Source organism: Doryrhamphus excisus, chromosome 14 (genome assembly GCF_030265055.1).
Source record: "Doryrhamphus excisus isolate RoL2022-K1 chromosome 14, RoL_Dexc_1.0, whole genome shotgun sequence".
Lineage (NCBI taxonomy): Eukaryota > Metazoa > Chordata > Actinopteri > Syngnathiformes > Syngnathidae > Doryrhamphus > Doryrhamphus excisus.
In genome coordinates, this window is record NC_080479.1 from 1,314,803 (window position 1) to 1,384,213 (window position 69,411).

Here is a 69,411-nt window from a genome sequence, read left to right on the forward strand (position 1 = left end):
ATCATCCTTTGCGCACAATGTATTTGAGAGCGAATAAAGTGCTTTTTTGAACAATGGTTGTGTGAACCAAGCAATAAAGCACATCACACTAAATGTGTTCCATAAGTGCCAAAACGCTCTTCTCTGAGCGAGTGGAGTGCTTTTTTGGACGTGGCACACATGTGCCATATATGGAGAAAATTTTTACCACAAAGCCTATACGTTGCTTGAAATATATTATCACAGCGAGAAAAACACATTTTCTCATTTTAGCTGTAAGTCCACAGCAGTGCTTCTCAGCCACACGAAACTGTTGCAGATAGAACGGGATGAGAAGCTGCGTCAGGCACACTTGGAATGAGCCTCCTGGCACCTTCCGCTGGTTCACAATGACGCGCCGTATCATCCTTTGCTCACAATTTAATTGAGAGCGAATAAAGTGCTGTTTTGAACAATGGTTGTGTGAGCCAAGCAATAAAGCACATCACACTAAATGTGTTCCATAAGTGCCAAAACGCTCTTCTCTGAGCGAGTGGAGTGCTTTTTTGGACGTGGCACACATGTGCCATATATGGAGAAAATTTTTACCACAAAGCCTATAGGTTTCTTGAAATTTATTATCACAGCGAGAGAAACACATTTTCTCATTTTAGCTGTAAGTCCACAGCAGTGGTTCTCAGCCACACGAAACTGTTGCAGATAGAACCGGATGAGAAGCTGCGTCAGGCACACTTGGAATGAGCCTCCTGGCACCTTCCGCTGGTTCACAATGACGCGCCGTATCATCCTTTGCTCACAATGTATTTGAGAGCGAATAAAGTGCTTTTTTGAACAATGGTTGTGTGAACCAAGCAATAAAGCACATCACACTAAATGTGTTCCATAAGTGCCAAAACGCTCTTCTCTGAGCGAGTGGAGTGCTTTTTTGGACGTGGCACACATGTGCCATATATGGAGAAAATTTTTACCACAAAGCCTATACTTTGCTTGAAATATATTATCACAGCGAGAAAAACACATTTTCTCATTTAGCTGTAAGTCCACAGCAGTGGTTCTCAGCCACACGAAACTGTTGCAGATAGAACCGGATGAGAAGCTGCGTCAGGCACACTTGGAATGAGCCTCCTGGCACCTTCCGCTGGTTCACAATGACGCGCCGTATCATCCTTTGCTCACAATGTATTTGAGAGCGAATAAAGTGCTTTTTTGAACAATGGTTGTGTGAACCAAGCAATAAAGCACATCACACTAAATGTGTTCCATAAGTGCCAAAACGCTCTTCTCTGAGCGAGTGGAGTGCTTTTTTGGACGTGGCACACATGTGCCATATATGGAGAAAAATTTTACCACAAAGCCTATACTTTGCTTGAAATATATTATCACAGCGAGAAAAACACATTTTCTCATTTTAGCTGTAAGTCCACAGCAGTGCTTCTCAGCCACACGAAACTGTTGCAGATAGAACGGGATGAGAAGCTGCGTCAGGCACACTTGGAATGAGCCTCCTGGCACCTTCCGCTGGTTCACAATGACGCGCCGTATCATCCTTTGCGCACAATGTATTTGAGAGCGAATAAAGTGCTTTTTTGAAAAATGGTTGTGTGAGCCAAGCAATAAAGCACATCACACTAAATGTGTTCCATAAGGACCAAAACGCTTTTCTCTGCGCAAGTGGAGTGCTTTTTTGGACGTGGCACACATGTGCCATATATGGAGAAGTTTTTTATCACAAAGCCTATAGGTTGCTTGAAATACATTATCACAGCGAGAGAAACACATTTTCTCATTTTAGCTGTAACTCCACAGCAGTGCTTCTCAGCCACACGAAACTGTTGCAGATAGAACGCGATGAGAAGCTGCGTCAGGCACACTTGGAATGAGCCTCCTGGCACCTTCCGCTGGTTTACAATGACGCGCCGTATCATCCTTTGCTCACAATGTATTTGAGAGCGAATAAAGTGCTTTTTTGAACAATGGTTGTGTGAACCAAGCAATAAAGCACATCACACTAAATGTGTTCCATAAGTGCCAAAACGCTCTTCTCTGAGCGAGTGGAGTGCTTTTTTGGACGTGGCACACATGTGCCATATATGGAGAAAATTTTTACCACAAAGCCTATACGTTGCTTGAAATATATTATCACAGCGAGAAAAACACATTTTCTCATTTTAGCTGTAAGTCCACAGCAGTGCTTCTCAGCCACACGAAACTGTTGCAGATAGAACGGGATGAGAAGCTGCGTCAGGCACACTTGGAATGAGCCTCCTGGCACCTTCCGCTGGTTCACAATGACGCGCCGTATCATCCTTTGCTCACAATTTAATTGAGAGCGAATAAAGTGCTGTTTTGAACAATGGTTGTGTGAGCCAAGCAATAAAGCACATCACACTAAATGTGTTCCATAAGTGCCAAAACGCTCTTCTCTGAGCGAGTGGAGTGCTTTTTTGGACGTGGCACACATGGTGCCATATATGGAGAAAATTTTCACCACAAAGCCTACACGTTGCTTGAAATACATTATCACAGCGAGAGAAACACATTTTCTCATTTTACCTGTAACTCCACAGCAGTGCTTCTCAGCCACACGAAACTGTTGCAGATAGAACCTGATGAGAAGCTGCGTCAGGCACACTTGGAATGAGCCTCCTGGCACCTTCCGCTGGTTCACAATGACTCGCCGTATCATCCTTTGCGCACAATGTATTTGAGAGCGAATAAAGTGCTTTTTTGAACAATGGTTGTGTGAGCCAAGCAATAAAGCACATCACACTAAATGTGTTCCATAAGGGCCAAAACGCTTTTCTCTGCGCAAGTGGAGTGCTTTTTTGGACGTGGCACACATGTGCCATATATGGAGAAGTTTTTTATCACAAAGCCTATAGGTTGCTTGAAATACATTATCACAGCGAGAGAAACACATTTTCTCATTTTAGCTGTAACTCCACAGCAGTGCTTCTCAGCCACACGAAACTGTTGCAGATAGAACGCGATGAGAAGCTGCGTCAGGCACACTTGGAATGAGCCTCCTGGCACCTTCCGCTGGTTTACAATGACGCGCCGTATCATCCTTTGCTCACAATGTATTTGAGAGCGAATAAAGTGCTTTTTTGAACAATGGTTGTGTGAACCAAGCAATAAAGCACATCACACTAAATGTGTTCCATAAGTGCCAAAACGCTCTTCTCTGAGCGAGTGGAGTGCTTTTTTGGACGTGGCACACATGTGCCATATATGGAGAAAATTTTTACCACAAAGCCTATACGTTGCTTGAAATATATTATCACAGCGAGAAAAACACATTTTCTCATTTTAGCTGTAAGTCCACAGCAGTGCTTCTCAGCCACACGAAACTGTTGCAGATAGAACGGGATGAGAAGCTGCGTCAGGCACACTTGGAATGAGCCTCCTGGCACCTTCCGCTGGTTCACAATGACGCGCCGTATCATCCTTTGCGCACAATGTATTTGAGAGCGAATAAAGTGCTGTTTTGAACAATGGTTGTGTGAGCCAAGCAATAAAGCACATCACACTAAATGTGTTCCATAAGTGCCAAAACGCTCTTCTCTGAGGGAGTGGAGTGCTTTTTTGGACGTGGCACACATGGTGCCATATATGGAGAAAATTTTCACCACAAAGCCTACACGTTGCTTGAAATACATTATCACAGCGAGAGAAACACATTTTCTCATTTTACCTGTAACTCCACAGCAGTGCTTCTCAGCCACACGAAACTGTTGCAGATAGAACCTGATGAGAAGCTGCGTCAGGCACACTTGGAATGAGCCTCCTGGCACCTTCCGCTGGTTCACAATGACTCGCCGTATCATCCTTTGCGCACAATGTATTTGAGAGCGAATAAAGTGCTTTTTTGAACAATGGTTGTGTGAGCCAAGCAATAAAGCACATCACACTAAATGTGTTCCATAAGGGCCAAAACGCTTTTCTCTGCGCAAGTGGAGTGCTTTTTTGGACGTGGCACACATGTGCCATATATGGAGAAGTTTTTTATCATAAAGCCTATAGGTTGCTTGAAATACATTATCACAGCGAGAGAAACACATTTTCTCATTTTAGCTGTAACTCCACAGCAGTGCTTCTCAGCCACACGAAACTGTTGCAGATAGAACGGGATGAGAAGCTGCGTCAGGCACACTTGGAATGAGCCTCCTGGCACCTTCCGCTGGTTTACAATGACGCGCCGTATCATCCTTTGCTCACAATGTATTTGAGAGCGAATAAAGTGCTTTTTTGAACAATGGTTGTGTGAACCAAGCAATAAAGCACATCACACTAAATGTGTTCCATAAGTGCCAAAACGCTCTTCTCTGAGCGAGTGGAGTGCTTTTTTGGACGTGGCACACATGTGCCATATATGGAGAAGTTTTTTATCACAAAGCCTATAGGTTGCTTGAAATACATTATCACAGCGAGAGAAACACATTTTCTCATTTTAGCTGTAACTCCACAGCAGTGCTTCTCAGCCACACGAAACTGTTGCAGATAGAACGGGATGAGAAGCTGCGTCAGGCACACTTGGAATGAGCCTCCTGGCACCTTCCGCTGGTTCACAATGACGCGCCGTATCATCCTTTGCTCACAATTTAATTGAGAGCGAATAAAGTGCTGTTTTGAACAATGGTTGTGTGAGCCAAGCAATAAAGCACATCACACTAAATGTGTTCCATAAGTGCCAAAACGCTCTTCTCTGAGCGAGTGGAGTGCTTTTTTGGACGTGGCACACATGTGCCATATATGGAGAAAATTTTTACCACAAAGCCTATAGGTTTCTTGAAATACATTATCACAGCGAGAGAAACACATTTTCTCATTTTAGCTGTAAGTCCACAGCAGTGGTTCTCAGCCACACGAAACTGTTGCAGATAGAACCGGATGAGAAGCTGCGTCAGGCACACTTGGAATGAGCCTCCTGGCACCTTCCGCTGGTTCACAATGACGCGCCGTATCATCCTTTGCTCACAATGTATTTGAGAGCGAATAAAGTGCTTTTTTGAACAATGGTTGTGTGAACCAAGCAATAAAGCACATCACACTAAATGTGTTCCATAAGTGCCAAAACGCTCTTCTTTGAGCGAGTGGAGTGCTTTTTTGGACGTGGCACACATGTGCCATATATGGAGAAAATTTTTACCACAAAGCCTATACTTTGCTTGAAATATATTATCACAGCGAGAAAAACACATTTTCTCATTTTAGCTGTAAGTCCACAGCAGTGGTTCTCAGCCACACGAAACTGTTGCAGATAGAACCGGATGAGAAGCTGCGTCAGGCACACTTGGAATGAGCCTCCTGGCACCTTCCGCTGGTTCACAATGACGCGCCGTATCATCCTTTGCTCACAATGTATTTGAGAGCGAATAAAGTGCTTTTTTGAACAATGGTTGTGTGAACCAAGCAATAAAGCACATCACACTAAATGTGTTCCATAAGTGCCAAAACGCTCTTCTCTGAGCGAGTGGAGTGCTTTTTTGGACGTGGCACACATGTGCCATATATGGAGAAAATTTTTACCACAAAGCCTATACTTTGCTTGAAATATATTATCACAGCGAGAAAAACACATTTTCTCATTTTAGCTGTAAGTCCACAGCAGTGGTTCTCAGCCACACGAAACTGTTGCAGATAGAACCGGATGAGAAGCTGCGTCAGGCACACTTGGAATGAGCCTCCTGGCACCTTCCGCTGGTTCACAATGACGCGCCGTATCATCCTTTGCTCACAATGTATTTGAGAGCGAATAAAGTGCTTTTTTGAACAATGGTTGTGTGAACCAAGCAATAAAGCACATCACACTAAATGTGTTCCATAAGTGCCAAAACGCTCTTCTCTGCGCAAGTGGAGTGCTTTTTTGGACGTGGCACACATGTGCCATATATGGAGAAGTTTTTTATCACAAAGCCTATAGGTTGCTTGAAATACATTATCACAGCGAGAGAAACACATTTTCTCATTTTAGCTGTAACTCCACAGCAGTGCTTCTCAGCCACACGAAACTGTTGCAGATAGAACCGGATGAGAAGCTGCGTCAGGCACACTTGGAATGAGCCTCCTGGCACCTTCCGCTGGTTCACAATGACGCGCCGTATCATCCTTTGCTCACAATTTAATTGAGAGCGAATAAAGTGCTGTTTTGAACAATGGTTGTGTGAGCCAAGCAATAAAGCACATCACACTAAATGTGTTCCATAAGTGCCAAAACGCTCTTCTCTGAGCGAGTGGAGTGCTTTTTTGGACGTGGCACACATGTGCCATATATGGAGAAAATTTTTACCACAAAGCCTATAGGTTTCTTGAAATACATTATCACAGCGAGAGAAACACATTTTCTCATTTTAGCTGTAAGTCCACAGCAGTGGTTCTCAGCCACACGAAACTGTTGCAGATAGAACCGGATGAGAAGCTGCGTCAGGCACACTTGGAATGAGCCTCCTGGCACCTTCCGCTGGTTCACAATGACGCGCCGTATCATCCTTTGCTCACAATGTATTTGAGAGCGAATAAAGTGCTTTTTTGAACAATGGTTGTGTGAACCAAGCAATAAAGCACATCACACTAAATGTGTTCCTTAAGTGCCAAAACGCTCTTCTCTGAGCGAGTGGAGTGCTTTTTTGGACGTGGCACACATGTGCCATATATGGAGAAAATTTTTACCACAAAGCCTATACTTTGCTTGAAATATATTATCACAGCGAGAAAAACACATTTTCTCATTTTAGCTGTAAGTCCACAGCAGTGGTTCTCAGCCACACGAAACTGTTGCAGATAGAACCGGATGAGAAGCTGCGTCAGGCACACTTGGAATGAGCCTCCTGGCACCTTCCGCTGGTTCACAATGACGCGCCGTATCATCCTTTGCTCACAATGTATTTGAGAGCGAATAAAGTGCTTTTTTGAACAATGGTTGTGTGAACCAAGCAATAAAGCACATCACACTAAATGTGTTCCATAAGTGCCAAAACGCTCTTCTCTGCGCAAGTGGAGTGCTTTTTTGGACGTGGCACACATGTGCCATATATGGAGAAGTTTTTTATCACAAAGCCTATAGGTTGCTTGAAATACATTATCACAGCGAGAGAAACACATTTTCTCATTTTAGCTGTAACTCCACAGCAGTGCTTCTCAGCCACACGAAACTGTTGCAGATAGAACCGGATGAGAAGCTGCGTCAGGCACACTTGGAATGAGCCTCCTGGCACCTTCCGCTGGTTCACAATGACGCGCCGTATCATCCTTTGCTCACAATTTAATTGAGAGCGAATAAAGTGCTGTTTTGAACAATGGTTGTGTGAGCCAAGCAATAAAGCACATCACACTAAATGTGTTCCATAAGTGCCAAAACGCTCTTCTCTGAGCGAGTGGAGTGCTTTTTTGGACGTGGCACACATGTGCCATATATGGAGAAAATTTTTACCACAAAGCCTATAGGTTTCTTGAAATACATTATCACAGCGAGAGAAACACATTTTCTCATTTTAGCTGTAAGTCCACAGCAGTGGTTCTCAGCCACACGAAACTGTTGCAGATAGAACCGGATGAGAAGCTGCGTCAGGCACACTTGGAATGAGCCTCCTGGCACCTTCCGCTGGTTCACAATGACGCGCCGTATCATCCTTTGCTCACAATGTATTTGAGAGCGAATAAAGTGCTTTTTTGAACAATGGTTGTGTGAACCAAGCAATAAAGCACATCACACTAAATGTGTTCCATAAGTGCCAAAACGCTCTTCTCTGAGCGAGTGGAGTGCTTTTTTGGACGTGGCACACATGTGCCATATATGGAGAAAATTTTTACCACAAAGCCTATACGTTGCTTGAAATATATTATCACAGCGAGAAAAACACATTTTCTCATTTTAGCTGTAAGTCCACAGCAGTGCTTCTCAGCCACACGAAACTGTTGCAGATAGAACGGGATGAGAAGCTGCGTCAGGCACACTTGGAATGAGCCTCCTGGCACCTTCCGCTGGTTCACAATGACGCGCCGTATCATCCTTTGCTCACAATTTAATTGAGAGCGAATAAAGTGCTGTTTTGAACAATGGTTGTGTGAGCCAAGCAATAAAGCACATCACACTAAATGTGTTCCATAAGTGCCAAAACGCTCTTCTCTGAGCGAGTGGAGTGCTTTTTTGGACGTGGCACACATGTGCCATATATGGAGAAAATTTTTACCACAAAGCCTATACTTTGCTTGAAATATATTATCACAGCGAGAAAAACACATTTTCTCATTTTAGCTGTAAGTCCACAGCAGTGGTTCTCAGCCACACGAAACTGTTGCAGATAGAACCGGATGAGAAGCTGCGTCAGGCACACTTGGAATGAGCCTCCTGGCACCTTCCGCTGGTTCACAATGACGCGCCGTATCATCCTTTGCTCACAATGTATTTGAGAGCGAATAAAGTGCTTTTTTGAACAATGGTTGTGTGAACCAAGCAATAAAGCACATCACACTAAATGTGTTCCATAAGTGCCAAAACGCTCTTCTCTGAGCGAGTGGAGTGCTTTTTTGGACGTGGCACACATGTGCCATATATGGAGAAAATTTTTACCACAAAGCCTATACTTTGCTTGAAATATATTATCACAGCGAGAAAAACACATTTTCTCATTTTAGCTGTAAGTCCACAGCAGTGCTTCTCAGCCACACGAAACTGTTGCAGATAGAACGGGATGAGAAGCTGCGTCAGGCACACTTGGAATGAGCCTCCTGGCACCTTCCGCTGGTTCACAATGACGCGCCGTATCATCCTTTGCGCACAATGTATTTGAGAGCGAATAAAGTGCTTTTTTGAACAATGGTTGTGTGAGCCAAGCAATAAAGCACATCACACTAAATGTGTTCCATAAGGGCCAAAACGCTTTTCTCTGCGCAAGTGGAGTGCTTTTTTGGACGTGGCACACATGTGCCATATATGGAGAAGTTTTTTATCACAAAGCCTATAGGTTGCTTGAAATACATTATCACAGCGAGAGAAACACATTTTCTCATTTTAGCTGTAACTCCACAGCAGTGCTTCTCAGCCACACGAAACTGTTGCAGATAGAACGCGATGAGAAGCTGCGTCAGGCACACTTGGAATGAGCCTCCTGGCACCTTCCGCTGGTTTACAATGACGCGCCGTATCATCCTTTGCTCACAATGTATTTGAGAGCGAATAAAGTGCTTTTTTGAACAATGGTTGTGTGAACCAAGCAATAAAGCACATCACACTAAATGTGTTCCATAAGTGCCAAAACGCTCTTCTCTGAGCGAGTGGAGTGCTTTTTTGGACGTGGCACACATGTGCCATATATGGAGAAAATTTTTACCACAAAGCCTATACGTTGCTTGAAATATATTATCACAGCGAGAAAAACACATTTTCTCATTTTAGCTGTAAGTCCACAGCAGTGCTTCTCAGCCACACGAAACTGTTGCAGATAGAACGGGATGAGAAGCTGCGTCAGGCACACTTGGAATGAGCCTCCTGGCACCTTCCGCTGGTTCACAATGACGCGCCGTATCATCCTTTGCTCACAATTTAATTGAGAGCGAATAAAGTGCTGTTTTGAACAATGGTTGTGTGAGCCAAGCAATAAAGCACATCACACTAAATGTGTTCCATAAGTGCCAAAACGCTCTTCTCTGAGCGAGTGGAGTGCTTTTTTGGACGTGGCACACATGTGCCATATATGGAGAAAATTTTTACCACAAAGCCTATAGGTTTCTTGAAATTTATTATCACAGCGAGAGAAACACATTTTCTCATTTTAGCTGTAAGTCCACAGCAGTGGTTCTCAGCCACACGAAACTGTTGCAGATAGAACCGGATGAGAAGCTGCGTCAGGCACACTTGGAATGAGCCTCCTGGCACCTTCCGCTGGTTCACAATGACGCGCCGTATCATCCTTTGCTCACAATGTATTTGAGAGCGAATAAAGTGCTTTTTTGAACAATGGTTGTGTGAACCAAGCAATAAAGCACATCACACTAAATGTGTTCCATAAGTGCCAAAACGCTCTTCTCTGAGCGAGTGGAGTGCTTTTTTGGACGTGGCACACATGTGCCATATATGGAGAAAATTTTTACCACAAAGCCTATACTTTGCTTGAAATATATTATCACAGCGAGAAAAACACATTTTCTCATTTTAGCTGTAAGTCCACAGCAGTGCTTCTCAGCCACACGAAACTGTTGCAGATAGAACGGGATGAGAAGCTGCGTCAGGCACACTTGGAATGAGCCTCCTGGCACCTTCCGCTGGTTCACAATGACGCGCCGTATCATCCTTTGCGCACAATGTATTTGAGAGCGAATAAAGTGCTTTTTTGAAAAATGGTTGTGTGAGCCAAGCAATAAAGCACATCACACTAAATGTGTTCCATAAGGACCAAAACGCTTTTCTCTGCGCAAGTGGAGTGCTTTTTTGGACGTGGCACACATGTGCCATATATGGAGAAGTTTTTTATCACAAAGCCTATAGGTTGCTTGAAATACATTATCACAGCGAGAGAAACACATTTTCTCATTTTAGCTGTAACTCCACAGCAGTGCTTCTCAGCCACACGAAACTGTTGCAGATAGAACGCGATGAGAAGCTGCGTCAGGCACACTTGGAATGAGCCTCCTGGCACCTTCCGCTGGTTTACAATGACGCGCCGTATCATCCTTTGCTCACAATGTATTTGAGAGCGAATAAAGTGCTTTTTTGAACAATGGTTGTGTGAACCAAGCAATAAAGCACATCACACTAAATGTGTTCCATAAGTGCCAAAACGCTCTTCTCTGAGCGAGTGGAGTGCTTTTTTGGACGTGGCACACATGTGCCATATATGGAGAAAATTTTTACCACAAAGCCTATACGTTGCTTGAAATATATTATCACAGCGAGAAAAACACATTTTCTCATTTTAGCTGTAAGTCCACAGCAGTGCTTCTCAGCCACACGAAACTGTTGCAGATAGAACGGGATGAGAAGCTGCGTCAGGCACACTTGGAATGAGCCTCCTGGCACCTTCCGCTGGTTCACAATGACGCGCCGTATCATCCTTTGCTCACAATTTAATTGAGAGCGAATAAAGTGCTGTTTTGAACAATGGTTGTGTGAGCCAAGCAATAAAGCACATCACACTAAATGTGTTCCATAAGTGCCAAAACGCTCTTCTCTGAGCGAGTGGAGTGCTTTTTTGGACGTGGCACACATGTGCCATATATGGAGAAAATTTTTACCACAAAGCCTATAGGTTTCTTGAAATACATTATCACAGCGAGAGAAACACATTTTCTCATTTTAGCTGTAAGTCCACAGCAGTGGTTCTCAGCCACACGAAACTGTTGCAGATAGAACCGGATGAGAAGCTGCGTCAGGCACACTTGGAATGAGCCTCCTGGCACCTTCCGCTGGTTCACAATGACGCGCCGTATCATCCTTTGCTCACAATGTATTTGAGAGCGAATAAAATGCTTTTTTGAACAATGGTTGTGTGAACCAAGCAATAAAGCACATCACACTAAATGTGTTCCATAAGTGCCAAAACGCTCTTCTCTGAGCGAGTGGAGTGCTTTTTTGGACGTGGCACACATGTGCCATATATGGAGAAAATTTTTACCACAAAGCCTATACTTTGCTTGAAATATATTATCACAGCGAGAAAAACACATTTTCTCATTTTAGCTGTAAGTCCACAGCAGTGCTTCTCAGCCACACGAAACTGTTGCAGATAGAACGGGATGAGAAGCTGCGTCAGGCACACTTGGAATGAGCCTCCTGGCACCTTCCGCTGGTTCACAATGACGCGCCGTATCATCCTTTGCTCACAATTTAATTGAGAGCGAATAAAGTGCTGTTTTGAACAATGGTTGTGTGAGCCAAGCAATAAAGCACATCACACTAAATGTGTTCCATAAGTGCCAAAACGCTCTTCTCTGAGCGAGTGGAGTGCTTTTTTGGACGTGGCACACATGTGCCATATATGGAGAAAATTTTTACCACAAAGCCTATAGGTTTCTTGAAATACATTATCACAGCGAGAGAAACACATTTTCTCATTTTAGCTGTAAGTCCACAGCAGTGGTTCTCAGCCACACGAAACTGTTGCAGATAGAACCGGATGAGAAGCTGCGTCAGGCACACTTGGAATGAGCCTCCTGGCACCTTCCGCTGGTTCACAATGACGCGCCGTATCATCCTTTGCTCACAATGTATTTGAGAGCGAATAAAGTGCTTTTTTGAACAATGGTTGTGTGAACCAAGCAATAAAGCACATCACACTAAATGTGTTCCATAAGTGCCAAAACGCTCTTCTCTGAGCGAGTGGAGTGCTTTTTTGGACGTGGCACACATGTGCCATATATGGAGAAAATTTTTGCCACAAAGCCTATACGTTGCTTGAAATATATTATCACAGCGAGAAAAACACATTTTCTCATTTTAGCTGTAAGTCCACAGCAGTGCTTCTCAGCCACACGAAACTGTTGCAGATAGAACGGGATGAGAAGCTGCGTCAGGCACACTTGGAATGAGCCTCCTGGCACCTTCCGCTGGTTCACAATGACGCGCCGTATAATCCTTTGCTCACAATTTAATTGAGAGCGAATAAAGTGCTGTTTTGAACAATGGTTGTGTGAGCCAAGCAATAAAGCACATCACACTAAATGTGTTCCATAAGTGCCAAAACGCTCTTCTCTGAGCGAGTGGAGTGCTTTTTTGGACGTGGCACACATGTGCCATATATGGAGAAAATTTTTACCACAAAGCCTATAGGTTTCTTGAAATACATTATCACAGCGAGAGAAACACATTTTCTCATTTTAGCTGTAAGTCCACAGCAGTGCTTCTCAGCCACACGAAACTGTTGCAGATAGAACCGGATGAGAAGCTGCGTCAGGCACACTTGGAATGAGCCTCCTGGCACCTTCCGCTGGTTCACAATGACGCGCCGTATCATCCTTTGCTCACAATGTATTTGAGAGCGAATAAAGTGCTTTTTTGAACAATGGTTGTGTGAACCAAGCAATAAAGCACATCACACTAAATGTGTTCCATAAGTGCCAAAACGCTCTTCTCTGAGCGAGTGGAGTGCTTTTTTGGACGTGGCACACATGTGCCATATATGGAGAAAATTTTTACCACAAAGCCTATACTTTGCTTGAAATATATTATCACAGCGAGAAAAACACATTTTCTCATTTTAGCTGTAAGTCCACAGCAGTGGTTCTCAGCCACACGAAACTGTTGCAGATAGAACCGGATGAGAAGCTGCGTCAGGCACACTTGGAATGAGCCTCCTGGCACCTTCCGCTGGTTCACAATGACGCGCCGTATCATCCTTTGCTCACAATGTATTTGAGAGCGAATAAAGTGCTTTTTTGAACAATGGTTGTGTGAACCAAGCAATAAAGCACATCACACTAAATGTGTTCCATAAGGGCCAAAACGCTTTTCTCTGCGCAAGTGGAGTGCTTTTTTGGACGTGGCACACATGTGCCATATATGGAGAATTTTTTTATCACAAAGCCTATAGGTTGCTTGAAATACATTATCACAGCGAGAGAAACACATTTTCTCATTTTAGCTGTAACTCCACAGCAGTGCTTCTCAGCCACACGAAACTGTTGCAGATAGAACGGGATGAGAAGCTGCGTCAGGGACACTTGGAATGAGCCTCCTGGCACCTTCCGCTGGTTTACAATGACGCGCCGTATCATCCTTTGCTCACAATGTATTTGAGAGCGAATAAAGTGCTTTTTTGAACAATGGTTGTGTGAACCAAGCAATAAAGCACATCACACTAAATGTGTTCCATAAGTGCCAAAACGCTCTTCTCTGAGCGAGTGGAGTGCTTTTTTGGACGTGGCACACATGTGCCATATATGGAAAAAATTTTTACCACAAAGCCTATACGTTGCTTGAAATACATTATCACAGCGAGAGAAACACATTTTCTCATTTTAGCTGTAACTCCACAGCAGTGCTTCTCAGCCACACGAAACTGTTGCAGATAGAACCGGATGAGAAGCTGCGTCAGGCACACTTGGAATGAGCCTCCTGGCACCTTCCGCTGGTTCACAATGACGCGCCGTATCATCCTTTGCTCACAATGTATTTGAGAGCGAATAAAGTGCTTTTTTGAACAATGGTTGTGTGAACCAAGCAATAAAGCACATCACACTAAATGTGTTCCATAAGTGCCAAAACGCTCTTCTCTGAGCGAGTGGAGTGCTTTTTTGGACGTGGCACACATGTGCCATATATGGAGAAAATTTTTACCACAAAGCCTATACGTTGCTTGAAATATATTATCACAGCGAGAAAAAAACATTTTCTCATTTTAGCTGTAAGTCCACAGCAGTGCTTCTCAGCCACACGAAACTGTTGCAGATAGAACGGGATGAGAAGCTGCGTCAGGCACACTTGGAATGAGCCTCCTGGCACCTTCCGCTGGTTCACAATGACGCGCCGTATCATCCTTAGCTCACAATTTAATTGAGAGCGAATAAAGTGCTGTTTTGAACAATGGTTATGTGAGCCAAGCAATAAAGCACATCACACTAAATATGTTCCATAAGTGCCAAAACGCTCTTCTCTGAGCGAGTGGAGTGCTTTTTTGGACGTGGCACACATGTGCCATATATGGAGAAAATTTTTACCACAAAGCCTATAGGTTTCTTGAAATACATTATCACAGCGAGAGAAACACATTTTCTCATTTTAGCTGTAAGTCCACAGCAGTGGTTCTCAGCCACACGAAACTGTTGCAGATAGAACCGGATGAGAAGCTGCGTCAGGCACACTTGGAATGAGCCTCCTGGCACCTTCCGCTGGTTCACAATGACGCGCCGTATCATCCTTTGCTCACAATGTATTTGAGAGCGAATAAAGTGCTTTTTTGAACAATGGTTGTGTGAACCAAGCAATAAAGCACATCACACTAAATGTGTTCCATAAGTGCCAAAACGCTCTTCTCTGAGCGAGTGGAGTGCTTTTTTGGACGTGGCACACATGTGCCATATATGGAGAAAATTTTTACCACAAAGCCTATACTTTGCTTGAAATATATTATCACAGCGAGAAAAACACATTTTCTCATTTTAGCTGTAAGTCCACAGCAGTGGTTCTCAGCCACACGAAACTGTTGCAGATAGAACCGGATGAGAAGCTGCGTCAGGCACACTTGGAATGAGCCTCCTGGCACCTTCCGCTGGTTCACAATGACGCGCCGTATCATCCTTTGCGCACAATGTATTTGAGAGCGAATAAAGTGCTTTTTTGAACAATGGTTGTGTGAGCCAAGCAATAAAGCACATCACACTAAATGTGTTCCATAAGGGCCAAAACGCTTTTCTCTGCGCAAGTGGAGTGCTTTTTTGGACGTGGCACACATGTGCCATATATGGAGAAGTTTTTTATCACAAAGCCTATAGGTTGCTTGAAATACATTATCACAGCGAGAGAAACACATTTTCTCATTTTAGCTGTAACTCCACAGCAGTGCTTCTCAGCCACACGAAACTGTTGCAGATAGAACGCGATGAGAAGCTGCGTCAGGCACACTTGGAATGAGCCTCCTGGCACCTTCCGCTGGTTTACAATGACGCGCCGTATCATCCTTTGCTCACAATGTATTTGAGAGCGAATAAAGTGCTTTTTTGAACAATGGTTGTGTGAACCAAGCAATAAAGCACATCACACTAAATGTGTTCCATAAGTGCCAAAACGCTCTTCTCTGAGCGAGTGGAGTGCTTTTTTGGACGTGGCACACATGTGCCATATATGGAGAAAATTTTTACCACAAAGCCTATACGTTGCTTGAAATATATTATCACAGCGAGAAAAACACATTTTCTCATTTTAGCTGTAAGTCCACAGCAGTGCTTCTCAGCCACACGAAACTGTTGCAGATAGAACGGGATGAGAAGCTGCGTCAGGCACACTTGGAATGAGCCTCCTGGCACCTTCCGCTGGTTCACAATGACGCGCCGTATCATCCTTTGCTCACAATTTAATTGAGAGCGAATAAAGTGCTGTTTTGAACAATGGTTGTGTGAGCCAAGCAATAAAGCACATCACACTAAATGTGTTCCATAAGTGCCAAAACGCTCTTCTCTGAGCGAGTGGAGTGCTTTTTTGGACGTGGCACACATGTGCCATATATGGAGAAAATTTTTACCACAAAGCCTATAGGTTTCTTGAAATACATTATCACAGCGAGAGAAACACATTTTCTCATTTTAGCTGTAAGTCCACAGCAGTGGTTCTCAGCCACACGAAACTGTTGCAGATAGAACCGGATGAGAAGCTGCGTCAGGCACACTTGGAATGAGCCTCCTGGCACCTTCCGCTGGTTCACAATGACGCGCCGTATCATCCTTTGCTCACAATGTATTTGAGAGCGAATAAAGTGCTTTTTTGAACAATGGTTGTGTGAACCAAGCAATAAAGCACATCACACTAAATGTGTTCCATAAGTGCCAAAACGCTCTTCTCTGAGCGAGTGGAGTGCTTTTTTGGACGTGGCACACATGTGCCATATATGGAGAAAATTTTTACCACAAAGCCTATACTTTGCTTGAAATATATTATCACAGCGAGAAAAACACATTTTCTCATTTTAGCTGTAAGTCCACAGCAGTGGTTCTCAGCCACACGAAACTGTTGCAGATAGAACCGGATGAGAAGCTGCGTCAGGCACACTTGGAATGAGCCTCCTGGCACCTTCCGCTGGTTCACAATGACGCGCCGTATCATCCTTTGCTCACAATGTATTTGAGAGCGAATAAAGTGCTTTTTTGAACAATGGTTGTGTGAACCAAGCAATAAAGCACATCACACTAAATGTGTTCCATAAGTGCCAAAACGCTCTTCTCTGAGCGAGTGGAGTGCTTTTTTGGACGTGGCACACATGTGCCATATATGGAGAAAATTTTTACCACAAAGCCTATACTTTGCTTGAAATATATTATCACAGCGAGAAAAACACATTTTCTCATTTTAGCTGTAAGTCCACAGCAGTGCTTCTCAGCCACACGAAACTGTTGCAGATAGAACGGGATGAGAAGCTGCGTCAGGCACACTTGGAATGAGCCTCCTGGCACCTTCCGCTGGTTCACAATGACGCGCCGTATCATCCTTTGCGCACAATGTATTTGAGAGCGAATAAAGTGCTTTTTTGAACAATGGTTGTGTGAGCCAAGCAATAAAGCACATCACACTAAATGTGTTCCATAAGGGCCAAAACGCTTTTCTCTGCGCAAGTGGAGTGCTTTTTTGGACGTGGCACACATGTGCCATATATGGAGAAAATTTTTACCACAAAGCCTATACTTTGCTTGAAATATATTATCACAGCGAGAAAAACACATTTTCTCATTTTAGCTGTAAGTCCACAGCAGTGGTTCTCAGCCACACGAAACTGTTGCAGATAGAACCGGATGAGAAGCTGCGTCAGGCACACTTGGAATGAGCCTCCTGGCACCTTCCGCTGGTTCACAATGACGCGCCGTATCATCCTTTGCTCACAATGTATTTGAGAGCGAATAAAGTGCTTTTTTGAACAATGGTTGTGTGAACCAAGCAATAAAGCACATCACACTAAATGTGTTCCATAAGTGCCAAAACGCTCTTCTCTGAGCGAGTGGAGTGCTTTTTTGGACGTGGCACACATGTGCCATATATGGAGAAAATTTTTACCACAAAGCCTATACTTTGCTTGAAATATATTATCACAGCGAGAAAAACACATTTTCTCATTTTAGCTGTAAGTCCACAGCAGTGCTTCTCAGCCACACGAAACTGTTGCAGATAGAACGGGATGAGAAGCTGCGTCAGGCACACTTGGAATGAGCCTCCTGGCACCTTCCGCTGGTTCACAATGACGCGCCGTATCATCCTTTGCGCACAATGTATTTGAGAGCGAATAAAGTGCTTTTTTGAACAATGGTTGTGTGAGCCAAGCAATAAAGCACATCACACTAAATGTGTTCCATAAGGGCCAAAACGCTTTTCTCTGCGCAAGTGGAGTGCTTTTTTGGACGTGGCACACATGTGCCATATATGGAGAAGTTTTTTATCACAAAGCCTATAGGTTGCTTGAAATACATTATCACAGCGAGAGAAACACATTTTCTCATTTTAGCTGTAACTCCACAGCAGTGCTTCTCAGCCACACGAAACTGTTGCAGATAGAACGCGATGAGAAGCTGCGTCAGGCACACTTGGAATGAGCCTCCTGGCACCTTCCGCTGGTTTACAATGACGCGCCGTATCATCCTTTGCTCACAATGTATTTGAGAGCGAATAAAGTGCTTTTTTGAACAATGGTTGTGTGAACCAAGCAATAAAGCACATCACACTAAATGTGTTCCATAAGTGCCAAAACGCTCTTCTCTGAGCGAGTGGAGTGCTTTTTTGGACGTGGCACACATGTGCCATATATGGAGAAAATTTTTACCACAAAGCCTATACGTTGCTTGAAATATATTATCACAGCGAGAAAAACACATTTTCTCATTTTAGCTGTAAGTCCACAGCAGTGCTTCTCAGCCACACGAAACTGTTGCAGATAGAACGGGATGAGAAGCTGCGTCAGGCACACTTGGAATGAGCCTCCTGGCACCTTCCGCTGGTTCACAATGACGCCCCGTATCATCCTTTGCTCACAATTTAATTGAGAGCGAATAAAGTGCTGTTTTGAACAATGGTTGTGTGAGCCAAGCAATAAAGCACATCACACTAAATGTGTTCCATAAGTGCCAAAACGCTCTTCTCTGAGCGAGTGGAGTGCTTTTTTGGACGTGGCACACATGTGCCATATATGGAGAAAATTTTTACCACAAAGCCTATAGGTTTCTTGAAATACATTATCACAGCGAGAGAAACACATTTTCTCATTTTAGCTGTAAGTCCACAGCAGTGGTTCTCAGCCACACGAAACTGTTGCAGATAGAACCGGATGAGAAGCTGCGTCAGGCACACTTGGAATGAGCCTCCTGGCACCTTCCGCTGGTTCACAATGACGCGCCGTATCATCCTTTGCTCACAATGTATTTGAGAGCGAATAAAGTGCTTTTTTGAACAATGGTTGTGTGAACCAAGCAATAAAGCACATCACACTAAATGTGATCCATAAGTGCCAAAACGCTCTTCTCTTAGCAGTGGAGTGCTTTTTTGGACGTGGCACACATGTGCCATATATGGAGAAAATTTTTACCACAAAGCCTATACTTTGCTTGAAATATATTATCACAGCGAGAAAAACACATTTTCTCATTTTAGCTGTAAGTCCACAGCAGTGGTTCTCAGCCACACGAAACTGTTGCAGATAGAACCGGATGAGACGCTGCGTCAGGCACACTTGGAATGAGCCTCCTGGCACCTTCCGCTGGTTCACAATGACGCGCCGTATCATCCTTTGCTCACAATGTATTTGAGAGCGAATAAAGTGCTTTTTTGAACAATGGTTGTGTGAACCAAGCAATAAAGCACATCACACTAAATGTGTTCCATAAGTGCCAAAACGCTCTTCTCTGAGCGAGTGGAGTGCTTTTTTGGACGTGGCACACATGTGCCATATATGGAGAAAATTTTTACCACAAAGCCTATACTTTGCTTGAAATATATTATCACAGCGAGAAAAACACATTTTCTCATTTTAGCTGTAAGTCCACAGCAGTGCTTCTCAGCCACACGAAACTGTTGCAGATAGAACGGGATGAGAAGCTGCGTCAGGCACACTTGGAATGAGCCTCCTGGCACCTTCCGCTGGTTCACAATGACGCGCCGTATCATCCTTTGCGCACAATGTATTTGAGACCGAATAAAGTGCTTTTTTGAACAATGGTTGTGTGAGCCAAGCAATAAAGCACATCACACTAAATGTGTTCCATAAGGGCCAAAACGCTTTTCTCTGCGCAAGTGGAGTGCTTTTTTGGACGTGGCACACATGTGCCATATATGGAGAATTTTTTTATCACAAAGCTTATAGGTTGCTTGAAATACATTATCACAGCGAGAGAAACACATTTTCTCATTTTAGCTGTAACTCCACAGCAGTGCTTCTCAGCCACACGAAACTGTTGCAGATAGAACGGGATGAGAAGCTGCGTCAGGCACACTTGGAATGAGCCTCCTGGCACCTTCCGCTGGTTTACAATGACGCGCCGTATCATCCTTTGCTCACAATGTATTTGAGAGCGAATAAAGTGCTTTTTTGAACAATGGTTGTGTGAACCAAGCAATAAAGCACATCACACTAAATGTGTTCCATAAGTGCCAAAACGCTCTTCTCTGAGCGAGTGGAGTGCTTTTTTGGACGTGGCACACATGTGCCATATATGGAAAAAATTTTTACCACAAAGCCTATACGTTGCTTGAAATACATTATCACAGCGAGAGAAACACATTTTCTCATTTTAGCTGTAACTCCACAGCAGTGCTTCTCAGCCACACGAAACTGTTGCAGATAGAAGCGGATGAGAAGCTGCGTCAGGCACACTTGGAATGAGCCTCCTGGCACCTTCCGCTGGTTCACAATGACGCGCCGTATCATCCTTTGCTCACAATGTATTTGAGAGCGAATAAAGTGCTTTTTTGAACAATGGTTGTGTGAACCAAGCAATAAAGCACATCACACTAAATGTGTTCCATAAGTGCCAAAACGCTCTTCTCTGAGCGAGTGGAGTGCTTTTTTGGACGTGGCACACATGTGCCATATATGGAGAAAATTTTTACCACAAAGCCTATACGTTGCTTGAAATATATTATCACAGCGAGAAAAACACATTTTCTCATTTTAGCTGTAAGTCCACAGCAGTGCTTCTCAGCCACACGAAACTGTTGCAGATAGAACGGGATGAGAAGCTGCGTCAGGCACACTTGGAATGAGCCTCCTGGCACCTTCCGCTGGTTCACAATGACGCGCCGTATCATCCTTTGCTCACAATTTAATTGAGAGCGAATAAAGTGCTGTTTTGAACAATGGTTGTGTGAGCCAAGCAATAAAGCACATCACACTAAATGTGTTCCATAAGTGCCAAAACGCTCTTCTCTGAGCGAGTGGAGTGCTTTTTTGGACGTGGCACACATGTGCCATATATGGAGAAAATTTTTACCACAAAGCCTATAGGTTTCTTGAAATACATTATCACAGCGAGAGAAACACATTTTCTCATTTTAGCTGTAAGTCCACAGCAGTGGTTCTCAGCCACACGAAACTGTTGCAGATAGAACCGGATGAGAAGCTGCGTCAGGCACACTTGGAATGAGCCTCCTGGCACCTTCCGCTGGTTCACAATGACGCGCCGTATCATCCTTTGCTCACAATGTATTTGAGAGCGAATAAAGTGCTTTTTTGAACAATGGTTGTGTGAACCAAGCAATAAAGCACATCACACTAAATGTGTTCCATAAGTGCCAAAACGCTCTTCTCTGAGCGAGTGGAGTGCTTTTTTGGACGTGGCACACATGTGCCATATATGGAGAAAATTTTTACCACAAAGCCTATACTTTGCTTGAAATATATTATCACAGCGAGAAAAACACATTTTCTCATTTTAGCTGTAAGTCCACAGCAGTGGTTCTCAGCCACACGAAACTGTTGCAGATAGAACCGGATGAGAAGCTGCGTCAGGCACACTTGGAATGAGCCTCCTGGCACCTTCCGCTGGTTCACAATGACGCGCCGTATCATCCTTTGCTCACAATGTATTTGAGAGCGAATAAAGTGCTTTTTTGAACAATGGTTGTGTGAACCAAGCAATAAAGCACATCACACTAAATGTGTTCCATAAGTGCCAAAACGCTCTTCTCTGAGCGAGTGGAGTGCTTTTTTGGACGTGGCACACATGTGCCATATATGGAGAAAATTTTTACCACAAAGCCTATACTTTGCTTGAAATATATTATCACAGCGAGAAAAACACATTTTCTCATTTTAGCTGTAAGTCCACAGCAGTGCTTCTCAGCCACACGAAACTGTTGCAGATAGAACGGGATGAGAAGCTGCGTCAGGCACACTTGGAATGAGCCTCCTGGCACCTTCCGCTGGTTCACAATGACGCGCCGTATCATCCTTTGCGCACAATGTATTTGAGAGCGAATAAAGTGCTTTTTTGAACAATGGTTGTGTGAGCCAAGCAATAAAGCACATCACACTAAATGTGTTCCATAAGGGCCAAAACGCTTTTCTCTGCGCAAGTGGAGTGCTTTTTTGGACGTGGCACACATGTGCCATATATGGAGAAAATTTTTACCACAAAGCCTATACTTTGCTTGAAATATATTATCACAGCGAGAAAAACACATTTTCTCATTTTAGCTGTAAGTCCACAGCAGTGGTTCTCAGCCACACGAAACTGTTGCAGATAGAACCGGATGAGAAGCTGCGTCAGGCACACTTGGAATGAGCCTCCTGGCACCTTCCGCTGGTTCACAATGACGCGCCGTATCATCCTTTGCTCACAATGTATTTGAGAGCGAATAAAGTGCTTTTTTGAACAATGGTTGTGTGAACCAAGCAATAAAGCACATCACACTAAATGTGTTCCATAAGTGCCAAAACGCTCTTCTCTGAGCGAGTGGAGTGCTTTTTTGGACGTGGCACACATGTGCCATATATGGAGAAAATTTTTACCACAAAGCCTATACTTTGCTTGAAATATATTATCACAGCGAGAAAAACACATTTTCTCATTTTAGCTGTAAGTCCACAGCAGTGCTTCTCAGCCACACGAAACTGTTGCAGATAGAACGGGATGAGAAGCTGCGTCAGGCACACTTGGAATGAGCCTCCTGGCACCTTCCGCTGGTTCACAATGACGCGCCGTATCATCCTTTGCGCACAATGTATTTGAGAGCGAATAAAGTGCTTTTTTGAACAATGGTTGTGTGAGCCAAGCAATAAAGCACATCACACTAAATGTGTTCCATAAGGGCCAAAACGCTTTTCTCTGCGCAAGTGGAGTGCTTTTTTGGACGTGGCACACATGTGCCATATATGGAGAAGTTTTTTATCACAAAGCCTATAGGTTGCTTGAAATACATTATCACAGCGAGAGAAACACATTTTCTCATTTTAGCTGTAACTCCACAGCAGTGCTTCTCAGCCACACGAAACTGTTGCAGATAGAACGCGATGAGAAGCTGCGTCAGGCACACTTGGAATGAGCCTCCTGGCACCTTCCGCTGGTTTACAATGACGCGCCGTATCATCCTTTGCTCACAATGTATTTGAGAGCGAATAAAGTGCTTTTTTGAACAATGGTTGTGTGAACCAAGCAATAAAGCACATCACACTAAATGTGTTCCATAAGTGCCAAAACGCTCTTCTCTGAGCGAGTGGAGTGCTTTTTTGGACGTGGCACACATGTGCCATATATGGAGAAAATTTTTACCACAAAGCCTATACGTTGCTTGAAATATATTATCACAGCGAGAAAAACACATTTTCTCATTTTAGCTGTAAGTCCACAGCAGTGCTTCTCAGCCACACGAAACTGTTGCAGATAGAACGGGATGAGAAGCTGCGTCAGGCACACTTGGAATGAGCCTCCTGGCACCTTCCGCTGGTTCACAATGACGCGCCGTATCATCCTTTGCTCACAATTTAATTGAGAGCGAATAAAGTGCTGTTTTGAACAATGGTTGTGTGAGCCAAGCAATAAAGCACATCACACTAAATGTGTTCCATAAGTGCCAAAACGCTCTTCTCTGAGCGAGTGGAGTGCTTTTTTGGACGTGGCACACATGTGCCATATATGGAGAAAATTTTTACCACAAAGCCTATAGGTTTCTTGAAATACATTATCACAGCGAGAGAAACACATTTTCTCATTTTAGCTGTAAGTCCACAGCAGTGGTTCTCAGCCACACGAAACTGTTGCAGATAGAACCGGATGAGAAGCTGCGTCAGGCACACTTGGAATGAGCCTCCTGGCACCTTCCGCTGGTTCACAATGACGCGCCGTATCATCCTTTGCTCACAATGTATTTGAGAGCGAATAAAGTGCTTTTTTGAACAATGGTTGTGTGAACCAAGCAATAAAGCACATCACACTAAATGTGTTCCATAAGTGCCAAAACGCTCTTCTCTGAGCGAGTGGAGTGCTTTTTTGGACGTGGCACACATGTGCCATATATGGAGAAAATTTTTACCACAAAGCCTATACTTTGCTTGAAATATATTATCACAGCGAGAAAAACACATTTTCTCATTTTAGCTGTAAGTCCACAGCAGTGCTTCTCAGCCACACGAAACTGTTGCAGATAGAACGGGATGAGAAGCTGCGTCAGGCACACTTGGAATGAGCCTCCTGGCACCTTCCGCTGGTTCACAATGACGCGCCGTATCATCCTTTGCGCACAATGTATTTGAGACCGAATAAAGTGCTTTTTTGAACAATGGTTGTGTGAGCCAAGCAATAAAGCACATCACACTAAATGTGTTCCATAAGGGCCAAAACGCTTTTCTCTGCGCAAGTGGAGTGCTTTTTTGGACGTGGCACACATGTGCCATATATGGAGAATTTTTTTATCACAAAGCTTATAGGTTGCTTGAAATACATTATCACAGCGAGAGAAACACATTTTCTCATTTTAGCTGTAACTCCACAGCAGTGCTTCTCAGCCACACGAAACTGTTGCAGATAGAACGGGATGAGAAGCTGCGTCAGGCACACTTGGAATGAGCCTCCTGGCACCTTCCGCTGGTTTACAATGACGCGCCGTATCATCCTTTGCTCACAATGTATTTGAGAGCGAATAAAGTGCTTTTTTGAACAATGGTTGTGTGAACCAAGCAATAAAGCACATCACACTAAATGTGTTCCATAAGTGCCAAAACGCTCTTCTCTGAGCGAGTGGAGTGCTTTTTTGGACGTGGCACACATGTGCCATATATGGAAAAAATTTTTACCACAAAGCCTATACGTTGCTTGAAATACATTATCACAGCGAGAGAAACACATTTTCTCATTTTAGCTGTAACTCCACAGCAGTGCTTCTCAGCCACACGAAACTGTTGCAGATAGAAGCGGATGAGAAGCTGCGTCAGGCACACTTGGAATGAGCCTCCTGGCACCTTCCGCTGGTTCACAATGACGCGCCGTATCATCCTTTGCTCACAATGTATTTGAGAGCGAATAAAGTGCTTTTTTGAACAATGGTTGTGTGAACCAAGCAATAAAGCACATCACACTAAATGTGTTCCATAAGTGCCAAAACGCTCTTCTCTGAGCGAGTGGAGTGCTTTTTTGGACGTGGCACACATGTGCCATATATGGAGAAAATTTTTACCACAAAGCCTATACGTTGCTTGAAATATATTATCACAGCGAGAAAAACACATTTTCTCATTTTAGCTGTAAGTCCACAGCAGTGCTTCTCAGCCACACGAAACTGTTGCAGATAGAACGGGATGAGAAGCTGCGTCAGGCACACTTGGACTGAGCCTCCTGGCACCTTCCGCTGGTTCACAATGACGCGCCGTATCATCCTTTGCTCACAATTTAATTGAGAGCGAATAAAGTGCTGTTTTGAACAATGGTTATGTGAGCCAAGCAATAAAGCACATCACACTAAATATGTTCCATAAGTGCCAAAACGCTCTTCTCTGAGCGAGTGGAGTGCTTTTTTGGACGTGGCACACATGTGCCATATATGGAGAAAATTTTTACCACAAAGCCTATAGGTTTCTTGAAATACATTATCACAGCGAGAGAAACACATTTTCTCATTTTAGCTGTAAGTCCACAGCAGTGGTTCTCAGCCACACGAAACTGTTGCAGATAGAACCGGATGAGAAGCTGCGTCAGGCACACTTGGAATGAGCCTCCTGGCACCTTCCGCTGGTTCACAATGACGCGCCGTATCATCCTTTGCTCACAATGTATTTGAGAGCGAATAAAGTGCTTTTTTGAACAATGGTTGTGTGAACCAAGCAATAAAGCACATCACACTAAATGTGTTCCATAAGTGCCAAAACGCTCTTCTCTGAGCGAGTGGAGTGCTTTTTTGGACGTGGCACACATGTGCCATATATGGAGAAAATTTTTACCACAAAGCCTATACTTTGCTTGAAATATATTATCACAGCGAGAAAAACACATTTTCGCATTTTAGCTGTAAGTCCACAGCAGTGCTTCTCAGCCACACGAAACTGTTGCAGATAGAACGGGATGAGAAGCTGCGTCAGGCACACTTGGAATGAGCCTCCTGGCACCTTCCGCTGGTTCACAATGACGCGCCGTATCATCCTTTGCGCACAATGTATTTGAGAGCGAATAAAGTGCTTTTTTGAACAATGGTTGTGTGAGCCAAGCAATAAAGCACATCACACTAAATGTGTTCCATAAGGGCCAAAACGCTTTTCTCTGCGCAAGTGGAGTGCTTTTTTGGACGTGGCACACATGTGCCATATATGGAGAAGTTTTTTATCACAAAGCCTATAGGTTGCTTGAAATACATTATCACAGCGAGAGAAACACATTTTCTCATTTTAGCTGTAACTCCACAGCAGTGCTTCTCAGCCACACGAAACTGTTGCAGATAGAACGCGATGAGAAGCTGCGTCAGGCACACTTGGAATGAGCCTCCTGGCACCTTCCGCTGGTTCACAATGACGCGCCGTATCATCCTTTGCGCACAATGTATTTGAGAGCGAATAAAGTGCTTTTTTGAACAATGGTTGTGTGAGCCAAGCAATAAAGCACATCACACTAAATGTGTTCCATAAGGGCCAAAACGCTTTTCTCTGCGCAAGTGGAGTGCTTTTTTGGACGTGGCACACATGTGCCATATATGGAGAAGTTTTTTATCACAAAGCCTATAGGTTGCTTGAAATACATTATCACAGCGAGAGAAACACATTTTCTCATTTTAGCTGTAACTCCACAGCAGTGCTTCTCAGCCACACGAAACTGTTGCAGATAGAACGCGATGAGAAGCTGCGTCAGGCACACTTGGAATGAGCCTCCTGGCACCTTCCGCTGGTTTACAATGACGCGCCGTATCATCCTTTGCTCACAATGTATTTGAGAGCGAATAAAGTGCTTTTTTGAACAATGGTTGTGTGAACCAAGCAATAAAGCACATCACACTAAATGTGTTCCATAAGTGCCAAAACGCTCTTCTCTGAGCGAGTGGAGTGCTTTTTTGGACGTGGCACACATGTGCCATATATGGAGAAAATTTTTACCACAAAGCCTATACGTTGCTTGAAATATATTATCACAGCGAGAAAAACACATTTTCTCATTTTAGCTGTAAGTCCACAGCAGTGCTTCTCAGCCACACGAAACTGTTGCAGATAGAACGGGATGAGAAGCTGCGTCAGGCACACTTGGAATGAGCCTCCTGGCACCTTCCGCTGGTTCACAATGACGCGCCGTATCATCCTTTGCTCACAATTTAATTGAGAGCGAATAAAGTGCTGTTTTGAACAATGGTTGTGTGAGCCAAGCAATAAAGCACATCACACTAAATGTGTTCCATAAGTGCCAAAACGCTCTTCTCTGAGCGAGTGGAGTGCTTTTTTGGACGTGGCACACATGTGCCATATATGGAGAACATTTTTACCACAAAGCCTATAGGTTTCTTGAAATACATTATCACAGCGAGAGAAACACATTTTCTCATTTTAGCTGTAAGTCCACAGCAGTGGTTCTCAGCCACACGCAACTGTTGCAGATAGAACCGGATGAGAAGCTGCGTCAGGCACACTTGGAATGAGCCTCCTGGCACCTTCCGCTGGTTCACAATGACGCGCCGTATCATCCTTTGCTCACAATGTATTTGAGAGCGAATAAAGTGCTTTTTTGAACAATGGTTGTGTGAACCAAGCAATAAAGCACATCACACTAAATGTGTTCCATAAGTGCCAAAACGCTCTTCTCTGAGCGAGTGGAGTGCTTTTTTGGACGTGGCACACATGTGCCATATATGGAGAAAATTTTTACCACAAAGCCTATACTTTGCTTGAAATATATTATCACAGCGAGAAAAACACATTTTCTCATTTTAGCTGTAAGTCCACAGCAGTGGTTCTCAGCCACACGAAACTGTTGCAGATAGAACCGGATGAGAAGCTGCGTCAGGCACACTTGGAATGAGCCTCCTGGCACCTTCCGCTGGTTCACAATGACGCGCCGTATCATCCTTTGCTCACAATGTATTTGAGAGCGAATAAAGTGCTTTTTTGAACAATGGTTGTGTGAACCAAGCAATAAAGCACATCACACTAAATGTGTTCCATAAGTGCCAAAACGCTCTTCTCTGAGCGAGTGGAGTGCTTTTTTGGACGTGGCACACATGTGCCATATATGGAGAAAATTTTTACCACAAAGCCTATACGTTGCTTGAAATATATTATCACAGCGAGAAAAACACATTTTCTCATTTTAGCTGTAAGTCCACAGCAGTGCTTCTCAGCCACACGAAACTGTTGCAGATAGAACGGGATGAGAAGCTGCGTCAGGCACACTTGGAATGAGCCTCCTGGCACCTTCCGCTGGTTTACAATGACGCGCCGTATCATCCTTTGCTCACAATGTATTTGAGAGCGAATAAAGTGCTTTTTTGAACAATGGTTGTGTGAACCAAGCAATAAAGCACATCACACTAAATGTGTTCCATAAGTGCCAAAACGCTCTTCTCTGAGCGAGTGGAGTGCTTTTTTGGACGTGGCACACATGTGCCATATATGGAGAAAATTTTTACCACAAAGCCTATACGTTGCTTGAAATATATTATCACAGCGAGAAAAACACATTTTCTCATTTTAGCTGTAAGTCCACAGCAGTGCTTCTCAGCCACACGAAACTGTTGCAGATAGAACGGGATGAGAAGCTGTGTCAGGCACACTTGGAATGAGCCTCCTGGCACCTTCCGCTGGTTCACAATGACGCGCCGTATCATCCTTTGCTCACAATTTAATTGAGAGCGAATAAAGTGCTGTTTTGAACAATGGTTGTGTGAGCCAAGCAATAAAGCACATCACACTAAATGTGTTCCATAAGTGCCAAAACGCTCTTCTCTGAGCGAGTGGAGTGCTTTTTTGGACGTGGCACACATGTGCCATATATGGAGAAAATTTTTACCACAAAGCCTATAGGTTTCTTGAAATACATTATCACAGCGAGAGAAACACATTTTCTCATTTTAGCTGTAAGTCCACAGCAGTGGTTCTCAGCCACACGAAACTGTTGCAGATAGAACCGGATGAGAAGCTGCGTCAGGCACACTTAAAATGAGCCTCCTGGCACCTTCCGCTGGTTCACAATGACGCGCCGTATCATCCTTTGCTCACAATGTATTTGAGAGCGAATAAAGTGCTTTTTTGAACAATGGTTGTGTGAACCAAGCAATAAAGCACATCACACTAAATGTGTTCCATAAGTGCCAAAACGCTCTTCTCTGAGCGAGTGGAGTGCTTTTTTGGACGTGGCACACATGTGCCATATATGGAGAAAATTTTTACCACAAAGCCTATACTTTGCTTGAAATATATTATCACAGCGAGAAAAACACATTTTCTCATTTTAGCTGTAAGTCCACAGCAGTGCTTCTCAGCCACACGAAACTGTTGCAGATAGAACGGGATGAGAAGCTGCGTGGCACACTTGGAATGAGCCTCCTGGCACCTTCCGCTGGTTTACAATGACGCGCCGTATCATCCTTTGCTCACAATGTATTTGAGAGTGAATAAAGTGCTTTTTTGAACAATGGTTGTGTGAGCCAAGCAATAAAGCACATCACACTAAATGTGTTCCATAAGGGCCAAAACGCTTTTCTCTGCGCAAGTGGAGTGCTTTTTTGGACGTGGCACACATGTGCCATATATGGAGAATTTTTTTATCACAAAGCCTATAGGTTGCTTGAAATACATTATCACAGCGAGAGAAACACATTTTCTCATTTTAGCTGTAACTCCACAGCAGTGCTTCTCAGCCACACGAAACTGTTGCAGATAGAACGGGATGAGAAGCTGCGTCAGGCACACTTGGAATGAGCCTCCTGGCACCTTCCGCTGGTTTACAATGACGCGCCGTATCATCCTTTGCTCACAATGTATTTGAGAGCGAATAAAGTGCTTTTTTGAACAATGGTTGTGTGAACCAAGCAATAAAGCACATCACACTAAATGTGTTCCATTAGTGCCAAAACGCTCTTCTCTGAGCGAGTGGAGTGCTTTTTTGGACGTGGCACACATGTGCCATATATGGAAAAAATTTTTACCACAAAGCCTATACGTTGCTTGAAATACATTATCACAGCGAGAGAAACACATTTTCTCATTTTAGCTGTAACTCCACAGCAGTGCTTCTCAGCCACACGAAACTGTTGCAGATAGAACCGGATGAGAAGCTGCGTCAGGCACACTTGGAATGAGCCTCCTGGCACCTTCCGCTGGTTCACAATGACGCGCCGTATCATCCTTTGCTCACAATGTATTTGAGAGCGAATAAAGTGCTTTTTTGAACAATGGTTGTGTGAACCAAGCAATAAAGCACATCACACTAAATGTGTTCCATAATATGACTTGGTCAGCTGACGGTAGGTCCCCTCCTGATTGGCTGTCTGCGCTGCAAGGAAGCAGTAAAGGGCCAGCAGGTGCAGGTCATCAGTGGCTCCTGCTGTGGTTGGTCAACAAGCTGCATGCTCACAACCCTCTTTGATATCCATACCTACAGAAAACAACTTTGCGGTAAGCCTTTCCATGTCACCGGCCATGTCTGTGGCCGCTACATCTGAATGGATATATTATGTATTTATATTATATATTATTATCTGTGTGTATATATATATTTCAACTGCTAAACTCATTGCTCGACAGTAAAGTGGGATGAATGCCACAAGTGAACTTTTACTGTCATTATGAAGGATGGCCATCTTGAATTGGATGTATAAGTGTTGGATTATTTACCGGTACATTTTGTAAAGTGGACTGACATGTTAATACCTGTTTCTGGCATTAAAGGGCCAGCCTTGAAGGGCCGCCTTAAAGCTCTAGCCTTAAAGGGTCAGCTTAAAGGGCCAGCCTTAGAGGGCCAGCCTTAAAGGGCCAGCCTTAAAGGCCCATCCTTAAAGGGCCATCCTTAAAGGGCCAGCCTTAAAAGGCCAGCCTTAAAGGGCCAGCCTTAAAGGGCCAGCCTTAGAGGGCCAGCCTTACAGGGCCATCTTAAAGGGCCAGCTTAAAGGGCTAGCCTTAGAGGGCCAGCCTTAAAGGGCCAGCTTAAAGGGCCAGCCTTAGCGGCCCAGCCTTAGAGGGCCAGCCTTAGAGGGCCAGCTTAAAGGGCCAGCCTTAGAGGGCCAGCCTTAGAGGGCCAGCCTTAGAGGGCCCGCCTTAAAGGGCCAGCCTTAGAGGGCCAGCCTTAAAGGGCCAGCATTAGAGGGCCAGCTTTAGAGGGCCAGTCTTAAAGGGCCAGCCTTAAAGGGCCATCCTGAAAGGGCCAGTTTTAAACGGCCAGCCTTAGAGGGCCAGCCTTAAAGTGCCAGCCTTAAAGGGCCAGCCTTAGAGGGCCAGCTTTAGAGGGCCAGCCTTAAAGGGCCATCCTTAAAGGGCCATCCTTAAAGGGCCAGCCTTAGAGGGCAAGCCTTACAGGGACAGCTTAAAGGGCCGACCTTAAAGGGCCAGCCTTAGAGGGCCAGCCTTAGAGGGCCAGCCTTAGAGGCCCAGCCTTAGAGGGCCAGCCTTAGAGGGCCAGCCTTAGAGGCCCAGCCTTAGAGGGCCAGCCTTAAAGGGCCAGCCTTAGAGGTCCAGCCTTAGAAGGCCAGCCTTAGAAGGCCAGCGAGGGTCAGCCTTAAAGGGTTAGCTTAAAGTGCCAGCCTTAAAGGGCCAGTCTTAGAGGGCCAACCTTAGAGGGCAGCCATAAAGGGTCAGCTTAGAGGGCCAGCCTTGGAGGGCCAGCTTTAGAGGGCCGGCTTAAAAGGCCAGCCTTAATGCGCCAGCTTTAGAGGGCCAGTGTAACCCATGTCTTCCCACCAGCCTAATAATGAGCAGCCATATGACTTGGTCAGCTGACGGTAGGTCCCCTCCTGATTGGCTGTCTGTGCTGCAAGGAAGCAGTAAAAGGCCAGCAGGTGCAGGTCATCAGTGGCTCCTGCTGTGGTTGGTCAACAAGCTGCATGCTCACAACCCTCTTTGATATCCATACCTACAGAAAACAACTTTGCGGTAAGCCTTTCCATTTCACCGGCCATGTCTGTGGCCGCTACATCTGAATGGATATATTATGTATATATATTATATATTATTATCTGTGTGTATATATATATATTTCAACTGCTAAACTCATTGCTCGACAGTAAAGTGGGATGAATGCCACAAGTGAACTTTTACTGTCATTATGAAGGATGGCCATCTTGAATTGGATGTATAAGTGTTGGATTATTTACCGGTACATTTTGTAAAGTGGACTGACATGTTAATACCTGTTTCTGGCATTAAAGGGCCAGCCTTGAAGGGCCGCCTTAAAGCTCTAGCCTTAAAGGGTCAGCTTAAAGGGCCAGCCTTAGAGGGCCAGCCTTAAAGGGCCAGCCTTAAAGGCCCATCCTTAAAGGGCCATCCTTAAAGGGCCAGCCTTAAAAGGCCAGCCTTAAAGGGCCAGCCTTAAAGGGCCAGCCTTAAAGGGCCAGCCTTAGAGGGCCAGCCTTACAGGGCCATCTTAAAGGGCCAGCTTAAAGGGCTAGCCTTAGAGGGCCAGCCTTAAAGGGCCAGCTTAAAGGGCCAGCCTTAGCGGCCCAGCCTTAGAGGGGCAGCCTTAGAGGGCCAGCTTAAAGGGCCAGCCTTAGAGGGCCAGCCTTAGAGGGCCAGCCTTAGAGGGTCAGCCTTAAGGGGCCATCCTTAAAGGGCCAGCCTTAGAGGGCCAGCCTTAGAGGGCCAGCTTAAAGGGCCAGCTTAAAGGGCCAGCCTTAAAGCTGTAGCCTTAAAGGGCCAGCCTTAGAGGGCCAGCCCTACAGGGCCCGCTTAAAGGGCCAGCCTTACAGGGACCGCTTAAAGGGCCAGCTTACAGGGCCAGCCTTACAGGGCCAGCCTTAGAGGGCCAGCCTTACATGGCCGACCTTAGAGGGCCAGCCTTAGAGGGCCAGCCTTAGAGGGCCAGCCTTAGAGGGCCAGCTTAAAGGGCCAGCCTTAGAGGGCCAGCCTTAGAGGACCAGCCTTAGAGGGCCAGCCTTAGAGGGCCAGCCTTAAGGGGCCATCCTTAAAGGGCCAGCCTTAGAGGGCCAGCCTTAGAGGGCCAGCTTAAAGGGCCAGCTTAAAGGGCCAGCCTTAAAGCTGTAGCCTTAAAGGGCCAGCCTTAGAGGGCAAGCCTTACAGGGCCCGCTTAAAGGGCCAGCCTTACAGGGCCCGCTTAAAGGGCCAGCTTAAAGGGCCAGCCTTAGAGGGCCAGCCTTAGAGGGCCAGCCTTACAGGGCCAGCCTTAAAGGGCCAGCCATAGAGGGCCAGCCTTAAAGGGCCAGCCTTAAAGGGCCAGCCTTACAGAGCCAGCTTAAAGGGCCAGCTTAAAGGGCCAGCCTTAAAGGGCCAGCCTTAAAGGGCCAGCCTTAGAGGGCCAGCCTTAGAGGGCCAGCCTTAGACGGCCAGCTTTACATGGCCGACCTTAGAGGGCCAGCCTTAGAGGGCCAGCCTTAGAGGGCCAGCCTTAGAGGGCCAACCTTAGAGGCCCAGCCTTAGAGGGCCAGCCTTAAAGGGCCAGACTTAGAGGCCCAGCCTTAAAGGGCCAGCCTTAAAGGGCCAGCCTTAGAGGGCCAGCCTTAGAGGGCCAGCCTTAAAGGGCCAGCCTTAGAGGGCCAGCCTTAAAGGGCCAGCCTTAGAGGGCCAGCCTTACAGGGCCAGCTTAAAGGGCCAGCTTAAAAGGCCCGCCTTAAAGGGCCAGCCTTAGAGGGCCAGCCTTACAGGGCCAGCCTTAAAGGGCCGATTTTAGAGGGCCAGCCTTAAAGGGCCAGCTTTAGAGGGCCAGCCTTAGAGGGCCAGCCTTAGAGGGCCAGCCTTAGAGGGCCAGCCTTAAAGGGCCATCCTGAAAGGGCCAGTTTTAAACGGCCAGCCTTAGAGGGCCAGCCTTAGAGGGCCAGCCTTAAAGTGCCAGCCTTAGAGGGCCAGCCTTAAAGGGCCATCGTTAAAGGGCCATCCTTAAAGGGCCAGCCTTAGAGGGCAAGCCTTACAGGGACATCTTAAAGGGCCGACCTTAAAGGGCCAGCCTTAGAGGGCCAGCCTTAGAGGGCCAGCCTTAGAGGGCCAGCCTTAGAGGGCCAGCCTTAGAGGCCCAGCCTTAGAGGGCCAGCCTTAAAGGGACAGCCTTAAAGGGCCAGCCTTAGAGGGCCAGCCTTAGAGGGCCAGCCTTAGAGGGCCAGCTTAAAGGGCCAGCCTTAGAGGGCCAGCCTTAGAGGGCCAGCCTTAGAGGGCCAGCCTTAGAGGGCCAGCCTTAAGGGGCCATCCTCAAAGGGCCAGCCTTAGAGGGCCAGCTTAAAGGGCCAGCTTAAAGGGCCAGCCTTAAAGCTGTAGCCTTAAAGGGCCAGCCTTAGAGGGCCAGCCTTACAGGGCCCGCTTAAAGGGCCAGCCTTACAGGGCCCGCTTAAAGGGCCAGCTTAAGGGGCCAGCCTTAGAGGGCCAGCCTTAGAGGGCCAGCCTTAGAGGGCCAGCCTTAGAGGGCCAGCTTAAAGGGCCAGCTTAAAGGGCCAGCCTTAAAGCTGTAGCCTTAAAGGGCCAGCCTTAGAGGGCCAGCCTTACAGGGCCCGCTTAAAGGGCCAGCCTTACAGGGCCCGCTTAAAGGGCCAGCTTAAAGGGCCAGCCTTAGAGGGCCAGCCTTAGAGGGCCAGCCTTAGAGCCCCAGCCTTAAAGGGCCAGCCTTAGAGGGCCAGCCTTAAAGGGCCAGCCTTAGAGGGCCAGCCTTACAGGGCCAGCTTAAAGGGCCAGCTTAAAGGGCCAGCCTTAAAGGGCCAGCCTTAAAGGGCCAGCCTTAGAGGGCCAGCCATAGAGGGCCAGCCTTAGAGGGCCAGCTTAAAGGGCCAGCCTTAGAGGGCCAGCCTCAGAGGGCCAGCCTTAGAGGGCCAGCCTTAGAGGGCCAGCCTTAAGGGGCCATCCTTAAAGGGCCAGCCTTAGAGGGCCATCCTTAGATGGCCAGCTTAAAGGGTCAGCCTTAGAGGGCCAGCCTTAGAGGGCCAGCCTTAGAGGGCCAGCCTTAGAGGGCCAGCCTTAAAGGGCCAGCCTTAGAGGGCCAGCCTTAGAGGGCCAGCCTTAAAGGGCCATCGTTAAAGGGCCATCCTGAAAGGGCCATCCTGAAAGGGCCAGCCTTAGAGGGCCATCTTAAAGGGCCAGCTTAAAGGGCTAGCCTTAGAGGGCCAGCCTTAAAGGGCCAGCTTAAAGGGCCAGCCTTAGAGGGCCAGCTTAAAGGGCCAGCCTTAGAGGGCCAGCCTTAGAGGGCCAGCCTTAGAGGGCCAGCCTTAAGGGGCCATCCTTAAAGGGCCAGCCTTAGAGGGCCAGCCTTAGAGGGCCAGCTTAAAGGGCCAGCTTAAAGGGCCAGCCTTAAAGCTGTAGCCTTAAAGGGCCAGCCTTAGAGGGCCAGCCTTACAGGGCCCGCTTAAAGGGTCAGCCTTACAGGGCCCGCTTAAAGGGCCAGCTTAAAGGGCCAGCCTTAGAGGGCCAGCCTTAGAGGGCCAGCCTTAGAGGGCCAGCCTTAGAGGGCCAGCCTTAAAGGGCCAGCCTTAGAGGGCCAGCCTTAAAGGGCCAGCCTTAGAGGGCCAGCCTTAAAGGGCCAGCCTTAGAGGGCCAGCCTTACAGGGCCAGCTTAAAGGGCCAGCTTAAAGGGCCAGCCTTAAAGGGGCAGCCTTAAAGGGCCAGCCTTAGAGGGCCAGCCTTAAAGGGCCAGCTTAAAGGGCCAGCCTTAAAGCTGTAGCTTTAAAGGGCCAGCCTTAGAGGGCCAGCCTTACAGGGCCCGCTTAAAGGGCCAGCTTGAAGGGTCAGCCTTAGAGGGCCAGCCTTAAAGGGCCAGCCTTAAAGGGCCAGCCTTAGAGGGCCAGCCTTAGAGGGCCAGCCTTAGAGGGCCAGCCTTAAAGGGCCAGCCTTAGAGGGCCAGCCTTAAAGGGCCAGCCTTAGAGGGCCAGCCTTACAGGGCCAGTTTAAAGGGCCAGCTTAAAAGGCCCGCCTTAAAGGGCCAGCCTTAGAGGGCCAGCCTTAAAGGGCCAGCCTTAAAGGGCCAGCTTAAAGGGCCAGCCTTAGCGGCCCAGCCTTAGAGGGCCAGCCTTAGAGGGCCAGCTTAAAGGGCCAGCCTTAGAGGGCCAGCCTTAGAGGGCCAGCCTTAGAGGGCCAGCCTTAAGGGGCCATCCTTAAAGGGCCAGCCTTAGAGGGCCAGCCTTAGAGGGCCAGCCTTAGAGGGCCAGCTTAAAGGGCCAGCTTAAAGGGCCAGCCTTAAAGCTGTAGCCTTAAAGGGCCAGCCTTAGAGGGCCAGCCTTACAGGGCCCGCTTAAAGGGTCAGCCTTACAGGGCCCGCTTAAAGGGCCAGCTTAAAGGGCCAGCCTTAGAGGGCCAGCCTTAGAGGGCCAGCCTTAGAGGGCCAGCCTTAGAGGGCCAGCCTTAAAGGGCCAGCCTTAGAGGGCCAGCCTTAAAGGGCCAGCCTTAGAGGGCCAGCCTTAAAGGGCCAGCCTTAGAGGGCCAGCCTTACAGGGCCAGCTTAAAGGGCCAGCTTAAAGGGCCAGCCTTAAAGGGGCAGCCTTAAAGGGCCAGCCTTAGAGGGCCAGCCTTAAAGGGCCAGCTTAAAGGGCCAGCCTTAAAGCTGTAGCTTTAAAGGACCAGCCTTAGAGGGCCAGCCTTACAGGGCCCGCTTAAAGGGCCAGCTTGAAGGGTCAGCCTTAGAGGGCCAGCCTTAAAGGGCCAGCCTTAAAGGGCCAGCCTTAGAGGGCCAGCCTTAGAGGGCCAGCCTTAGAGGGCCAGCCTTAAAGGGCCAGCCTTAGAGGGCCAGCCTTAAAGGGCCAGCCTTAGAGGGCCAGCCTTACAGGGCCAGTTTAAAGGGCCAGCTTAAAAGGCCCGCCTTAAAGGGCCAGCCTTAGAGGGCCAGCCTTAAAGGGCCAGCCTTAAAGGGCCAGCTTAAAGGGCCAGCCTTAGCGGCCCAGCCTTAGAGGGCCAGCCTTAGAGGGCCAGCTTAAAGGGCCAGCCTTAGAGGGCCAGCCTTAGAGGGCCAGCCTTAGAGGGCCAGCCTTAAGGGGCCATCCTTAAAGGGCCAGCCTTAGAGGGCCAGCCTTAGAGGGCCAGCTTAAAGGGCCAGCTTAAAGGGCCAGCCTTAAAGCTGTAGCCTTAAAGGGCCAGCCTTAGAGGGCCAGCCTTACAGGGCCCGCTTAAAGGGCCAGCCTTACAGGGCCCGCTTAAAGGGCCAGCTTAAAGGGCCAGCCTTAGAGGGCCAGCCTTAGAGGGCCAGCCTTAGAGGGCCAGCCTTAAAGGGCCAGCCTTAGAGGGCCAGCCTTAAAGGGCCAGCCTTAGAGGGCCAGCCTTACAGGGCCAGCTTAAAGGGCCAGCTTAAAGGGTCAGCTTAAAGGGCCAGCCTTAGAGGGCCAGCCTTAAAGGGCCAGCCTTAAAGGCCCATCCTTAAAGGGCCAACCTTAAAGGGCCAGCCTTAAAAGGCCAGCCTTAAAGGGCCAGCCTTAAAGGGCCAGCCTTAAAGGGCCATCTTAAAGGGCCAGCCTTAAAGCTGTAGCTTTAAAGGGCCAGCCTTAGAGGGCCAGCCTTACAGGGCCCGCTTAAAGGGCCAGCTTAAAGGGTCAGCCTTAGAGCCAGCCTTAGAGGGCCAGCCTTAGAGGGCCAGCCTTAAAGGGCCAGCCTTAGAGGGCCAGCCTTAGAGGGCCAGCCTTAGAGGGCCAGCCTTAGAGGGCCAGCCTTAAAGGGCCAGCCTTAGAGGGCCAGCCTTAAAGGGCCAGCCTTAGAGGGCCAGCCTTACAGGGCCAGCTTAAAGGGCCAGCTTAAAAGGCCCGCCTTAAAGGGCCAGCCTTAGAGGGCCAGCCTTAAAGGGCCAGCATTAGAGGGCCAGCTTTAGAGGGCCAGTCTTAAAGGGCCAGCCTTAAAGGGCCATCCTGAAAGGGCCAGTTTTAAACGGCCAGCCTTAGAGGGCCAGCCTTAAAGTGCCAGCCTTAAAGGGCCAGCCTTAGAGGGCCAGCTTTAGAGGGCCAGCCTTAAAGGGCCATCCTTAAAGGGCCATCCTTAAAGGGCCAGCCTTAGAGGGCAAGCCTTACAGGGACAGCTTAAAGGGCCGACCTTAAAGGGCCAGCCTTAGAGGGCCAGCCTTAGAGGGCCAGCCTTAGAGGGCCAGCCTTAGAGGCCCAGCCTTAGAGGGCCAGCCTTAAAGGGCCAGCCTTAGAGGTCCAGCCTTAGAAGGCCAGCCTTAGAAGGCCAGCGAGGGTCAGCCTTAAAGGGTTAGCTTAAAGTGCCAGCCTTAAAGGGCCAGTCTTAGAGGGCCAGCCTTAGAGGGCAGCCATAAAGGGTCAGCTTAGAGGGCCAGCCTTGGAGGGCCAGCTTTAGAGGGCCGGCTTAAAAGGCCAGCCTTAATGCGCCAGCTTTAGAGGGCCAGTGTAACCCATGTCTTCCCACCAGCCTAATAATGAGCAGCCATATGACTTGGTCAGCTGACGGTAGGTCCCCTCCTGATTGGCTGTCTGTGCTGCAAGGAAGCAGTAAAAGGCCAGCAGGTGCAGGTCATCAGTGGCTCCTGCTGTGGTTGGTCAACAAGCTGCATGCTCACAACCCTCTTTGATATCCATACCTACAGAAAACAACTTTGCGGTAAGCCTTTCCATTTCACCGGCCATGTCTGTGGCCGCTACATCTGAATGGATATATTATGTATATATATTATATATTATTATCTGTGTGTATATATATATTTCAACTGCTAAACTCATTGCTCGACAGTAAAGTGGGATGAATGCCACAAGTGAACTTTTACTGTCATTATGAAGGATGGCCATCTTGAATTGGATGTATAAGTGTTGGATTATTTACCGGTACATTTTGTAAAGTGGACTGACATGTTAATACCTGTTTCTGGCATTAAAGGGCCAGCCTTGAAGGGCCGCCTTAAAGCTCTAGCCTTAAAGGGTCAGCTTAAAGGGCCAGCCTTAGAGGGCCAGCCTTAAAGGGCCAGCCTTAAAGGCCCATCCTTAAAGGGCCATCCTTAAAGGGCCAGCCTTAAAAGGCCAGCCTTAAAGGGCCAGCCTTAAAGGGCCAGCCTTAAAGGGCCAGCCTTAGAGGGCCAGCCTTACAGGGCCATCTTAAAGGGCCAGCTTAAAGGGCTAGCCTTAGAGGGCCAGCCTTAAAGGGCCAGCTTAAAGGGCCAGCCTTAGCGGCCCAGCCTTAGAGGGGCAGCCTTAGAGGGCCAGCTTAAAGGGCCAGCCTTAGAGGGCCAGCCTTAGAGGGCCAGCCTTAGAGGGCCAGCCTTAGAGGGTCAGCCTTAAGGGGCCATCCTTAAAGGGCCAGCCTTAGAGGGCCAGCCTTAGAGGGCCAGCTTAAAGGGCCAGCCTTAAAGCTGTAGCCTTAAAGGGCCAGCCTTAGAGGGCCAGCCCTACAGGGCCCACTTAAAGGGCCAGCCTTACAGGGACCGCTTAAAGGGCCAGCTTAAAGGGCCAGCCTTACAGGGCCAGCCTTACAGGGCCAGCCTTACATGGCCGACCTTAGAGGGCCAGCCTTAGAGGGCCAGCCTTAGAGGGCCAGCCTTAGAGGGCCAGCTTAAAGGGCCAGCCTCAGAGGGCCAGCCTTAGAGGACCAGCCTTAGAGGGCCAGCCTTAGAGGGCCAGCCTTAAGGGGCCATCCTTAAAGGGCCAGCCTTAGAGGGCCAGCCTTAGAGGGCCAGCTTAAAGGGCCAGCTTAAAGGGCCAGCCTTAAAGCTGTAGCCTGAAAGGGCCAGCCTTAGAGGGCAAGCCTTACAGGGCCTGCTTAAAGGGCCAGCCTTAGACGGCCAGCTTTACATGGCCGACCTTAGAGGGCCAGCCTTAGAGGGCCAGCCTTAGAGGGCCAGCCTTAGAGGGCCAGCCTTAGAGGGCCAACCTTAGAGGCCCAGCCTTAGAGGGCCAGCCTTAAAGGGCCAGACTTAGAGGCCCAGCCTTAAAGGGCCAGCCTTAAAGGGCCAGCCTTAGAGGGCCAGCCTTAGAGGGCCAGCCTTAAAGGGCCAGCCTTAGAGGGCCAGCCTTAAAGGGCCAGCCTTAGAGGGCCAGCCTTACAGGGCCAGCTTAAAGGGCCAGCTTAAAAGGCCCGCCTTAAAGGGCCAGCCTTAGAGGGCCAGCCTTACAGGGCCAGCCTTAAAGGGCCGATTTTAGAGGGCCAGCCTTAAAGGGCCAGCTTTAGAGGGCCAGCCTTAGAGGGCCAGCCTTAGAGGGCCAGCCTTAGAGGGCCAGCCTTAAAGGGCCATCCTGAAAGGGCCAGTTTTAAACGGCCAGCCTTAGAGGGCCAGCCTTAAAGTGCCAGCCTTAAAGGGCCAGCCTTAGAGGGCCATCCTTAAAGGGCCATCGTTAAAGGGCCATCCTTAAAGGGCCAGCCTTAGAGGGCAAGCCTTACAGGGACAGCTTAAAGGGCCGACCTTAAAGGGCCAGCCTTAGAGGGCCAGCCTTAGAGGGCCAGCCTTAGAGGGCCAGCCTTAGAGGGCCAGCCTTAGAGGCCCAGCCTTAGAGGGCCAGCCTTAAAGGGACAGCCTTAAAGGGCCAACCTTAGAGGGCCAGCCTTAGAGGGCCAGCCTTAGAGGGCCAGCTTAAAGGGCCAGCCTTAGAGGGCCAGCCTTAGAGGGCCAGCCTTAGAGGGCCAGCCTTAGAGGGCCAGCCTTAAGGGGCCATCCTCAAAGGGCCAGCCTTAGAGGGCCAGCTTAAAGGGCCAGCTTAAAGGGCCAGCCTTAAAGCTGTAGCCTTAAAGGGCCAGCCTTAGAGGGCCAGCCTTACAGGGCCCGCTTAAAGGGCCAGCCTTACAGGGCCCGCTTAAAGGGCCAGCTTAAGGGGCCAGCCTTAGAGGGCCAGCCTTAGAGGGCCAGCCTTAGAGGGCCAGCCTTAGAGGGCCAGCTTAAAGGGCCAGCTTAAAGGGCCAGCCTTAAAGCTGTAGCCTTAAAGGGCCAGCCTTAGAGGGCCAGCCTTACAGTGCCCGCTTAAAGGGCCAGCCTTACAGGGCCCGCTTAAAGGGCCAGCTTAAAGGGCCAGCCTTAGAGGGCCAGCCTTAGAGGGCCAGCCTTAGAGCCCCAGCCTTAAAGGGCCAGCCTTAGAGGGCCAGCCTTAGAGGGCCAGCCTTAGAGGGCCAGCCTTACAGGGCCAGCCTTAAAGGGCCAGCCTTAGAGGGCCAGCCATAGAGGGCCAGCCTTAGAGGGCCAGCTTAAAGGGCCAGCCTTAGAGGGCCAGCCTCAGAGGGCCAGCCTTAGAGGGCCAGCCTTAGAGGGCCAGCCTTAAGGGGCCATCCTTAAAGGGCCACCCTTAGAGGGCCATCCTTAGATGGCCAGCTTAAAGGGTCAGCCTTAGAGGGCCAGCCTTAGAGGGCCAGCCTTAGAGGGCCAGCCTTAGAGGGCCAGCCTTAAAGGGCCAGCCTTAGAGGGCCAGCCTTAGAGGGCCAGCCTTAAAGGGCCATCGTTAAAGGGCCATCCTTAAAGGGCCAGCCTTAGAGGGCAAGCCTTACAGGGACAGCTTAAAGGGCCGACCTTAAAGGGCCAGCCTTAGAGGGCCAGCCTTAGAGGGCCAGCCTTAGAGGGCCAGCCTTAGAGGCCCAGCCTTAGAGGCCCAGCCTTAGAGGGCCAGCCTTAAAGGGCCAGCCTTAAAGGGCCAGCCTTAAAGGGCCAGCCTTAGAGGGCCAGCCTTAGAAGGCCAGCCTTAGAAGGCCAGCGAGGGTCAGCCTTAAAGGGTTAGCTTAAAGTGCCAGCCTTAAAGGACCATCCTTAAAGGGCCAACCTTAAAGGGCCAGCCTTAAAAGGCCAGCCTTAAAGGGCCAGCCTTAAAGGGCCAGCCATAGAGGGCCAGCCTTACAGGGCCATCTTAAAGGGCCATCTTAAAGGTCTAGCCTTAGAGGGCCAGCCTTAAAGGGCCAGCTTAAAGGGCCAGCCTTAGCGGCCCAGCCTTAGAGGGCCAGCCTTAGAGGGCCAGCTTAAAGGGCCAGCCTTAGAGGGCCAGCCTTAGAGGGCCAGCCTTAGAGGGCCAGCCTTAAGGGGCCATCCTTAAAGGGCCAGCCTTAGAGGGCCAGCCTTAGAGGGCCAGCTTAAAGGGCCAGCTTAAAGGGCCAGCCTTAAAGCTGTAGCCTTAAAGGGCCAGCCTTAGAGGGCCAGCCTTACAGGGCCCGCTTAAAGGGCCAGCCTTACAGGGCCCGCTTAAAGGGCCAGCTTAAAGGGCCAGCCTTAGAGGGCCAGCCTTAGAGGGCCAGCCTTAGAGCCCCAGCCTTAAAGGGCCAGCCTTAGAGGGCCAGCCTTAAAGGGCCAGCCTTAGAGGGCCAGCCTTACAGGGCCAGCTTAAAGGGCCAGCTTAAAGGGCCAGCCTTAAAGGGCCAGCCTTAAAGGGCCAGCCTTAGAGGGCCAGCCATAGAGGGCCAGCCTTAGAGGGCCAGCTTAAAGGGCCAGCCTTAGAGGGCCAGCCTCAGAGGGCCAGCCTTAGAGGGCCAGCCTTAGAGGGCCAGCCTTAAGGGGCCATCCTTAAAGGGCCAGCCTTAGAGGGCCATCCTTAGATGGCCAGCTTAAAGGGTCAGCCTTAAAAGGGCCAGCCTTAGAGGGCCAGCCTTAGAGGGCCAGCCTTAGAGGGCCAGCCTTAGAAGGCCAGCCTTAGAAGGCCAGCGAGGGTCAGCCTTAAAGGGTTAGCTTAAAGTGCCAGCCTTAAAGGCCCATCCTTAAAGGGCCATCGTTAAAGGGCCATCCTTAAAGGGCCAGCCTTAGAGGGCCAGCCTTAAAGGGCCAGCCTTAAAGGCCCATCCTTAAAGGGCCAACCTTAAAGGGCCAGCCTTAAAAGGCCAGCCTTAAAGGGCCAGCCTTAAAGGGCCAGCCTTAAAGGGCCAGCCTTAGAGGGCCAGCCTTAGAGGGCCAGCCTTAGAGGGCCAGCCTTAAAGGGCCAGCCTTAGAGGGCCAGCCTTAAAGGGCCATCTTAAAGGGCCAGCCTTAAAGCTGTAGCTTTAAAGGGCCAGCCTTAGAGGGCCAGCCTTACAGGGCCCGCTTAAAGGGCCAGCTTAAAGGGTCAGCCTTAGAGCCAGCCTTAGAGGGCCAGCCTGAGAGGGCCAGCCTTAAAGGGCCAGCCTTAGAGGGCCAGCCTTAGAGGGCCAGCCTTAGAGGGCCAGCCTTAGAGGGCCAGCCTTAAAGGGCCAGCCTTAGAGGGCCAGCCTTAAAGGGCCAGCCTTAGAGGGCCAGCCTTACAGGGCCAGCTTAAAGGGCCAGCTTAAAAGGCCCGCCTTAAAGGGCCAGCCTTAGAGGGCCAGCCTTAAAGGGCCAGCATTAGAGGGCCAGCTTTAGAGGGCCAGTCTTAAAGGGCCAGCCTTAAAGGGCCATCCTGAAAGGGCCAGTTTTAAACGGCCAGCCTTAGAGGGCCAGCCTTAAAGTGCCAGCCTTAAAGGGCCAGCCTTAGAGGGCCAGCCTTAGAGGGCCAGCCTTAAAGGGCCATCCTTAAAGGGCCATCCTTAAAGGGCCAGCCTTAGAGGGCAAGCCTTACAGGGACAGCTTAAAGGGCCGACCTTAAAGGGCCAGCCTTAGAGGGCCAGCCTTAGAGGGCCAGCCTTAGAGGGCCAGCCTTAGAGGCCCAGCCTTAGAGGGCCAGCCTTAAAGGGCCAGCCTTAGAGGTCCAGCCTTAGAAGGCCAGCCTTAGAAGGCCAGCGAGGGTCAGCCTTAAAGGGTTAGCTTAAAGTGCCAGCCTTAAAGGGCCAGTCTTAGAGGGCCAGCCTTAGAGGGCAGCCATAAAGGGTCAGCTTAGAGGGCCAGCCTTGGAGGGCCAGCTTTAGAGGGCCGGCTTAAAAGGCCAGCCTTAATGCGCCAGCTTTAGAGGGCCAGTGTAACCCATGTCTTCCCACCAGCCTAATCATGAGCAGCCATATGACTTGGTCAGCTGACGGTAGGTCCCCTCCTGATTGGCTGTCTGTGCTGCAAGGAAGCAGTAAAAGGCCAGCAGGTGCAGGTCATCAGTGGCTCCTGCTGTGGTTGGTCAACAAGCTGCATGCTCACAACCCTCTTTGATATCCATACCTACAGAAAACAACTTTGCGGTAAGCCTTTCCATTTCACCGGCCATGTCTGTGGCCGCTACATCTGAATGGATATATTATGTATATATATTATATATTATTATCTGTGTGTATATATATATTTCAACTGCTAAACTCATTGCTCGACAGTAAAGTGGGATGAATGCCACAAGTGAACTTTTACTGTCATTATGAAGGATGGCCATCTTGAATTGGATGTATAAGTGTTGGATTATTTACCGGTACATTTTGTAAAGTGGACTGACATGTTAATACCTGTTTCTGGCATTAAAGGGCCAGCCTTGAAGGGCCGCCTTAAAGCTCTAGCCTTAAAGGGTCAGCTTAAAGGGCCAGCCTTAGAGGGCCAGCCTTAAAAGGCCAGCCTTAAAGGCCCATCCTTAAAGGGCCATCCTTAAAGGGCCAGCCTTAAAAGGCCAGCCTTAAAGGGCCAGCCTTAAAGGGCCAGCCTTAAAGGGCCAGCCTTAGAGGGCCAGCCTTACAGGGCCATCTTAAAGGGCCAGCTTAAAGGGCTAGCCTTAGAGGGCCAGCCTTAAAGGGCCAGCTTAAAGGGCCAGCCTTAGCGGCCCAGCCTTAGAGGGGCAGCCTTAGAGGGCCAGCTTAAAGGGCCAGCCTTAGAGGGCCAGCCTTAGAGGGCCAGCCTTAGAGGGCCAGCCTTAGAGGGTCAGCCTTAAGGGGCCATCCTTAAAGGGCCAGCCTTAGAGGGCCAGCCTTAGAGGGCCAGCTTAAAGGGCCAGCTTAAAGGGCCAGCCTTAAAGCTGTAGCCTTAAAGGGCCAGCCTTAGAGGGCCAGCCCTACAGGGCCCGCTTAAAGGGCCAGCCTTACAGGGACCGCTTAAAGGGCCAGCTTAAAGGGCCAGCCTTACAGGGCCAGCCTTAGAGGGCCAGCCTTACATGGCCGACCTTAGAGGGCCAGCCTTAGAGGGCCAGCCTTAGAGGGCCAGCCTTAGAGGGCCAGCTTAAAGGGCCAGCCTTAGAGGGCCAGCCTTAGAGGACCAGCCTTAGAGGGCCAGCCTTAGAGGGCCAGCCTTAAGGGGCCATCCTTAAAGGGCCAGCCTTAGAGGGCCAGCCTTAGAGGGCCAGCTTAAAGGGCCAGCTTAAAGGGCCAGCCTTAAAGCTGTAGCCTTAAAGGGCCAGCCTTAGAGGGCAAGCCTTACAGGGCCCGCTTAAAGGGCCAGCCTTACAGGGCCCGCTTAAAGGGCCAGCTTAAAGGGCCAGCCTTAGAGGGCCAGCCTTAGAGGGCCAGCCTTACAGGGCCAGCCTTAAAGGGCCAGCCTTAGAGGGCCAGCCTTAAAGGGCCAGCCTTAAAGGGCCAGCCTTACAGAGCCAGCTTAAAGGGCCAGCTTAAAGTGCCAGCCTTAAAGGGCCAGCCTTAAAGGGCCAGCCTTAGAGGGCCAGCCTTAGAGGGCCAGCCTTAGACGGCCAGCTTTACATGGCCGACCTTAGAGGGCCAGCCTTAGAGGGCCAGCCTTAGAGGGCCAGCCTTAGAGGGCCAGCCTTAGAGGGCCAACCTTAGAGGCCCAGCCTTAGAGGGCCAGCCTTAAAGGGCCAGACTTAGAGGCCCAGCCTTAAAGGGCCAGCCTTAAAGGGCCAGCCTTAGAGGGCCAGCCTTAGAGGGCCAGCCTTAAAGGGCCAGCCTTAGAGGGTCAGCCTTAAAGGGTCAGCCTTAGAGGGCCAGCCTTACAGGGCCAGCTTAAAGGGCCAGCTTAAAAGGCCCGCCTTAAAGGGCCAGCCTTAGAGGGCCAGCCTTACAGGGCCAGCCTTAAAGGGCCGATTTTAGAGGGCCAGCCTTAAAGGGCCAGCTTTAGAGGGCCAGCCTTAGAGGGCCAGCCTTAGAGGGCCAGCCTTAGAGGGCCAGCCTTAAAGGGCCATCCTGAAAGGGCCAGTTTTAAACGGCCAGCCTTAGAGGGCCAGCCTTAAAGTGCCAGCCTTAAAGGGCCAGCCTTAGAGGGCCATCCTTAAAGGGCCAGCCTTAGAGGGCAAGCCTTACAGGGACAGCTTAAAGGGCCGACCTTAAAGGGCCAGCCTTAGAGGGCCAGCCTTAGAGGGCCAGCCTTAGAGGGCCAGCCTTAGAGGGCCAGCCTTAGAGGCCCAGCCTTAGAGGGCCAGCCTTAAAGGGACAGCCTTAAAGGGCCAGCCTTAGAGGGCCAGCCTTAGAGGGCCAGCCTTAGAGGGCCAGCTTAAAGGGCCAGCCTTAGAGGGCCAGCCTTAGAGGGCCAGCCTTAGAGGGCCAGCCTTAAGGGGCCATCCTCAAAGGGCCAGCCTTAGAGGGCCAGCTTAAAGGGCCAGCTTAAAGGGCCAGCCTTAAAGCTGTAGCCTTAAAGGGCCAGCCTTAGAGGGCCAGCCTTACAGGGCCCGCTTAAAGGGCCAGCCTTACAGGGCCCGCTTAAAGGGCCAGCTTAAGGGGCCAGCCTTAGAGGGCCAGCCTTAGAGGGCCAGCCTTACAGGGCCAGCCTTAGAGGGCCAGCTTAAAGGGCCAGCTTAAAGGGCCAGCCTTAAAGCTGTAGCCTTAAAGGGCCAGCCTTAGAGGGCCAGCCTTACAGGGCCCGCTTAAAGGGCCAGCCTTACAGGGCCCGCTTAAAGGGCCAGCTTAAAGGGCCAGCCTTAGAGGGCCAGCCTTAGAGGGCCAGCCTTAGAGCCCCAGCCTTAAAGGGCCAGCCTTAGAGGGCCAGCCTTAAAGGGCCAGCCTTAGAGGGCCAGCCTTACAGGGCCAGCTTAAAGGGCCAGCTTAAAGAGCCAGCCTTAAAGGGCCAGCCTTAAAGGGCCAGCCTTAGAGGGCCAGCCATAGAGGGCCAGCCTTAGAGGGCCAGCTTAAAGGGCCAGCCTTAGAGGGCCAGCCTCAGAGGGCCAGCCTTAGAGGGCCAGCCTTAGAGGGCCAGCCTTAAGGGGCCATCCTTAAAGGGCCAGCCTTAGAGGGCCATCCTTAGATGGCCAGCTTAAAGGGTCAGCCTTAGAGGGCCAGCCTTAGAGGGCCAGCCTTAGAGGGCCAGCCTTAGAGGGCCAGCCTTAAAGGGCCAGCCTTAGAGGGCCAGCCTTAGAGGGCCAGCCTTAAAGGGCCATCGTTAAAGGGCCATCCTTAAAGGGCCAGCCTTAGAGGGCAAGCCTTACAGGGACAGCTTAAAGGGCCGACCTTAAAGGGCCAGCCTTAGAGGGCCAGCCTTAGAGGGCCAGCCTTAGAGGGCCAGCCTTAGAGGCCCAGCCTTAGAGGCCCAGCCTTAGAGGGCCAGCCTTAAAGGGCCAGCCTTAAAGGGCCAGCCTTAAAGGGCCAGCCTTAGAGGGCCAGCCTTAGAAGGCCAGCCTTAGAAGGCCAGCGAGGGTCAGCCTTAAAGGGTTAGCTTAAAGTGCCAGCCTTAAAGGCCCATCCTTAAAGGGCCAACCTTAAAGGGCCAGCCTTAAAAGGCCAGCCTTAAAGGGCCAGCCTTAAAGGGCCAGCCATAGAGGGCCAGCCTTACAGGGCCATCTTAAAGGGCCATCTTAAAGGTCTAGCCTTAGAGGGCCAGCCTTAAAGGGCCAGCTTAAAGGGCCAGCCTTAGCGGCCCAGCCTTAGAGGGCCAGCCTTAGAGGGCCAGCTTAAAGGGCCAGCCTTAGAGGGCCAGCCTTAGAGGGCCAGCCTTAGAGGGCCAGCCTTAAGGGGCCATCCTTAAAGGGCCAGCCTTAGAGGGCCAGCCTTAGAGGGCCAGCTTAAAGGGCCAGCTTAAAGGGCCAGCCTTAAAGCTGTAGCCTTAAAGGGCCAGCCTTAGAGGGCCAGCCTTACAGGGCCCGCTTAAAGGGCCAGCCTTACAGGGCCCGCTTAAAGGGCCAGCTTAAAGGGCCAGCCTTAGAGGGCCAGCCTTAGAGGGCCAGCCTTAGAGCCCCAGCCTTAAAGGGCCAGCCTTAGAGGGCCAGCCTTAAAGGGCCAGCCTTAGAGGGCCAGCCTTACAGGGCCAGCTTAAAGGGCCAGCTTAAAGGGCCAGCCTTAAAGGGCCAGCCTTAAAGGGCCAGCCTTAGAGGGCCAGCCATAGAGGGCCAGCCTTAGAGGGCCAGCTTAAAGGGCCATCCTTAGAGGGCCAGCCTCAGAGGGCCAGCCTTAGAGGGCCAGCCTTAGAGGGCCAGCCTTAAGGGGCCATCCTTAAAGGGCCAGCCTTAGAGGGCCATCCTTAGATGGCCAGCTTAAAGGGTCAGCCTTAGAGGGCCAGCCTTAGAGGGCCAGCCTTAGAGGGCCAGCCTTAGAGGGCCAGCCTTAGAAGGCCAGCCTTAGAAGGCCAGCGAGGGTCAGCCTTAAAGGGTTAGCTTAAAGTGCCAGCCTTAAAGGCCCATCCTTAAAGGGCCATCGTTAAAGGGCCATCCTTAAAGGGCCAGCCTTAGAGGGCCAGCCTTAAAGGGCCAGCCTTAAAGGCCCATCCTTAAAGGGCCAACCTTAAAGGGCCAGCCTTAAAAGGCCAGCCTTAAAGGGCCAGCCTTAAAGGGCCAGCCTTAAAGGGCCAGCCTTAGAGGGCCAGCCTTAGAGGGCCAGCCTTAGAGGGCCAGCCTTAAAGGGCCATCCTTAGAGGGCCAGCCTTAAAGGGCCATCTTAAAGGGCCAGCCTTGAAGCTGTAGCTTTAAAGGGCCAGCCTTAGAGGGCCAGCCTTACAGGGCCCGCTTAAAGGGCCAGCTTAAAGGGTCAGCCTTAGAGCCAGCCTTAGAGGGCCAGCCTGAGAGGGCCAGCCTTAAAGGGCCAGCCTTAGAGGGCCAGCCTTAGAGGGCCAGCCTTAGAGGGCCAGCCTTAGAGGGCCAGCCTTAAAGGGCCAGCCTTAGAGGGCCAGCCTTAAAGGGCCAGCCTTAGAGGGCCAGCCTTACAGGGCCAGCTTAAAGGGCCAGCTTAAAAGGCCCGCCTTAAAGGGCCAGCCTTAGAGGGCCAGCCTTAAAGGGCCAGCATTAGAGGGCCAGCTTTAGAGGGCCAGTCTTAAAGGGCCAGCCTTAAAGGGCCATCCTGAAAGGGCCAGTTTTAAACGGCCAGCCTTAGAGGGCCAGCCTTAAAGTGCCAGCCTTAAAGGGCCAGCCTTAGAGGGCCAGCCTTAGAGGGCCAGCCTTAAAGGGCCATCCTTAAAGGGCCATCCTTAAAGGGCCAGCCTTAGAGGGCAAGCCTTACAGGGACAGCTTAAAGGGCCGACCTTAAAGGGCCAGCCTTAGAGGGCCAGCCTTAGAGGGCCAGCCTTAGAGGGCCAGCCTTAGAGGCCCAGCCTTAGAGGGCCAGCCTTAAAGGGCCAGCCTTAGAGGTCCAGCCTTAGAAGGCCAGCCTTAGAAGGCCAGCGAGGGTCAGCCTTAAAGGGTTAGCTTAAAGTGCCAGCCTTAAAGGGCCAGTCTTAGAGGGCCAGCCTTAGAGGGCAGCCATAAAGGGTCAGCTTAGAGGGCCAGCCTTGGAGGGCCAGCTTTAGAGGGCCGGCTTAAAAGGCCAGCCTTAATGCGCCAGCTTTAGAGGGCCAGTGTAACCCATGTCTTCCCACCAGCCTAATCATGAGCAGCCATATGACTTGGTCAGCTGACGGTAGGTCCCCTCCTGATTGGCTGTCTGTGCTGCAAGGAAGCAGTAAAAGGCCAGCAGGTGCAGGTCATCAGTGGCTCCTGCTGTGGTTGGTCAACAAGCTGCATGCTCACAACCCTCTTTGATATCCATACCTACAGAAAACAACTTTGCGGTAAGCCTTTCCATTTCACCGGCCATGTCTGTGGCCGCTACATCTGAATGGATATATTATGTATATATATTATATATTATTATATATTATTATCTGTGTGTATATATATATTTCAACTGCTAAACTCATTGCTCGACAGTAAAGTGGGATGAATGCCACAAGTGAACTTTTACTGTCATTATGAAGGATGGCCATCTTGAATTGGATGTATAAGTGTTGGATTATTTACCGGTACATTTTGTAAAGTGGACTGACATGTTAATACCTGTTTCTGGCATTAAAGGGCCAGCCTTGAAGGGCCACCTTAAAGCTCTAGCCTTAAAGGGTCAGCTTAAAGGGCCAGCCTTAGAGGGCCAGCCTTAAAGGGCCAGCCTTAAAGGCCCATCCTTAAAGGGCCATCCTTAAAGGGCCAGCCTTAAAAGGCCAGCCTTAAAGGGCCAGCCTTAAAGGGCCAGCCTTAAAGGGCCAGCCTTAGAGGGCCAGCCTTACAGGGCCATCTTAAAGGGCCAGCTTAAAGGGCTAGCCTTAGAGGGCCAGCCTTAAAGGGCCAGCTTAAAGGGCCAGCCTTAGCGGCCCAGCCTTAGAGGGGCAGCCTTAGAGGGCCAGCTTAAAGGGCCAGCCTTAGAGGGCCAGCCTTAGAGGGCCAGCCTTAGAGGGCCAGCCTTAGAGGGTCAGCCTTAAGGGGCCATCCTTAAAGGGCCAGCCTTAGAGGGCCAGCCTTAGAGGGCCAGCTTAAAGGGCCAGCTTAAAGGGCCAGCCTTAAAGCTGTAGCCTTAAAGGGCCAGCCTTAGAGGGCCAGCCCTACAGGGCCCGCTTAAAGGGCCAGCCTTACAGAGACCGCTTAAAGGGCCAGCTTAAAGGGCCAGCCTTACAGGGCCAGCCTTAGAGGGCCAGCCTTACATGGCCGACCTTAGAGGGCCAGCCTAAGAGGGCCAGCCTTAGAGGGCCAGCCTTAGAGGGCCAGCTTAAAGGGCCAGCCTTAGAGGGCCAGCCTTAGAGGACCAGCCTTAGAGGGCCAGCCTTAGAGGGCCAGCCTTAAGGGGCCATCCTTAAAGGGCCAGCCTTAGAGGGCCAGCCTTAGAGGGCCAGCTTAAAGGGCCAGCTTAAAGGGCCAGCCTTAAAGCTGTAGCCTTAAAGGGCCAGCCTTAGAGGGCAAGCCTTACAGGGCCCGCTTAAAGGGCCAGCCTTACAGGGCCCGCTTAAAGGGCCAGCTTAAAGGGCCAGCCTTAGAGGGCCAACCTTAGAGGGCCAGCCTTACAGGGCCAGCCTTAAAGGGCCAGCCTTAGAGGGCCAGCCTTAAAGGGCCAGCCTTAAAGGGCCAGCCTTACAGAGCCAGCTTAAAGGGCCAGCTTAAAGGGCCAGCCTTAAAGGGCCAGCCTTAAAGGGCCAGCCTTAGAGGGCCAGCCTTAGAGGGCCAGCCTTAGACGGCCAGCTTTACATGGCCGACCTTAGAGGGCCAGCCTTAGAGGGCCAGCCTTAGAGGGCCAGCTTAAAGGGCCAGCCTTAGAGGGCCAGCCTTAGAGGGCCAGCCTTAGAGGGCCAGCCTTAGAGGGCCAGCCTTAGAGGGCCAGCCTTAAGGGGCCATCCTTAAAGGGCCATCCTTAGAGGGCCAGCCTTAGAGGGCCAGCTTAAAGGGCCAGCTTAAAGGGCCAGCCTTAAAGCTGTAGCCTTAAAGGGCCAGCCTTCGAGGGCCAGCCTTACAGGGCCCGCTTAAAGGGCCAGCCTTACAGGGCCCGCTTAAAGGGCCAGCTTAAAGGGCCAGCCTTAGAGGGCCAGCCTTAGAGGGCCAGCCTTAGAGGGCCAGCCTTGAAGGGCCAGCCTTAAAGGGCCAGCCTTAGAGGGCCAGCCTTAGAGGGCCAGCCTTAGACGGCCAGCTTTACATGGCCGACCTTAGAGGGCCAGCCTTAGAGGGCCAGCCTTAGAGGGCCAGCTTAAAGGGCCAGCCTTAGAGGGCCAGCCTTAGAGGGCCAGCCTTAGAGGGCCAGCCTTAGAGGGCCAGCCTTAGAGGGCCAGCCTTAAGGGGCCATCCTTAAAGGGCCATCCTTAGAGGGCCAGCCTTAGAGGGCCAGCTTAAAGGGCCAGCTTAAAGGGCCAGCTTAAAGGGCCAGCCTTAAAGCTGTAGCCTTAAAGGGCCAGCCTTAGAGGGCCAGCCTTACAGGGCCCGCTTAAAGGGCCAGCCTTACAGGGCCCGCTTAAAGGGCCAGCTTAAAGGGCCAGCCTTAGAGGGCCAGCCTTAGAGGGCCAGCCTTAGAGGGCCAGCCTTGAAGGGCCAGCCTTAGAGGGCCAGCCTTAAAGGGCCAGCCTTAGAGGGCCAGCCTTACAGGGCCAGCTTAAAGGTCCAGCTTAAAGGGCCAGCCTTAAAGGGCCAGCCTTAGAGGGCCAGCCTTACAGGGCCCGCTTAAAGGGCCAGCCTTACAGGGCCCGCTTAAAGGGCCAGCTTAAAGGGCCAGCCTTAAAGGGCCAGCTTAAAGGGCCAGCCTTAAAGGGCCAGCCTTAAAGGGCCAGCCTTAGAGGGCCAGCCTTAGAGGGCCAGCCTTAGACGGCCAGCTTTACATGGCCGACCTTAGAGGGCCAGCCTTAGAGGGCCAGCCTTAGAGGGCCAGCTTAAAGGGCCAGCCTTAGAGGGCCAGCCTTAGAGGGCCAGCCTTAGAGGGCCAGCCTTAGAGGGCCAGCCTTAGAGGGCCAGCCTTAAGGGGCCATCCTTAAAGGGCCATCCTTAGAGGGCCAGCCTTAGAGGGCCAGCTTAAAGGGCCAGCTTAAAGGGCCAGCTTAAAGGGCCAGCCTTAAAGCTGTAGCCTTAAAGGGCCAGCCTTAGAGGGCCAGCCTTACAGGGCCCGCTTAAAGGGCCAGCCTTACAGGGCCCGCTTAAAGGGCCAGCTTAAAGGGCCAGCCTTAGAGGGCCAGCCTTAGAGGGCCAGCCTTAGAGGGCCAGCCTTGAAGGGCCAGCCTTAGAGGGCCAGCCTTAAAGGGCCAGCCTTAGAGGGCCAGCCTTACAGGGCCAGCTTAAAGGTCCAGCTTAAAGGGCCAGCCTTAAAGGGCCAGCCTTAAAGGGCCAGCCTTAGAGGGCCAGCCATAGAGGGCCAGCCTTAGAGGGCCAGCTTAAAGGGCCAGCCTTAGAGGGCCAGCCTCAGAGGGCCAGCCTTAGAGGGCCAGCCTTAGAGGGCCAGCCTTAAGGGGCCATCCTAAAAGGGCCAGCCTTAGAGGGCCAGCCTTAGAGGGCCAGCTTAAAGGGTCAGCCTTAGAGGGCACGCCTTAGAGGGCCAGCCTTAGAGGGCCAGCCTTAGAGGGCCAGCCTTAAAGGGCCAGCCTTAGAGGGCCAGCCTTAGAGGGCCAGCCTTAGAGGGCCAGCCTTAAAGGGCCAGCCTTAGAGGGCCAGCCTTAAAGGGCCAGCCTTAGAGGGCCAGCCTTACAGGGCCAGCTTAAAGGGCCAGCTTAAAAGGCCCGCCTTAAAGGGCCAGCCTTAGAGGGCCAGCCTTAGAGGGCCAGCCTTAAAGGGCCATCCTTAAAGGGCCATCCTTAAAGGGCCATCCTTAGAGGGCAAGCCTTACAGGGACAGCTTAAACGGCCGACCTTAAAGGGCCAGCCTTAGAGGGCCAGCCTTAGAGGGCCAGCCTTAGAGGGCCAGCCTTAGAGGGCCAACCTTAGAGGCCCAGCCTTAGAGGGCCAGCCTTAAAGGGCCAGCCTTAGAGGCCCAGCCTTAAAGGGCCAGCCTTAAAGGGCCAGCCTTAGAGGGCCAGCCTTAGAGGCCCAGCCTTCAAGGGCCAGCCTTAAATGGCCAGCCTTAGGGGGCCAGCCTTACAGGGCCATCTTAAAGGGCCAGCTTAAAGGGCTAGCCTTAGAGGGCCAGCCTTAAAGGGCCAGCTTAAAGGGCCAGCATTAGCGGCCCAGCCTTAGAGGGCCAGCCTTAGAGGGCCAGCTTAAAGGGCGAGCCTTATAGGGCCAGCCTTAGAGGGCCAGCCTTAGAGGGCCAGCCTTAGAGGGCCAGCCTTAAGGGGCCATCCTTAAAGGGCCAGCCTTAGAGGGCCAGCCTTAGAGGGCCAGCTTAAAGGGCCAGCTTAAAGGGCCAGCCTTAAAGCTGTAGCCTTAAAGGGCCAGCCTTAGAGGGCCAGCCTTACAGGGCCCACTTAAAGGGCCAGCCTTACAGGGCCCGCTTAAAGGGCCAGCTTAAAGGGCCAGCCTTAAAAGGCCCAGCCTTAGAGGGCCAGCCTTAAAGGGCCAGCCTTACATGGCCGACCTTAGAGGGCCAGCCTTAGAGGGCCAGCCTCAGAGGGCCAGCTTAAAGGGCCAGCCTTAGAGGGCCAGCCTTAGAGGGCCAGCCTTAGAGGGCCAGCCTTAGAGGGCCAGCCTTAGAGGGCCAGCCTTAAGGGGCCATCCTTAAAGGGCCAGCCATAGAGGGCCAGACTTAGAGGGCCAGCTTAAAGGGCCAGCTTAAAGGGCCAACCTTAAAGCTGGAGCCTTAGAGGGCCAGCCTAAGAGGGCCAGCTTTAGAGGGCCAGCTTTAGAGGGACAGCCTTAGAGGGCCAGCCTTAAGGGGCCAGCCTTAGAGGGCCATCCTTAGAGGGCCAGCCTTAGAGGACCAGCCTTAGACGGCCAGCTTAATGCGCCAGCCTTAAAGCGCCAGCTTAAAGGGCCAGCCTTAAAGGGCCATCCTTAAAGGGCCATCCTGAAAGGGCCAGCCTTAAAGGGCCAGCCTTAAAGGGCCAGCCTTGAAGGGCCAGCCTTAGAGGGCCAGCCTTACAGGGCCAGCTTAAAGGGCCAGCCTTAGAGGGCCAGCCTTAGAGGGCCAGCCATAGAGGGCCAGCCTTAATGGGCCATCCTTAAAGGGCCAGCCTTAGAGGGCCAGCCTTACAGGGCCAGCTTAAAGGGCCAGCCTTAATGCTGTAGCCTTAAAGGGCCAGCCTTAGAAGGTCAGCCTTACAGGGCCCGCTTAAAGGGCCAGCCTTACAGGGCCCGCTTAAAGGGCCAGCTTAAAGGGCCAGCCTTAGAGGGCCAGCCTTAGAGGGCCAGCCTTAGAGGGCCAGCCTTAGAGGGCCAGCCTTAGAGGGCCAGCCTTAAAGGGCCAGCCTTAGAGGGCCAGCTTAAAGGGCCAGCTTAAAGGGCCAGCTTAAAGGGCCAGCTTAAAGGGCCAGCTTAAAGGGCCAGCCTTAGAGGGCCAGCCTTAGAGGGCCAGCCTTAGAGGGCCAGCTTTAGAGGGCCAGCTTTAGAGGGCCAGCCTTAGAGGGCCAGCCTTAAGGGGCCAGCCTTAGAGGGCCATCCTTAGAGGGCCAGCCTTAGAGGACCAGCCTTAGACGGCCAGCTTAATGCGCCAGCCTTAAAGCGCCAGCTTAAAGGGCCAGCCTTAAAGGGCCATCCTTAAAGGGCCATCCTGAATGGGCCAGCCTTAAAGGGCCAGCCTTAAAGGGCCAGCCTTGAAGGGCCAGCCTTAGAGGGCCAGCCTTACAGGGCCAGCTTAAAGGGCCAGCCTTAGAGGGCCAGCCTTAGAGGGCCAGCCATAGAGGGCCAGCCTTAATGGGCCATCCTTAAAGGGCCAGCCTTAGAGGGCCAGCCTTACAGGGCCAGCTTAAAGGGCCAGCCTTAAAGCTGTAGCCTTAAAGGGCCAGCCTTAGAAGGTCAGCCTTACAGGGCCCGCTTAAAGGGCCAGCCTTACAGGGCCCGCTTAAAGGGCCAGCTTAAAGGGCCAGCCTTAGAGGGCCAGCCTTAGAGGGACAGCCTTAGAGGGCCAGCCTTAGAGGGCCAGCCTTAGAGGGCCAGCCTTAAAGGGCCAGCCTTAGAGGGCCAGCTTAAAGGGCCAGCTTAAAGGGCCAGCCTTAGAGGGCCAGCTTAAAGGGCCATCCTTAGAGGGCCAGCCTTAGAGGGCCAGCCTTAGAGGGCCAGCCTTAAAGGGCCAGCCTTAGAGGGCCCGCCTTAAAGGGCCAGCCTTAGAGGGCCAGCCTTAGAGAGCCAGCATTAGAGGGCCAGCTTTAGAGGGCCAGCCTTAAAGGGCCAGCCTTAAAGGGCCAGCCTTAAAAGGCCAGCCTTAAAGGGCCAGCCTTAAAGGGCCAGCCTTAGAGGGCCAGCCTTACAGGGCCATCTTAAAGGGCCAGCTTAAAGGGCTAGCCTTAGAGGGCCAGGCTTAAAGGGCCAGCTTAAAGGGCCAGCCTTAGCGGCCCAGCCTTAGAGGGCCAGCCTTAGAGGGCCAGCTTAAAGTGCCAGCCTTAGAGGGCCAGCCTTAGAGGGCCAGCCTTAGAGGGCCAGCCTTAGAGGGCCAGCCTTAGAGGGCCAGCCTTAAGGGGCCATCCTTAAAGGGCCATCCTTAAAGGGCCAGCCTTAGAGGGCCAGCCTTAGAGGGCCAGCTTAAAGGGCCAGCTTAAAATGCCAGCCTTAAAGCTGTAGCCTTAAAGGGCCAGCCTTACAGGGCCCGCTTAAAGGGCCAGCTTAAAGGGCCAGCCTTAGAATGCCAGCCTTAGAGGGCCAGCCTTAAAGGGCCAGCCTTACATGGCCGACCTTAGAGGGCCAGCCTTAGAGGGCCAGCCTTAGAGGGCCAGACTTAGAGGGCCAGCTTAAAGGGCCAGCCTTAGAGGGCCAGCCTTAGAGGGCCAGCCTTAAGGGGCCATCCTTAAAGGCCCAGCCTTAGAGGGCCAGCCTTAGAGGGCCAGCTTAAAGGGCCAGCTTAACGGGCCAGCCTTAAAGCTGTAGCCTTAAAGGGCCAGCCTTAGAGGGCCAGCCTTACAGGGCCCGCTTAAAGGGCCAGCTTAAAGGGCCAGCTTAAAGGGCCAGCCTTAGAGGGCCAGCCTTAGAGGGCCAGCCTTAGAGGGCCAGCCTTAAAGGGCCAGCCTTAGAGGGCCAGCCTTAGAGGGCCAGCTTAAAGGGCCAGCTTAAAGGGCCAGCCTTAAAGCTGTAGCCTTGAAGGGCCAGCATTAGAGGGCCAGCCTTACAGGGCCCGCTTAAAGGGCCAGCCTTACAGGGCCCGCTTAAAGGGCCAGCTTAAAGGGCCAGCTTAAAGGGCCAGCCTTAGAGGGCCAGCCTTAGAGGGCCAGCCTTAGAGGGCCAGCCTTAAAGGGCCAGCCTTAGAGGGCCAGCCTTACAGGGCCAGCTTAAAGGGCCAGCTTAAAGGGCCAGCCTTAAAGGGCCAGCCTTAAAGGGCCAGCCTTAGAGGGCCAGCCTTAGAGGGCCAGCCTTAGAGGGCCAGCCTTAGAGGGCCAGCCTTAGAGGGCCAGCCTTAAGGGGCCATCCTTAAAGGGCCAGCCTTAGAGGGCCAGCCTTAGAGGACCAGCTTAAAGGGCCAGCTTAAAATGCCAGCCTTAAAGCTGTAGCCTTAAAGGGCCAGCCTTAGAGGGCCAGCCTTACAGGACCCACTTAAAGGGCCAGCCTTACAGGGCCCGCTTAAAGGGCCAGCTTAAAGGGCCAGCCTTGGAGGGCCAGCCTTAGAGGGCCAGCCTTAGAGGGCCAGCCTTAAAGGGCCAGCCTTACATGGCCGACCTTAGAGGGCCAGCCTTAGAGGGCCAGCCTTACAGGGCCATCTTAAAGGGCCAGCTTAAAGGGCTAGCCTTAGAGGGCCAGCCTTAAAGGGCCAGCTTAAAGGGCCAGCCTTAGCGGCCCAGCCTTAGAGGGCCAGCCTTAGAGGGCCAGCCTTAGAGGGCCAGCCTTAAGGGGCCATCCTTAAAGGGCCAGCCTTAGAGGGCCAGCTTAAAGGGCCAGCTTAAAGGGCCAGCCTTAAAGCTGTAGCCTTAAAGGGCCAGCCTTAGAGGGCCAGCCTTACAGGGCCCACTTTAAGGGCCAGCCTTACAGGGCCCGCTTAAAGGGCCAGCTTAAAGGGCCAGCCTTAAAAGGCCCAGCCTTAGAGGGCCAGCCTTAAAGGGCCAGCCTTACATGGCCGACCTTAGAGGGCCAGCCTTAGAGGGCCAGCCTTAGAGGGCCAGCCTCAGAGGGCCAGCTTAAAGGGCCAGCCTTAGAGGGCCAGCCTTAGAGGGCCAGCCTTAGAGGGCCAGCCTTAGAGGGCCAGCCTTAAGGGGCCATCCTTAAAGGGCCAGCCATAGAGGGCCAGACTTAGAGGGCCAGCTTAAAGGGCCAGCTTAAAGGGCCAACCTTAAAGCTGTAGCCTTAAAGGGCCAGCCTTAGAGAGCCAGCTTTACAGGGCCCGCTTAAATTGCCAGCCTTACAGGGCCCGCTTAAAGGGCCAGCTTAAAGGGCCAGCTTAAAGGGCCAGCCTTAGAGGGCCAGCCTTATAGGGCCAGCCTTAAGGGGCCATCCTTAAAGGGCCAGCCTTAGAGGGCCAGCCTTAGAGGGCCAGCTTAAAGGGCCAGCTTAAAGGGACAGCCTTAAAGCTGTAGCCTTAAAGGGCCAGCCTTAGAGGGCCAGCCTTACAGGGCCCGCTTAAAGGGCCAGCCTTACAGGGCCCGCTTAAAGGGCCAGCTTAAAGGGCCAGCTTAAAGGGCCAGCCTTACAGGGCCCGCTTAAAGGGCCAGCTTAAAGGGCCAGCTTAAAGGGCCAGCTTAAAGGGCCAGCCTTAGAGGGCTAGCCTTAGAGGGCCAGCCTTAGAGGGCCAGCTTTAGAGGGCCAGCTTTAGAGGGCCAGCTTTAGAGGGCCAGCCTTAGAGGGCCAGCCTTAAGGGGCCAGCCTTAGAGGGCCAGCCTTAGAGGGCCAGCCTTAGAGGACCAGCCTTAGAGGGCCAGCCTTACAGGGCCAGCCTTAAGGGGCCATCCTTAAAGGGCCAGCCTTAGAGGGCCAGCCTTCGAGGGCCAGCTTAAAGGGACAGCTTAAAGGGCCAGCCTTAAAGCTGTAGCCTTAAAGGGCCAGCCTTAGAGGGCCAGCCTTACAGGGCCCGCTTAAAGGGCCAGCCTTACAGGGCCCGCTTAAAGGGCCAGCTTAAAGGGCCAGCCTTAGAGGGCCAGCCTTAGAGGGCCAGCCTTAGAGGGCCAGCCTTGAAGGGCCAGCCTTAGAGGGCCAGCCTTAAAGGGCCAGCCTTAGAGGGCCAGCCTTACAGGGCCAGCTTAAAGGTCCAGCTTAAAGGGCCAGCCTTAAAGGGCCAGCCTTAGAGGGCCAGCCTTAGAGGGCCAGCTTAAAGGGCCAGCTTAAAGGGCCAGCCTTAAAGCTGTAGCCTTAAAGGGCCAGCCTTAGAGGGCCAGCCTTACAGGGCCCGCTTAAAGGGCCAGCCTTACAGGGCCCGCTTAAAGGGCCAGCTTAAAGGGCCAGCCTTAAAGGGCCAGCTTAAAGGGATAGCCTTAAAGGGCCAGCCTTAAAGGGCCAGGCTTAGACGGCCAGCTTTACATGGCCGACCTTAGAGGGCCAGCCTTAGAGGGCCAGCCTTAGAGGGCCAGCTTAAAGGGCCAGCCTTAGAGGGCCAGCCTTAGAGGGCCAGCCTTAGAGGGCCAGCCTTAGAGGGCCAGCCTTAGAGGGCCAGCCTTAAGGGGCCATCCTTAAAGGGCCATCCTTAGAGGGCCAGCCTTAGAGGGCCAGCTTAAAGGGCCAGCTTAAAGGGCCAGCTTAAAGGGCCAGCCTTAAAGCTGTAGCCTTAAAGGGCCAGCCTTAGAGGGCCAGCCTTACAGGGCCCGCTTAAAGGGCCAGCCTTACAGGGCCCGCTTAAAGGGCCAGCTTAAAGGGCCAGCCTTAGAGGGCCAGCCTTAGAGGGCCAGCCTTAGAGGGCCAGCCTTGAAGGGCCAGCCTTAGAGGGCCAGCCTTAAAGGGCCAGCCTTAGAGGGCCAGCCTTACAGGGCCAGCTTAAAGGTCCAGCTTAAAGGGCCAGCCTTAAAGGGCCAGCCTTAAAGGGCCAGCCTTAGAGGGCCAGCCATAGAGGGCCAGCCTTAGAGGGCCAGCTTAAAGGGCCAGCCTTAGAGGGCCAGCCTCAGAGGGCCAGCCATAGAGGGCCAGCCTTAGAGGGCCAGCCTTAAGGGGCCATCCTTAAAGGGCCAGCCTTAGAGGGCCAGCCTTAAGGGGCCATCCTTAAAGGGCCAGCCTTAGAGGGCCAGCCTTAGAGGGCCAGCTTAAAGGGTCAGCCTTAGAGGGCACGCCTTAGAGGGCCAGCCTTAGAGGGCCAGCCTTAGAGGGCCAGCCTTGAAGGGCCAGCCTTAGAGGTCCAGCCTTAAAGGGCCAGCCTTAGAGGGCCAGCCTTACAGGGCCAGCTTAAAGGTCCAGCTTAAAGGGCCAGCCTTAAGGGGCCATCCTTAAAGGGCCAGCCTTAGAGGGCCAGCCTTAGAGGGCCAGCTTAAAGGGTCAGCCTTAGAGGGCACGCCTTAGAGGGCCAGCCTTAGAGGGCCAGCCTTAGAGGGCCAGCCTTAAAGGGCCAGCCTTAGAGGGCCAGCCTTAGAGGGCCAGCCTTAGAGGGCCAGCCTTAAAGGGCCAGCCTTAGAGGGCCAGCCTTAAAGGGCCAGCCTTAGAGGGCCAGCCTTACAGGGCCAGCTTAAAGGGCCAGCTTAAAAGGCCCGCCTTAAAGGGCCAGCCTTAGAGGGCCAGCCTTACAGGGCCAGCCTTAAAGGGCCGATTTTAGAGGGCCAGCCTTAAAGGGCCAGCTTTAGAGGGCCAGCCTTAGAGGGCCAGCCTTAGAGGGCCAGCCTTAGAGGGCCAGCCTTAAAGGGCCATCCTGAAAGGGCCAGTTTTAAACGGCCAGCCTTAGAGGGCCAGCCATAAAGTGCCAGCCTTAAAGGGCCAGCCTTAGAGGGCCAGCCTTAAAGGGCCATCGTTAAAGGGCCATCCTTAAAGGGCCAGCCTTAGAGGGCAAGCCTTACAGGGACAGCTTAAAGGGCCGACCTTAAAGGGCCAGCCTTAGAGGGCCAGCCTTAGAGGGCCAGCCTTAGAGGGCCAGCCTTAGAGGGCCAGCCTTAGAGGCCCAGCCTTAGAGGGCCAGCCTTAAAGGGACAGCCTTAAAGGGCCAGCCTTAGAGGGCCAGCCTTAGAGGGCCAGCCTTAGAGGGCCAGCTTAAAGGGCCAGCCTTAGAGGGCCAGCCTTAGAGGGCCAGCCTTAGAGGGCCAGCCTTAGAGGGCCAGCCTTAGAGGGCCAGCCTTAAGGGGCCATCCTCAAAGGGCCAGCCTTAGAGGGCCAGCTGAAAGGGCCAGCTTAAAGGGCCAGCCTTAAAGCTGTAGCCTTAAAGGGCCAGCCTTAGAGGGCCAGCCTTACAGGGCCCGCTTAAAGGGCCAGCCTTACAGGGCCCGCTTAAAGGGCCAGCTTAAGGGGCCAGCCTTAGAGGGCCAGCCTTAGAGGGCCAGCCTTAGATTGCCAGCCTTAGAGGGCCAGCCTTAGAGGGCCAGCTTAAAGGGCCAGCTTAAAGGGCCAGCCTTAAAGCTGTAGCCTTAAAGGGCCAGCCTTAGAGGGCCAGCCTTACAGGGCCAGCTTAAAGGGCCATCTTAAAGGGCCAGCCTTAAAGGGCCAGCCTTAAAGGGCCAGCCTTAGAGGGCCAGCCATAGAGGGCCAGCCTTAGAGGGCCAGCTTAAAGGGCCAGCCTTAGAGGGCCAGCCTTAAAGCTGTAGCCTTAAAGGGCCAGCCTTAGAGGGCCAGCCTTACAGGGCCCGCTTAAAGGGCCAGCCTTACAGGGCCCGCTTAAAGGGCCAGCTTAAAGGGCCAGCCTTAGAGGGCCAGCCTTAGAGGGCCAGCCTTAGAGGGCCAGCCTTGAAGGGCCAGCCTTAGAGGTCCAGCCTTAAAGGGCCAGCCTTAGAGGGCCAGCCTTACAGGGCCAGCTTAAAGGTCCAGCTTAAAGGGCCAGCCTTAAAGGGCCAGCCTTAGAGGGCCAGCCATAGAGGGCCAGCCTTAGAGGGCCAGCTTAAAGGGCCAGCCTTAGAGGGCCAGCCTCAGAGGGCCAGCCTTAGAGGGCCAGCCTTAGAGGGCCAGCCTTAAGGGGCCATCCTTAAAGGGCCAGCCTTAGAGGGCCAGCCTTAGAGGGCCAGCTTAAAGGGTCAGCCTTAGAGGGCACGCCTTAGAGGGCCAGCCTTAGAGGGCCAGCCTTAGAGGGCCAGCCTTAAAGGGCCAGCCTTAGAGGGCCAGCCTTAAAGGGCCAGCCTTAGAGGGCCAGCCTTACAGGGCCAGCTTAAAGGGCCAGCTTAAAAGGCCCGCCTTAAAGGGCCAGCCTTAGAGGGCCAGCCTTACAGGGCCAGCCTTAAAGGGCCGATTTTAGAGGGCCAGCCTTAAAGGGCCAGCTTTAGAGGGCCAGCCTTAGAGGGCCAGCCTTAGAGGGCCAGCCTTAAAGGGCCATCCTGAAAGGGCCAGTTTTAAACGGCCAGCCTTAGAGGGCATGCCTTAAAGTGCCAGCCTTAAAGGGCCAGCCTTAGAGGGCCAGCCTTAAAGGGCCATCGTTAAAGGGCCATCCTTAAAGGGCCAGCCTTAGAGGGCAAGCCTTACAGGGACAGCTTAAAGGGCCGACCTTAAAGGGCCAGCCTTAGAGGGCCAGCCTTAGAGGGCCAGCCTTAGAGGGCCAGCCTTAGAGGGCCAGCCTTAGAGGCCCAGCCTTAGAGGGCCAGCCTTAAAGGGACAGCCTTAAACTGCCAGCCTTAGAGGGCCAGCCTTAGAGGGCCAGCTTAAAGGGCCAGCCTTAGAGGGCCAGCCTTAGAGGGCCAGCCTTAGAGGGCCAGCCTTAGAGGGCCAGCCTTAAGGGGCCATCCTCAAAGGGCCAGCCTTAGAGGGCCAGCTTAAAGGGCCAGCTTAAAGGGCCAGCCTTAAAGCTGTAGCCTTAAAGGGCCAGCCTTAGAGGGCCAGCCTTACAGGGCCCGCTTAAAGGGCCAGCCTTACAGGGCCCGCTTAAAGGGCCAGCTTAAGGGGCCAGCCTTAGAGGGCCAGCCTTAGAGGGCCAGCTTAAAGGGCCAGCTTAAAGGGCCAGCCTTAAAGCTGTAGCCTTAAAGGGCCAGCCTTAGAGGGCCAGCCTTACAGGGCCCGCTTAAAGGGCCAGCCTTACAGGGCCCGCTTAAAGGGCCAGCTTAAAGGGCCAGCCTTAGAGGGCCAGCCTTAGAGGGCCAGCCTTAGAGCGCCAGCCTTAAAGGGCCAGCCTTAGAGGGCCAGCCTTAAAGGGCCAGCCTTAGAGGGCCAGCCTTACAGGGCCCGCTTAAAGGGCCAGCCTTACAGGGCCCGCTTAAAGGGCCAGCTTAAAGGGCCAGCCTTAGAGGGCCAGCCTTAGAGGGCCAGCCTTAGAGCGCCAGCCTTAAAGGGCCAGCCTTAGAGGGCCAGCCTTAAAGGGCCAGCCTTAAAGGGCCATCCTGAAAGGGCCAGTTTTAAACGGCCAGCCTTAGAGGGCATGCCTTAAAGTGCCAGCCTTAAAGGGCCAGCCTTAGAGGGCCAGCCTTAAAGGGCCATCGTTAAAGGGCCATCCTTAAAGGGCCAGCCTTAGAGGGCAAGCCTTACAGGGACAGCTTAAAGGGCCGACCTTAAAGGGCCAGCCTTAGAGGGCCAGCCTTAGAGGGCCAGCCTTAGAGGGCCAGCCTTAGAGGGCCAGCCTTAGAGGCCCAGCCTTAGAGGGCCAGCCTTAAAGGGACAGCCTTAAAGGGCCAGCCTTAGAGGGCCAGCCTTAGAGGGCCAGCTTAAAGGGCCAGCCTTAGAGGGCCAGCCTTAGAGGGCCAGCCTTAGAGGGCCAGCCTTAGAGGGCCAGCCTTAAGGGGCCATCCTCAAAGGGCCAGCCTTAGAGGGCCAGCTTAAAGGGCCAGCTTAAAGGGCCAGCCTTAAAGCTGTAGCCTTAAAGGGCCAGCCTTAGAGGGCCAGCCTTACAGGGCCCGCTTAAAGGGCCAGCCTTACAGGGCCCGCTTAAAGGGCCAGCTTAAGGGGCCAGCCTTAGAGGGCCAGCCTTAGAGGGCCAGCTTAAAGGGCCAGCTTAAAGGGCCAGCCTTAAAGCTGTAGCCTTAAAGGGCCAGCCTTAGAGGGCCAGCCTTACAGGGCCCGCTTAAAGGGCCAGCCTTACAGGGCCCGCTTAAAGGGCCAGCTTAAAGGGCCAGCCTTAGAGGGCCAGCCTTAGAGGGCCAGCCTTAGAGCGCCAGCCTTAAAGGGCCAGCCTTAGAGGGCCAGCCTTAAAGGGCCAGCCTTAGAGGGCCAGCCTTACAGGGCCCGCTTAAAGGGCCAGCCTTAGAGGGCCAGCCTTAGAGCGCCAGCCTTAAAGGGCCAGCCTTAGAGGTCTAGCCTTAAAGGGCCAGCCTTAGAGGGCCATCCTTACAGGGCCAGCTTAAAGGGCCAGCTTAAAGGGCCAGCCTTAAAGGGCCAGCCTTAAAGGGCCAGCCTTAGAGGGCCAGCCATAGAGGGCCAGCCTTAGAGGGCCAGCTTAAAGGGCCAGCCTTAGAGGACCAGCCTTAGAGGGCCAGCCTTAAAGGGCCAGCCTTAGAGGGCCAGCCTTAGAGGGCCAGCCTTTAAGGGCCATCGTTAAAGGGCCATCCTTAAAGGGCCAGCCTTAGAGGGCAAGCCTTACAGGGACAGCTTAAAGGGCCGACCTTAAAGGGCCAGCCTTAGAGGGCCAGCCTTAGAGGGCCAGCCTTAGAGGGCCAGCCTTAGAGGGCCAGCCTTAGAGGCCCAGCCTTAGAGGCCCAGCCTTAGAGGGCCAGCCTTAAAGGGCCAGCCTTAAAGGGCCAGCCTTAAAGGGCCAGCCTTAGAGGGCCAGCCTTAGAAGGCCAGCGAGGGTCAGCCTTAAAGGGTTTGCTTAAAGTGCCAGCCTTAAAGGCCCATCCTTAAAGGGCCATCCTTAAAGGGCCAGCCTTAAAAGGCCAGCCTTAAAGGGCCAGCCTTAAAGGGCCAGCCATAGAGGGCCAGCCTTACAGGGCCATCTTAAAGGGCCATCTTAAAGGTCTAGCCTTAGAGGGCCAGCCTTAAAGGGCCAGCTTAAAGGGCCAGCCTTAGCGGCCCAGCCTTAGAGGGCCAGCCTTAGAGGGCCAGCTTAAAGGGCCAGCCTTAGAGGGCCAGCCTTAGAGGGCCAGCCTTAGAGGGCCAGCCTTAATGGGCCATCCTTAAAGGGCCAGCCTTAGAGGGCCAGCCTTCGAGGGCCAGCTTAAAGGGCCAGCTTAAAGGGCCAGCCTTAAAGCTGTAGCCTTAAAGGGCCAGCCTTAGAGGGCCAGCCTTACAGGGCCCGCTTAAAGGGCCAGCCTTACAGGGCCCGCTTAAAGGGCCAGCTTAAAGGGCCAGCCTTAGAGGGCCAGCCTTAGAGGGCCAGCCTTAGAGGGCCAGTCTTAAAGGGCCAGCCTTAGAGGGCCAGCCTTAAAGGGCCAGCCTTAGAGGGCCAGCCTTACAGGGCCAGCTTAAAGGGCCAGCTTAAAGGGTCAGCTTAAAGGGCCAGCCTTAGAGGGCCAGCTTTAAAGGGCCAGCCTTAAAGGCCCATCCTTAAAGGGCCAACCTTAAAGGGCCAGCCTTAAAAGGCCAGCCTTAAAGGGCCAGCCTTAAAGGGCCAACCTTAAAGGGCCAGCCTTAGAGGGCCAGCCTTAGAGGGCCAGCCTTAGAGGGCCAGCCTTAAAGGGCCAGCCTTAGAGGGCCAGCCTTAGAGGGCCAGCCTTAGAGGGCCAGCCTTAAAGGGCCAGCCTTAGAGGGCCAGCCTTAAAGGGCCAGCCTTAGAGGGCCAGCCTTACAGGGCCAGCTTAAAGGGCCAGCTTAAAAGGCCCGCCTTAAAGGGCCAGCCTTAGAGGGCCAGCCTTAGAGGGCCAGCCTTAAAGGGCCATCCTTAAAGGGCCATCCTTAAAGGGCCATCCTTAGAGGGCAAGCCTTACAGGGACAGCTTAAAGGGCCGACCTTAAAGGGCCAGCCTTAGAGGGCCAGCCTTAGAGGGCCAGCCTTAGAGGGCCAGCCTTAGAGGGCCAACCTTAGAGGCCCAGCCTTAGAGGGCCAGCCTTAAAGGGCCAGCCTTAGAGGCCCAGCCTTAAAGGGCCAGCCTTAAAGGGCCAGCCTTAGAGGGCCAGCCTTAGAGGCCCAGCCTTCAAGGGCCAGCCTTAAAGGGCCAGCCTTAGGGGGCCAGCCTTACAGGGCCATCTTAAAGGGCCAGCTTAAAGGGCTAGCCTTAGAGGGCCAGCCTTAAAGGGCCAGCTTAAAGGGCCAGCCTTAGCGGCCCAGCCTTAGAGGGCCAGCCTTAGAGGGCCAGCTTAAAGGGCGAGCCTTATAGGGCCAGCCTTAGAGGGCCAGCCTTAGAGGGCCAGCCTTAGAGGGCCAGCCTTAAGGGGCCATCCTTAAAGGGCCAGCCTTAGAGGGCCAGCCTTAGAGGGCCAGCTTAAAGGGCCAGCTTAAAGGGCCAGCCTTAAAGCTGTAGCCTTAAAGGGCCAGCCTTAGAGGGCCAGCCTTACAGGGCCCACTTAAAGGGCCAGCCTTACAGGGCCCGCTTAAAGGGCCAGCTTAAAGGGCCAGCCTTAAAAGGCCCAGCCTTAGAGGGCCAGCCTTAAAGGGCCAGCCTTACATGGCCGACCTTAGAGGGCCAGCCTTAGAGGGCCAGCCTCAGAGGGCCAGCTTAAAGGGCCAGCCTTAGAGGGCCAGCCTTAGAGGGCCAGCCTTAGAGGGCCAGCCTTAGAGGGCCAGCCTTAGAGGGCCAGCCTTAAGGGGCCATCCTTAAAGGGCCAGCCATAGAGGGCCAGACTTAGAGGGCCAGCTTAAAGGGCCAGCTTAAAGGGCCAACCTTAAAGCTGTAGCCTTAAAGGGCCAGCCTTAGAGAGCCAGCTTTACAGGGCCCGCTTAAATTGCCAGCCTTACAGGGCCCGCTTAAAGGGCCAGCTTAAAGGGCCAGCTTAAAGGGCCAGCCTTAGAGGGCCAGCCTTAGAGGGCCAGCCTTAAGGGGCCATCCTTAAAGGGCCAGCCTTAGAGGGCCAGCCTTAGAGGGCCAGCTTAAAGGGCCAGCTTAAAGGGCCAGCCTTAAAGCTGTAGCCTTAAAGGGCCAGCCTTAGAGGGCCAGCCTTACAGGGCCCGCTTAAAGGGCCAGCCTTACAGGGCCCGCTTAAAGGGCCAGCTTAAAGGGCCAGCTTAAAGGGCCAGCCTTACAGGGCCCGCTTAAAGGGCCAGCTTAAAGGGCCAGCTTAAAGGGCCAGCTTAAAGGGCCAGCCTTAGAGGGCCAGCCTTAGAGGGCCAGCCTTAGAGGGCCAGCTTTAGAGGGCCAGCTTTAGAGGGCCAGCCTTAGAGGGCCAGCCTTAAGGGGCCAGCCTTAGAGGGCCATCCTTAGAGGGCCAGCCTTAGAGGACCAGCCTTAGACGGCCAGCTTAATGCGCCAGCCTTAAAGCGCCAGCTTAAAGGGCCAGCCTTAAAGGGCCATCCTTAAAGGGCCATCCTGAAAGGGCCAGCCTTAAAGGGCCAGCCTTAAAGGGCCAGCCTTGAAGGGCCAGCCTTAGAGGGCCAGCCTTACAGGGCCAGCTTAAAGGGCCAGCCTTAGAGGGCCAGCCTTAGAGGGCCAGCCTTAGAGGGCCAGCCTTAGAGGGCCAGCCTTAGAGGGCCAGCCTTAATGGGCCATCCTTAAAGGGCCAGCCTTAGAGGGCCAGCCTTACAGGGCCAGCTTAAAGGGCCAGCCTTAAAGCTGTAGCCTTAAAGGGCCAGCCTTAGAAGGTCAGCCTTACAGGGCCCGCTTAAAGGGCCAGCCTTACAGGGCCCGCTTAAAGGGCCAGCTTAAAGGGCCAGCCTTAGAGGGCCAGCCTTAGAGGGCCAGCCTTAGAGGGCCAGCCTTAGAGGGCCAGCCTTAGAGGGCCAGCCTTAAAGGGCCAGCCTTAGAGGGCCAGCTTAAAGGGCCAGCTTAAAGGGCCAGCCTTAGAGGGCCAGCTTAAAGGGCCATCCTTAGAGGGCCAGCCTTAGAGGGCCATCCTTAGAGGGCCAGCCTTAAAGGGCCAGCCTTAGAGGGCCCGCCTTAAAGGGCCAGCCTTAGAGGGCCAGCCTTAGAGAGCCAGCATTAGAGGGCCAGCTTTAGAGGGCCAGCCTTAAAGGGCCAGCCTTAAAGGGCCAGCCTTAAAAGGCCAGCCTTAAAGGGCCAGCCTTAAAGGGCCAGCCTTAGAGGGCCAGCCTTACAGGGCCATCTTAAAGGGCCAGCTTAAAGGGCTAGCCTTAGAGGGCCAGGCTTAAAGGGCCAGCTTAAAGGGCCAGCCTTAGCGGCCCAGCCTTAGAGGGCCAGCCTTAGAGGGCCAGCTTAAAGGGCCAGCCTTAGAGGGCCAGCCTTAGAGGGCCAGCCTTAGAGGGCCAGCCTTAGAGGGCCAGCCTTAGAGGGCCAGCCTTAAGGGGCCATCCTTAAAGGGCCAGCCTTAGAGGGCCAGCCTTAGAGGGCCAGCTTAAAGGGCCAGCTTAAAATGCCAGCCTTAAAGCTGTAGCCTTAAAGGGCCAGCCTTAGAGGGCCAGCCTTACAGGGCCCGCTTAAAGGGCCAGCCTTACAGGGCCCGTTTAAAGGGCCAGCTTAAAGGGCCAGCCTTAGAATGCCAGCCTTAGAGGGCCAGCCTTAGAGGGCCAGCCTTAAAGGGCCAGCCTTACATGGCCGACCTTAGAGGGCCAGCCTTAGAGGGCCAGACTTAGAGGGCCAGCTTAAAGGGCCAGCCTTAGAGGGCCAGCCTTAGAGGGCCAGCCTTAAGGGGCCATCCTTAAAGGCCCAGCCTTAGAGGGCCAGCCTTAGAGGGCCAGCTTAAAGGGCCAGCTTAACGGGCCAGCCTTAAAGCTGTAGCCTTAAAGGGCCAGCCTTAGAGGGCCAGCCTTACAGGGCCCGCTTAAAGGGCCAGCTTAAAGGGCCAGCTTAAAGGGCCAGCCTTAGAGGGCCAGCCTTAGAGGGCCAGCCTTAGAGGGCCAGCCTTAAAGGGCCAGCCTTAGAGGGCCAGCCTTAGAGGGCCAGCTTAAAGGGCCAGCTTAAAGGGCCAGCCTTAAAGCTGTAGCCTTGAAGGGCCAGCATTAGAGGGCCAGCCTTACAGGGCCCGCTTAAAGGGCCAGCCTTACAGGGCCCGCTTAAAGGGCCAGCTTAAAGGGCCAGCTTAAAGGGCCAGCCTTAGAGGGCCAGCCTTAGAGGGCCAGCCTTAGAGGGCCAGCCTTAAAGGGCCAGCCTTAGAGGGCCAGCCTTACAGGGCCAGCTTAAAGGGCCAGCTTAAAGGGCCACCCTTAAAGGGCCAGCCTTAAAGGGCCAGCCTTAGAGGGCCAGCCTTAGAGGGCCAGCCTTAGAGGGCCAGCCTTAAGGGGCCATCCTTAAAGGGCCAGCCTTAGAGGGCCAGCCTTAGAGGACCAGCTTAAAGGGCCAGCTTAAAATGCCAGCCTTAAAGCTGTAGCCTTAAAGGGCCAGCCTTAGAGGGCCAGCCTTACAGGGCCCGCTTAAAGGGCCAGCCTTACAGGGCCCGCTTAAAGGGCCAGCTTAAAGGGCCAGCCTTGGAGGGCCAGCCTTAGAGGGCCAGCCTTAGAGGGCCAGCCTTAAAGGGCCAGCCTTACATGGCCGATCTTAGAGGGCCAGCCTTAGAGGGCCAGCCTTACAGGGCCATCTTAAAGGGCCAGCTTAAAGGGCTAGCCTTAGAGGGCCAGCCTTAAAGGGCCAGCTTAAAGGGCCAGCCTTAGCGGCCCAGCCTTAGAGGGCCAGCCTTAGAGGGCCAGCCTTAGAGGGCCAGCCTTAAGGGGCCATCCTTAAAGGGCCAGCCTTAGAGGGCCAGCTTAAAGGGCCAGCTTAAAGGGCCAGCCTTAAAGCTGTAGCCTTAAAGGGCCAGCCTTAGAGGGCCAGCCTTACAGGGCCCACTTTAAGGGCCAGCCTTACAGGGCCCGCTTAAAGGGCCAGCTTAAAGGGCCAGC